The 72089-nt window shown below is 33.9% G+C and overlaps 3 long non-coding RNA genes across 3 annotated transcripts; 2 read left to right on the top strand and 1 right to left on the bottom strand.

Moving 5' to 3' along the window:
* Positions 1–20534: 20534 nt before the first annotated feature.
* On the bottom strand, positions 20535–32834 carry LOC132906070 (uncharacterized). The gene is made up of 2 exons (XR_009657932.1): positions 32189–32834; positions 20535–23829 (listed from the first exon to the last, which is right to left on the bottom strand). It is a non-coding gene; the product is annotated as an uncharacterized LOC132906070 (long non-coding RNA).
* Positions 32835–43254: 10420 nt separating this feature from the next.
* On the top strand, positions 43255–44289 carry LOC132905854 (uncharacterized). The gene is made up of 2 exons (XR_009657873.1): positions 43255–43393; positions 43488–44289. It is a non-coding gene; the product is annotated as an uncharacterized LOC132905854 (long non-coding RNA).
* A 1060-nt stretch (positions 44290–45349) lies between these two features.
* LOC132905797 (uncharacterized) lies at positions 45350–46752 on the top strand. Its single transcript, XR_009657865.1, has 2 exons — positions 45350–46347; positions 46572–46752. It is a non-coding gene; the product is annotated as an uncharacterized LOC132905797 (long non-coding RNA).
* Positions 46753–72089: the final 25337 nt, after the last annotated feature.

Raw genomic sequence — 72089 nt, forward strand, 5'->3', positions numbered from 1 at the left:
AATGAAGAAATAAAATTATAATCTTACTTTTCGACACACTCCGTCGCACGTTTAGCAAATAAACGTTACCTCTATAACTTTGGCAATTCTGTATTCAGATCAATCGTGATGTCAAAAATCCCCGTGAAAAATTCAATTGACCATCGTGCTTTTGAAAGAGCAGAAATCTTCAAATCATGACAAAACCAAGAACTAAGAAGTATATAATTGCTTCGAGCGTAATATATCCAGTGTCTCTTTATTCCCTTCAAATATTGAATCCATCAACATGGTGCGCTCTACGCGTTGAAACATGTAGTTTATACGGAACGATGCGTAAGAAAGAGCAAGGAAAGTAAAGAAAATTAAGCGAGAAATCAGAAAAAGAAAGCGGAGAAACCCACGAAGGTAGAAGAATAAAGAGGCAGGCGCGAAGAAGGTAGAAGAGAAGCAAAAGGAGAAGACGGGGTGTAACAAGTGTGCAAACACATTCCACCAAACGAACGTCGTTAGCGAGAGAATCACCTCGCCGACTTTTTCACGTTTGATATGAATTTTTCCCCTTTGCTGGCCGGACATTTTTCGTTTAGTGGATTTTGACAGGAAATCGTGCACGTTGAAAATCCTGGTGACATGGGTCTTAGATGGAGGCAAAGTCAAACGAGAAAACTTTGCGGATTAAGCGCAATCAAGTACCGATAATTCCCTGGTGAATCGTGTCTGTTCTCTCTTTCTGATACGAAATGGCTGAACGACGCTCGTAGGGACATTCCTAGGTACCATCTGGAAGAGAATGACAGAATTGTTCGACGTGGAAGCTCTGTTGTCCGCGACAACTTTCCTTAGCTGACATCGAAGACGACGAACGTAGTCGTGCGCGTATTATCTATCAAATTAATCGAGAACGTTCTCGTCGTCTCGCTGATTATTTCAATTATCAATCCGCGAATTGGTATTCCAATTTCTTAACGACGTTTGCGACGGTTTCCTTCATATACGTATCTTGGTATTTAAGAGAACTGAGGTGGAACTCGATAAAGTTCTACGTTTGTTGCCGTTTGCGGTAGGGTATGTAATGTCTGGTTTTTGAAATTTTGTACTTGGTTAGTTATTGTAAGTCCGAAGATAGTATAATTTAGATTTACACGAAAGATTATTCAAAGAGGATTATTTAAATAAGCAACAAATTGTGAAATATGTTTTTCTTGTGTAAGATTTTTTTTCGATTAAAGGAATTGATAAACTTTCGCTTTAGCTATGGTAAATTATAGTTCGCGGCAAGATACCTCCTTTTTTTGTTTGTGATACTCCATTTCTATAAATAGTAGTTAAAATGGATTCTTTTAATATAAGATTCCTTTTCTTTTTAGAATGAATCAATTAGAAGAATTGGATAATATATGTTCAATTCAGATTGTATACTTTTTGTAGATATTGCCACGTTCATGGAGTATTCACGTTTGTTAAATTATAACTACCAGTGTAATATACATATTCATGTACTGAAACACTATAGTCAAATACATATTAAAAGATAGATATTAAACTAACAACGAAATGATCCAACGATATAAAGTCTTATATTTCAAGTTTATTTTTTAACATCCATAGTCAGTTTATTTAAACATGAGAAAGCTAAAATATGGGAAAAATTCGTTAAAACATTATTCATTCGTTGCTTTGGGCATAGTCATCTTGCATTATGATGGTAAAAGCGCTTTTCATCGGATATCCGGTTATTTCATCCAATTCAATGGAAAGTGATTTGCATAATGCAACGTAAATCTACAAATACGATAATGTGCAGATAATTTACAAGTATGCAGTTTCGATAAAACTAAAAATATATATTTTCAGATTTAGATTATATTTACAGACATTCTACGAGCATTATTTACGTTCTATGCAGCCACCATCGGTCTTAATTATTGAGTACACGTATGGTATTTACGGCTGAACATTTTGGAAAACAACTCCTGTCATTCCAAATAAATATCCCTTTTCTTTTCACAAAAAAGAGAAAAATAAACCGTACTCATGAAAGGATTCAAATTTCAGTCCATTATCGAACATTACATCATAATTTACTGATCGTTTAATGTGATCTCAATTTATTTCCAATATATTATATCCGATAGATGAACGATGCAAATTTTCAACCAATTTTTACAAAACCAATGGAACAATAAATAATGCAAGTTTCAATATTCTCAATCTCATTCATTACTATTTTATTTAACATATTTTTTTTTAATGACGTTTATTATAACAAAATTCTTTTTTTAATACATTTGAGTAATTCACAATAAACTATGAATTTTAATAAGATGGGTTAGACAAAAGTACCGATACGCGACGGTACGACGTAACCATACTATATTATGTGTCGGAGTTTTTACAATTTTTTGTGTTTTAATTCTTGTGTTAAGTTCTTTGGATTTAAGCCGCTGGGGAGCGGAGCTTTTGTTTGATCTTGTTTTTAGCTGTTATTTCTGTCCTGAAAACTTGGCCGCAAAACAGGACGCTTTTTTATTTAATATATATGCATATCAAGTTGATTAAGCAATTCCAAAGAAATAAACTTTACTTGCCTCTAAATATAAAAATTTTAATCTAGTCAAATCTATTGGTTTATTCATATATTATATTCATTATTATAACCCTCTAGAAACTTGCAATCTAGAAATCTGAAACATTATTGAAAAATGTACGTACTCTTTGTTTACACAGATATGGTATTCGAATTTAGTTATGTGCTTTTTGTCGATACAAATATTGTAGTTTCAAATGCCCTTAATAGAAAAGAAGAAGAAGAAAAAAATACTTTATGCATGTTTATGGAAAAATTATCGATAGTATTGCCGAATTTCTGTTCAATACTCATATAACAGACTATGGTTTACGTAATTATAATGTATTTTTCTTTTTTAAGGAATCGTTTGATTGGTGTAGATGTTGTCCTACACTGGTGAAACTGGGTAATAATGAGACTAATAATTCGCGTCCGGAAGCCTCTCACGTTCAACGTAATTCACTGGCTCGCGTACAAATGGCTCTCGTAGCTTCTAGGTCGTTAATGTTAATATACAACGTGCAGCCACACGTAGAGCATCAGATTTCTAATTCTAATAAATCCCATATGGGGCGTGCCTGCTTGGATTGCGGCCATGGAACACTAGAAAATGATCCTTATAATTCTTTAATGAACAACCGGCACGTGGGCATAACGAACACACTAAGCTTTCACTCATAATTATGACGTATAGGATATATCGAACTCACTATATTTTGCCTTTCAAGAATAGTGATTTCTATGTTATGAATATGAACGATTTGAAACTTAATTCTTCAGGATTTTTGTTTTCATAGATGTAAATCTTTAATAACATTTGTATCGCTTATTTATAACATTTGTAACAATTACGTTTAATCAGTGTTGTAATTGTCAGTTTTCAAAAATTAATAAAGTTATTTCTGAAGATACTTCCTCTAGAAGTTCATCACGGTACTATATATTATTCCATTTATCAAATATAATTGAGAAGAATAATTTCACTCCTTTACAATTATCACTGTCGTCCATTTGTTGCGATTTTCAGTTAATATAATCATTTTTACGCTATCGCGTTTCAATGAGAAACAAATAATTCTATGTCCAATATAAAATTGTAACGACTATAAATTAGATGATAATAATAATAATCTACCGCAGCAATTATCACAGTCCTTGCGCGTAGTATTAACATTTCCCTTCTTTCCTAAATCCCTTTTGATTAAATTGCTGCTTTTCTACTTCCGTTGCTCCACTTATACTCATTACTTATGCTACACAGACGTACAATTCTTAAGGGCTACGTGTACAACCACTTTATAATGATAAATGCTTATAAAAGTGTTATTATTATTCTCCACGGCATAATAAATTCTACAAAATATATTGTATTTGTTATTGAATATAATTTATTACTTATCCAACAATCAATATTTCTTTCATTTTTTTATGATGTAGATAATTCCTCAATAAATAAATTATATTCTATAACTAGATTTGAATAAATGCAGTTAATCAATTATTGTAAAGAAATGCATTAAAAATAATGCGTAAATTATTCTGATGAATTATACAATGTTTTAAAGAAACAACAATGTGGTAAAAATGGTATTTCTGCAAATGATTTTTCATATATACCAATCTGCGTAATATTTGATCACATCCGTTGGAAAATTCTAAGAATGAGAGTTTTCGTAACTGTATAATCCTCCTTCCATCTATACTCACGCTCTCTTATGTACACTTTCGTTACACAAACTAAAAAATTCGCTTAATTCTATAATTTACACATTTTACTTTCCCCAGTGTTTATTCCAAAAGTTAGCCACCAGTTTATAGAGCGAGAACTCGCAAATGATAAACGTCTACTAAAACAGCGTCAGTTGGTTCTATGATCCTGTTGCACACAGCCGACGGTTGTCGAAGGGACATAGGGACGAAATTATCCCTTGAATTTCTGGCCTTCATTTGTACGCACATACTCCGGATGCAGTTCACCGTATCCTGCCACAAAGTCCTCCCTTGATTGCGCGTACAAGTGTGCCACACTTCATGCCTTGCTTCGAGCCTGTTCGTTAGGAGCTTCCCATCTTTCTTCAATTTAGCACGAGTGATGTTTCCATCCGTCCCTACCTTCGCTTACATCCACCAGCTTGAAGTGTAGTGCACTTGTGGTCATGTAGTACCTCTTCTTCTTTGGGAGCATCAAGGCATTTAGCCGCGAAGTGAACCCATTCCGAATGGTTAGAGGATCGCTTCTATGGACTTCTATAGACGACTCTGTATAATTAACAGAAAGGCACGTTGTGTGTTTGCTACGGCAATATTTAGTCAGAGGAGAGTATCAATCGGTTCAATACCTAGATATCGTATTGATAGAACGAAACGATACTTACGCGAGTAAATATCATACGGCTAACTCACTTTCATGCGGTTACAGATAGCGAAATTTATTTTTCACAGCATGAAAAATATTCGATTTTTACTGATTTAATAAATGCAGGTAATGGGTCTTGTATTAATTAAAATTTTGTTTAACTTTCGTACCAGTTGTGGTAACTTTTAGGAAATATTCTAATATGTTATCTAATTGATTTAATTATGATTGGAGAAGGAAGTCATGTGATAAACTGAAAGATGTAAACCCTTTGAAAGTAAGTAGCTAGCCCGCGATGAAACAAATAATACTTGTTTAATTGTTATGTTAGTTTAGCTTAAATAGCATTAGCTTGTATAACGTGTTATTAACATACCATCAATATGTCATTAATATTTTTCAAGTAATCGAAAGGGCGATAAATATACATGTTTTATTCCAAAATTAATGCAATGGTGATGTGTAACTTTTTAACACCATATCGAATTTCAAAATTACACGTTTAAAAAAGGAACGTTTTTCATCTATGGCTTTCAAATATCCTGACAACATTATATATACACGTAATTTTTATCAATACCTTTTTATCAATTATCGTGTAGCGATTGGAAACGCAAAACCTAATGAAACACTTTATTTAATGCTACAGAAATATAACGTCTGTATTACAAACGCTACACGTAACAGATCACTTGTAATACATATGTAACAGTTTTCAAATGTTAAATTTTGCCTTGTACGTTTCCATCGCACGATTTCATCGATTATTCGTAGCTCGTGATATTAAATTCTCGTCGCTGGTTATGTAGGAATTATAATTATTCGTTTCGCTCAAATAAAATTAAACGATTGTTTAATCGTGTATACTCGATCAACTTGCAAAGCGTTGCGATCCAAGGGATTGTAATCCTTCTTTCTAATTAGCGGACTACGCTTCGCGACTCGATGAAATATTTCTATCGGATGAGAATTTAGAATCTCTCCGCTAATACTAATTTTAAGTACGGTCTATCTAGCGAGAATTCTTAATGGACACGCATAAATCAACGAAGACGTTCCCATTCCTCTGAAGAATATGCCAGTTGGGATTTCTCTCTTCAATTTCAATCGTTCCACGGAGTTATGCGATCCTGCCAGCATTTGCGGAATTTCACCTCGAAGAAGACTAAGCGACTGATAGAGACGATAATTTCCTTAATTAATTAGCCACTTGTTTCGTTATCTCTTCTCGATAGTTGTTTGCAGGAACACGGTTTAATAGATTCTATCAATTCTTAATTAAATCGAAACTTTGTCGTATTTGATGAAGATCGTTTTGTAGGAGTATAATTCAGTAATCTTTATTCATCTCGTACGATATGTACAGTAACGTAATATATCGATTTTATTACTGAAACTTAATTTATTTGTACATCTGTTCGAATGATAATGATCGTTAACAATTAAAGAATTTTTGTAATTCTTTGTTACAATGTATTTATTTCGTGTTTCTTTTAAAACACATGTTATAAATATAAGAATCCTACGACGATTGAAATCTACTCTAATAAATGTAGTAATAGTGATCCAAGAAATAATGTACATTAATTGGCCTTTTTGAGAATCAAAAAAGAAGACGAAAATTGTAAAACAACTTCGTTATATTACAAAGCTAATTACACATCCATAATACCACCTGTAATTTAAACACACAATCATTTTCAGCTTAGTTTGTTTAAATAGAAAGAAATTGTAGTTAATGGCTACTCGTACGAATTCGAATAAAACAGTTTCAGAATTGTGGAATGTACTTCTAATAATTTTTGATGATTTACACTTCTCTCATACGTTAACTTAAATTTTTGTGAGTTTTGTAGACAGTATTTCCAGAGTTATTGGGATTCGTGCTGATATCTTGTTCGAATCTCGTTCCAGTTTGTTACGAATCTGACACAAGCGTAATTGGTATCTGCTTCAAATCTCTTCGCTATATCAGGTTAGAAGCAATTTTAAGAAACAAATAATGACAATATTAACGAATCACTGGTCATCTCCGACTTGAATAGTTTCCCTAGTAACTCGAATATACGCGATTTGCAGCAATTTTCCGATAAAAATAAAATATCTGGTATCAAAGGGATAATTACTGATACTTTGAAATCAATATCTTCTCAAGATATTCGAGAATTTGAAAGATGAAAACAAAACATATGATTTATCATGATTTTTCCTTGTGGTTTTCACTTCATATGCGTCAATCTAATAATTAGCCGATATTATCGTTGACTCGTACCACTTCTATTAATTCTCTATCATTCGTAGTGAACATGAATTCTCACTCTCACAATATTCCGTTGCTGCTGTCTTTGCGAATATTTCACGTAGTCCCAGTGGCTCCTCTAATGTGGATTACCAAGTATAATGATCCCTCTATTAGTAATGTAAAGCTGACAAATCGTAACAGTGCTACAAAATAGCAAACTACATCGTATCTCTCGTCCGGATCGATGGATAACGTCACTTCCGGGCCCCAGCTGTTTACAATGAGGAGGTAGATCGAGGATACGAGGGCGTGAAAGTTGGCGAGTACGCGTGACAACGCTTTTTTTCCACGCTCACGTTCCGTTGACAAAGCTCCGTGTGTCCTATGGAATTTATATTTACCCGGTGTTGACCGAAACCGTGTTTCGAGCGAAAGGACATACGCGTTGTTTGCGTACACGCAATTGAAATCTGCAGATGCGAAAGCTACCTGCTCGAGGAACGAGAAGATGATTATAAATCTACCGGGTTCGTTTGTTTTCACGTGCAAACAAAGCCACGCCGATGGAACGCGAACAACGTGGCCAAACGCGCGATAGACACGCGTTGCCTTTGCCCCGTTTGTTATTTGAAATCCAATGCTTGTTAGATACGAATTTCGCGAGCGTGATTATACTTCCGCGCGGTATAGTATATTCTCCGTTTCAACGTGCGCTTCGTGATAAATTAATACCGTGGGAATGGCGTCGCTGTAGCTTTAGTTTAAAGTTTTATTAACAGATTTATTTTCCAGCTAGCTTTTGATAAGATGCCACTTTAATTCGACTTTAGATTTACTTTTTATGAAGCTTGCGGTCGGTGGCGGCTGCACTGCATATTGAGAACAGTTTCTTCGGCGAATTCAAGATATTTTTGCTAGATTTTAAATACCTACATGTATAAATTGTTACTTTGTTTTAAACGCAGATTAATATTTCAAATATTTACTACATTTTACATTTTAATTTTTAATACGAAAGTCGAAAAATACAGCATATTATATATATATTACAATAATCAATATAATTTGGTCACGAAACAGTAAATACGTGCACAAGCTTGTGTTCGAACACTTTTGAATACCTTTTATAAATGTATTATGTGTGTTTTATCATCATTATGTTACATTATAAAGTTTAAAGTAATGAATTTACAGTTCTTTCTAACACATAGTAAAGTGTTTTAGTTATATTAATCAATTTTCGACTGCTTTTAGAGTAATTATTAGTAGATTAGGGATCAAGATCAATATTTGATACCACTTAGATATGATTTGGATATTGAAATAATGTTTGCAGAAGGAGAAAGTAAGATTTTTTTATTGTTATTGATTTCAGATGAGAAAAAACCTGAGTCGTACACATAGTATATAATATATATGTATATATATTACGTTATTATACATACGTTATTATATATATGTATATATATATATATATACATATATATAATAACGTAATTGGTCCGTTCTAGTTTGCGAACCAAGAGAAAAGCGCGAATCACAATTCGTAAATAGAGATAGTAGCGGCAGTATACAGAATGTCCCACTTTTTTAATCGTCTATATTTCGCAGAGATGAAAGAACCGGGCCATCAGCATGAAAAATCACTCGGTGGACGACTGCTTCGATCAATTTAACCATCCAACTCGTCGACGAATTTTTTCTCGCTAAAGCTCTGTAATTTTTTTCAACGCGTAGCCTACAAGTGAAAAGCGTACTCGTCGATCCTTTCGACAGAAAGTTCGAGTTTCTGCACTGGTAACGGCTGTTTGGCATATGTAACTTTTGATCCAGCTGTTGAGATGAATATGTAGAGACTTACATACTCACGTATGTACAATACACTTTATATATTTGATTCTTCTGCTTCTATATTGAGATTCATGTATTGTGCCATCAGAAGTTTACATACTATACATACGTAATGAGTAAACTTGAAATTTTATGAATTTTATAATAAATTTATGCAGTTTAATTTGGTACATATTTTATATTTAAATGGAATTTTTAGAAATTTACAAAAAAAAATCGATTAAGGGATAAATATATTCATATTTAAAGTAATTAAGCAATATTTTCATTGGAAATGTTAATTATCCATTACCTCGGTAATATTTATTCGCAATAACATATACATTTATTAACATATTTTCTCTAAAAATTTGCTATTTCTTTTGAACTTATGTAAAATCTGATAAAATATGATTGCTTCTACGACCAGTTGAAGATGAATTTGATCATGCTTTACATATTCAACAGTATATCATGCAAATTACTATTAGACTTCATCATGTGAAATTTCGTTATGTAATCGACGTTATTCTGTTATAACCAGGTATACTTGTCAATTTGCTCGACTAGTTTTAACTAAATACGCCATTTTATGTATCCAATAGTCTTTATTTAACTTGCTTTTAAAGATACATTCATTGATAGATTAAACTTAAACATTCTGTATGGGTGAACGTGACAGCGAGAGAAGAGAGGCCAGATTTCATTCGTTCGAAGCGTCGATGCCGAAATACGCAAACGTAAATTACACTTTGCCTTTGGTCATGCTATCGGTCAATCCACAGTGCCAGGTGTCAAATAGAAGATAGAAAAATATTCCACTTTTATGTATTGAGGTATACCTTCTCGTTCGAAATTTAGACATTCTTGCCTGCGTGTTTCGGTATAAAGCGTGAGTTATTATCGGTTAATATAACATCTACCTTTTTATAGCAATATATCCCTTATTTTTATTTTGTTTATCACATATATAAGTATCATATTTTTTATCCAAGAAAATTACTTTTTTAATCATTCAGAAACTTTTCATTATAGGATATTCATCAATGTATTATCAAAACGTATTACCAATAGTTAATTTTCCATTGGAAAATAATATTTTTGATTCACAGCGAAGACAACTTTAACTAAATAATTCAAAGTGCAATAGCATTATTATATATTATTTTAATATATTATATATATTAATATTATTATATATATAGTAGAATTATAGTTTGTATACTTTTTAGTAAATATTCCAACAAAAACTTACTTACTTTCAAGTGTAAAATCAAAATTTGAAGATGATTTTCTCCATCGTTATAAAATAAAGTTAGCATTTATATAAACAAGGGTCATAGCGGTAGAAGTTTTCAATTATAAGTATCAAATAGTCTTATTATCGATATTTCATTTTTTCAACAACTTTTTATTATTGCTTGTAAAATTATATGTTACCATGATTACTACTTACTTCTTTTATTACATTTTGACAAACTATTTTTACAAATATTTCTGCCATATCTCTATCAATCGATAGCAGTTTCCGTAAACCATCAGAGTTCCCATAAAGTGCCCGTTATATAGTGATGAGTTTTAAAAAAATATCTATCAATTGAGGTTACACCAGTGGAAACCGTTAAGATTTTTTGGCTAACTCAATAATTGCCGTCGATAGAAATAGGCGTTCACGTGCATTCGACCGCTTCACATCGAATCGATAACTCAGTTCGGTGCGTTCGTGGAATAAATTGTTTCTCCCTCTAGCAAAAACCATAGAGAGAGAGAGAGAGGAGGAGGAGAGAGTGGGAGAGAGAGAAAGAAAGAAGAAAAACTAGGGAACAAAAAACAAGAAAATAATAAAAAATCGTATACTGTCTGGTGTCCTGTTAAATTGATCGAGGACATTAAAAATTACACCGGAGACAGATCGTGTCGGTGAAAACGTCCCGACCCGATGTTCACCGTTTCTGTTTGCGTGACGAGAGAACGAAAAAGCCATGTTCCACCTTATGGTGTAATCCAAAAGTAACATAACGATCTGTCTTTCCCACGAAAACCTGATGACCTGACTGCAACTTGGTGAACGTATATCTACGTACACACCTGTACAGGGTGTCCTAGGGTTTAACAAGCAAATTTTATTAATGTACCTCGTGACTACATAATAAAACAAAAAGCGTTACATAAACATAAGTTATTTGAAGCTTCATTAAAATTTTATAATAAAAGCACGAAATGAACTGTTATAAGACAAGAATAGGCTTACCATACGTGTAATACTATGCGAATTGAAAGTTTTTAATCATTAAACCAAAGATTATATAAAGAGTATACGAATGATTGGATGATTCGAATGTAAGTCAGAAATTTCAGTTTCATTTTTTGACGCACTCTCCCTAAAAAATTTAGAGGATAGTTTTGTTTCTGAAACATCCTTTATACACAGTACATACACAGTTCACGGACGCACACGTAGGGATTAGTAAAACGTAGAGTAGGGATAGAGAAAGGCTGTTCGTGCAAATCCAAGAAGCTACCGGAACAAACACGGACCCCTTTTTCAGCGTTCCCTTTTTCCTTACCCGAAGCATCGACCATGCTCTACTACGCCGAGTAGAACCAGCCAGTGGATCCTCGACAGTATTTCAGTGAAGTATCTAAGAAGTGAAATGAAATGTAGAGGGCTGGAGGCGTGACTCGAACTCGTATGAGTCGCGCCAGATGTTACAATATTTACTGCGGGAAGAGTTTTCTCCTATACATCCATACTCCCGTACCCATCCCTCGATAAACCTCTATGTTTCCACCTGGATGCTTATGACGTGTGTACACACGTATCTGACAAGTACACGTACGTACATACGTTTACACGTGCGATAATATTAATGCTCCCTAATGACAGGCCGGCAAGCAGACGGAGGGAAGTCGAGAAACCGATTCTTTTCACGATCAAAGGTTGAACGGGGATAAAGTGGCTTCGTGGCGGCGTGGAAACCGAGCAGCGTCCCCCTTCGCGTCCAAGGACTTCAATTACCCTGCAGAAGGTGTAGTAGACTGACGTTAATTACCTCCTCGATCATGAACGCTAAATAGACTGCGTCACTCGACAACGTTGATGTATGGACGGAAGCTTTTCTCGCGTCACGACAATTGTTTCGGTGAACAGATACGACTTTGTAGTTGTACAATTACAGTAAAGGTAATAAAATTGGAAAAAGGTGATTCTTTACGAAAAAATACAAAGTGATCGCACACGAATCTTCGTCCTCAAGAAAAATGGGAAATAAATTAGGAAGCTCAGACGCCGTGCTCATCAACTCCGTGAATTTGAACACATAGAGGGATAACAATTACGGCTATTCTTTTCAAAACGGTTTCTTGCAATTTAGAATTAATTATGCTACCTTTATGAAAATCAGGTTTCCGTCTCGAAGCTGATAAGTTTGTAAAAAATTGACCGGTTACGTCATACTATTATTACGTAGGTATATATGTCATCATCGTGATGAATTTTGATATTGTTATAATTGAGATTCCATTGTAATATCATAATTTTAATCGAAAATTATTGAAGGAACCTATCATGTCCTGTATCGTAGAAAATACAAAATCGTAAAAATATTTGCAAGAAAGAAAGCTTCATCAATGTACAATGTAAACTAAAATATAACAATACGCTGATCAGAAACTGTTATCCACAGTAAATTATTAATTATCTACCATCCATGTTTCCACGCAATTTAATATCCTTTATCCCTCCAAATTACAAAATACGTCTTAAACCATTTATGAAGCCGATGATTCAGCGACAGAACCTGCTTAGATTGCCAGGGGCCGAGATAACATTTCTAATGAAAGTCGTGGTAGGATTCCACGCGATTCCACGCGAGCAAGAGAATCATAGGAAATGTTGTATTATCTTTCGAGCGATCCCCGTTGATCGAATCGTTCCGACGCGGGAAAGTAGGTTAATTGACTAATATAGATCGTAGAAGGGATGTGGCTCTCTGGAGATGTCTCGATCCTTCTCAGGGTTCTCCCTCTTCCATTTCGCACATCGTCTCCGGATAACGCGATGTCGCATTAATGTGTAATTGGTGGCGAGCTAGCAAGGTGACACGATACCAGGGCTCACGCCAAGAGGGAGGCCAGCTGTGTGATGTAGTGGCGGCAGGCCTGCCGCTAGCATAGACATTTTACCCGTGGAAGACGCATGGTCCTTGCTAATATGACGTTTGAAATATGGCGCAACGCGCGTTCGAAGGTGCGAGAAGAGGTGCTCGGTGAAGAAAAGAGGCAGAATTGAACACGGAGGAGAGCTGTTGAGACCAAAGCCGGCAAAACGGACGTAGAAAGAAAGGGAACCGACAAAAAGTTAGGCTTTCCGTTCTGCCAATGCTTTTTGCTGTACGAATAGAGGGATATCGCTACAAAAAATATAATCTCTTTTTGGGATTTTCTCTTACCGTTCTTTATACTTTTCTTTACACTGTTTCCCCATGTTCTTATTATATTTAATTTCACTGAAAGAGAAGATTTTTCTAAGCTTGTTAGATTGTGCTTCGTAAATATTATTCCATCCATCAAGGATCGAGCTCTGTATGCGTATGTGTGTACAGAACAACGTTATAGATACATCAATTTCTTGAAATTTTATAAAATTGCAAAATCTAAGTGGAAAAAATAGTAACGAAAAATATTTCATTTACACGAAAATTTCGATACTTACGGATGTCTTAATGGATCAATAATAAACATTCAAGATTTTAATATTTTAAGATTTTAAGATTGTATGAAAAATACATAGTATTGCTTCTTTCTGGAAATATATAATATGTTTGTTTGTTAACTGCTGAATATAATTTCATGATATTTTCCCAGCTTCTTACGTATAATGTTTAATGTAGCTGAAGTTTACTAAGAACTAATGTATTTCGAAGATAAGGAGAAAGGAACTTTGCAAGTAGTCGTATCTAAGCGATGTTTCACCTTATCCAAACTGAAATCTACAAATGCTTGAGCGATAAATGTATTTGTTTCTGATTTTGTTTTACAGATAAAAGTTACTTAACTATTTTTAGATTCTGCGTTCGATTATCACTTATCATTTCGTAAATAATATAAAACATGTTAATGGTGATAGTAACAATTCAACGATTATAATCAAATACTGGAACCCATAAATCTAAAAAAACTTTTCAATTTGTCAATGATGAATCCACTAAAATACTTTTACAAGTCTTCACATATTTAATTTTCTCCATTAATATGACCATGGCGTATCCAAAAAATACAGCAAATACAATTGAATATTTTAATTGAGAAGATACACGAATACTGAAGATTGAGCAACGAAAGCGTTTCAGTGAACCAATTCTAAATGTTCCTCTTTAATTCTTCTTAATTATGTTTAACATTCAGCTAAAACTAGCATTTCCTTGAACTTAACATTTTATTATTCAACAGAAATTCCTAACATAATTTATAAAAAATAATTGTTCGATCCCATCAACAAAACAATATCAAGTATCAAACTGTCCAAATTTCTAAACAAACTCTAGTCAAAAGTGAAAAATCACATGTTCTATAGCACATATATCCAATAGAACGTTGAGCGTGCATAGCAACAGTTCTTAGAAAAACTTCGCGAAATGCAGAAAAGATTTTTATTACCAATTAAAAACCTCGTAAACACGCGCAAGTCGGGGAAGCAATTTCTTCGAGAGGGTGGTTCTCCGCCGTCAGAGTGGAAAGAATCTCTCCGTATGATTCGGGTAAGAGGCAGTAAAACAATAGCATCGAGATACTGTCGGCTGGAATGTACCAAAAAACTCGATGAAAGAATACGAAGTAATCGACGCAAGACCGGCTGACGGAACTGTTTGATTCACGCTTGGGGTGCGCATTCTTGTGATTCTTCAACGAAGGACGGCAAACTCTATTCCTCGGCGTTTTTCTCCATCCGAGAACCGAGGCCCATCCGGATTACGGAACACGAATCTGATGGGGTGGTTTGAGGAAAATCGAAGTCAAAGCTGTGAAGAGAGAGAGAGACAGAGAGAATCCGTTATAGTGGAACGAACGTACACTCTACACGCCGCCGATTTATTCGAAAATCCGTGGAAAGTGGCACGTTTCACCCGTTGTGAGGCGCATCTATCCCAAACCCTTCCTCGCGTCCCAGCATGCCTGTCTTCCGTGTTCTCGCACCTTCTTTTCCCTCCGCCCCCGTGTTCCTTCACAAGTAGAGTTCGGTATCTGGCTTCCTTGGGCGCCTAACGCGTTCCTAACCCTCCTCCACTTCTGAGACTCAAACCTTAGACCGGTTTAGGTATTCCCGTAGTAAGCTTGCCGTAGCCTCGAAGCCAGTTTAGCGTCCTCTCTCGCGCCCCTATCTGATTTCAATGTGGTTCGGTTACGTGCTTCAAATCAAAAACACGAACGTTATTTCTCTACGTGGTCTCCACTTTTCTCGTTCCTCCCTTCCCTTCTTACACTGCACAACCCGGTTCCTGAACCGTATACCGGTTTCTCTTCTCGCGATCGTTCCTTGTCACCCCAACAACCAGCGAGTTTTCGCCTCTCTGTATCCCAGTGTCGTCGACGTTTCTCCCCGCTTTTCGCGCACCTATATCCCTGGACTCGTTCTCACCCACACAGGCAACACCTTATAAACTTTTATTTTCGAGCACAGCTCGACGAAGGGAAGCGCGAGGTAGAGGAAAGTAAGAGACAGACAGAGAGGAAGAGGAAAAGACGGAGGAGGAGAAGGAAGAGGTGAAAGTGGGGGTTAGATGGAAGGAAGGAGGACGAAGCGATTCGAGCGGGAAGGAGCGTATGTTCTGTCAAGCTGTCGCTAAGAGGGAGTTCGCCTGCCAACTTATGGGACACGTACAATGCGAGCCAAGAATATTGCAGCTCCTGTCGCCCTTTTTACCCCTTTCCGCCCACTTTTCCTTCATCCAGCCGCGTCTCGTATCCGCGGCTCGTATCTTTTCCTCTCTCTCTCTCTCTCTCTTTCTGTCGCTCTTTCTCGTGGTGCAAAGTGTCGCGTTCGAAAGGACTGCTCCCTCGTCGGATATTGAAATGTATTTAGCAAAAAAGAAGCGCATAAGTACTTGACACGGACAACCGTTTTGTAGGCGGTCCTCGCCTAGCCAGCCCCGGTTAACTTGCCGTGTGCCGAACTGTCTGCCACCGGTGCTTATAATGTTGAGAAACGTATGACGGCTGGCGGTACAGATTGAAAGAAGATGAAAATGTAAGCGACTGCCGTCTTTCGATTTCGACACGATTCTCCAACGTGTACCGGCCGCCCCGTGCGTGAATTTCAAATCAGCCGCGAGATCTATACGTTTGTAGAATATGGGATATTGTCTGTTCATGGGACAAGTAGGAATAAAGATCCTGTGAAGATTTTAACGATGTTTTCTTAACACAGGCACTGTTGATTAAATGTCTGTTGCACAAACAAATAAACAAATACCTATTTTAATACTACTTTTACGTAGGGAAGATAATGAGTAAAGACAAATCTGTTTATTATACATAAAATATAAAAACACAAGTGTTCCTTCAAAATCAAAAAGTTGTAGTAAATGACATAAACTAGTGAAAACTGTATATTTATACGAGAAATATCTCTTTCTTGCAATAAATAAATCAAATGATTTTAAGCGCTCACACTTATTGTTAGTCGCTATGAATATTGTGGTATGAAACACAAAATTCTATTCATAATTTCGCTCGTGGTTCTTCCAGACTGTTTGCAGCTTTCGAAGTAGTCAAGAAATGGAAATCATCGTACGTATCCGGTAAACGGTATCTCAGTATCCACGATAAATGCGAAATAATATGTCGCATCCGAACGTGTAGATCATAGATTATCGGAGAAATATAGATGCGATCGGGAGAAGTAAAAAATACGAGCAGAACCATACTGTATCTTTACGCGTATGTATATATATATATATATAGTATCTCGTGACGACTGAAATTAATAACCCAATAGTGATTTTATATAAAAAATCGAATAGAAAAGCCTGCAATAAAGTATCGTCATGAAAACTTATGGGCGTATGGAAATCGATTTGAAACAGTCGAGAAATACGTAAGCACCGCGTAAAATCTTTTTCGAAAATCTTTGGGGGCTGTGATTATTGCTTGGCATAAAAATTGTTAGTGAAATATAGGAAAATATAAAATGTTATGTGAAATAATAGAATATTGTTTGAATCGTATTATTTTATAGGATCCTGTTGAGTTTGTATATGAGATCAGTGAGTAATTTGTTTAGAAATATAGGTATAATTTGCTTAAGAATACGGTTTCATTTAACATAATATTAATTTACTTATAATTCTACAAAATAATTTTACACTAACGTGTACAATATATATAAAAAAGTTTTTCTCATTTTTACTAATTAAAAAAATAGCAGAGTGTATATCTTCAAAGCAGTAAAAGCGTTACCCATTTTAATTATGAAAATAGCGTGTGTATGATTATTATTTAGTACTAGCGTAATTCATTACACTACGTTTACAATACCAAGATCATGTGCTATATTTTACTATAATCTTCAAAAATAGTAATCAACAATATATTCCCGAAAAGTTAATTCAATAACACCACAATATCATATACTTATCAGGTTAGTTCTACTGTGTATTTTAAATCCATTTTCCACAGATGGTTGGTCTTTTGTCGATCGGATGATCCGTTGCCAAACACCCTATAAATCTTTGAATCTCTGTATCATATCAGTGAAACGGAGGGTATCTTGTAGAATGCAGATGTTCCGTGCAAAGAATCGGTGGCTAGGTTTCCATCGTTAACTTCGGTCCCCACGAGTTGAGCCGCGTGTTGTCATCGCCGACGTGCGGATATAAAAAGCGGCTCGACGACAGCACTCCGTGACAAACGATCGCATTGTGAACGCCCGACTTCTTTCCTCCACCGCATAAATCCTTGTACGAGGCGGAGATTCATCTCGACTTCAACGCCTTAATAACAGACTCGAATATCAGATTATATATGTAATTGTTTTTAATTGTCTATTACCTTGTTTTAATAATATGATACAATTTATATGTAATTTTAATTTATAGTCTACTAATCCCATAAAAGGCTACTAAATACTGCTTTTAATTATTTGTTTGCTATACGATGAAATGATTCTGTACTGATTCAATGAAAGGAAAATATTATTTATCGTCGTTAATTCGTAATTAATGTGCACATTTCAGTAAAGTTTTTACAGTAGAATTCTGTTTATATGAACCTGTCATGGTACAAGTTAGTGGTTCATATACCCAGGTCGTTTATATAATAGGAGTCCACCTATGTCTGCCCATTACCTATGATTTTTTGTTCAGTTAATCGGAGTTCGTGTTCATATAAGGGGATTCCAAGAAACATTTGCTCTTAAATGCATAATAATGTCGCAGATTTGTAGCAATTGCGAAGCGTGAGAGCGAGTGTCACATCACGCCTGATCCTACTGTTTATTGTTAGATGTTCATACAAGTAGAGCGACGTTCAGATAATAAGAGCTCAAGTAGTCAAGCATTACTAAAATTTCGTTCACATAATTGGAGCTCATAGAAAGGAAGTTCCATTGTATATCTTTACTACATTACAAAATTGCGGATTTATATGGAAATTCATACTTTTGAGAATTCATAATTAAGAAAATAGAGCCTAGATAGAAAATGATTTTACTTACCAAGTATCATAGATTTTGGACATATACTTTGGACATTTTATATATTTTTTCAGCCTATTATTTATCATAAATTGATAGAAAGGTCCGTATACTCACGTTAATGTACATATATAAGTATCCTATCAAAAGGGTTAAGGAAGAGCTAAGCGGTCCAGCATGGCCACTGACCGGCGGTTCGCCTTGACCGCCGCTTTCCGTAATCCAATGGCTTACATTTGTTTCAGGCGTAACACGGCCGGCGAATCTGTACACGATTTAGTTCCCTCCGGAAAACAAATTCCATCACAGACCGCCGGTGCAGCAAGTCGAATGAATAAACGACTATAGAAATCGCAGTTCCCTGCTAGGCGAAGAGAGAATATCTCCAGCAGAGTTTTTTGTTGCTCCTTTTAATCCAAAGATTTAAATCTCACTAGCCGAAAAAGCGCCGGGACGTTGCATTTTGAACCAAGGTCCATTGTAAGCTTCTCGTTGGATCTCGGAGATTCACCAGGCTGAATGATGTACAGCAGTGCGTGATTTAAATACATGGTACGTAACGAGAATTATGCGAGTCTCGAGAGGAAATCTCACCCGTTCTTATTGTCCGCATACGTAGAAGCTACCTCAGAGGTGAGAAACCTTTCGTGTACGCTGCTGGCCGGGAAAATGAAAATGAAGTAACGTGTATGTACTTTGATGTATTTTTGGAGGAAATTAAATTCTATTAAATATATATTGTTGTAACATACGGTGATGCAACAAGTAGGAAATTATTAATAATACAGCCAATTAGCGTTGAAGGAATTTGTTAATTCATTACAAATTCAACCCTATTGTCTTTTTTCGCTTATCTTTCACCCTTGTATCCTTAGACGATATCTTTTTTCAAGTTTTTAAACGAAAAGTATAACATACACATAAAGTAGTGAAATTTACAAATATATAAATTATTTTAAATATACAAACTTTTATAGAAATACAAAATATATATCGAATAACACAAACGAAATATTTATACGGTATTCGTACTTTAGTAATATCAACTGAAATGCAATATTTATTAAAATGTAATTTTTATTTGGATCATGTGAAACAGGTGTAGAGAACAGCAGGGTTAAAAGAAAATTTTTGGATAAAGGCAATTGTTTATGTATTGCTTGCTACTGAAAGAGAGATTAAAAATTGTAATTCTGAAATTTACCAAAGAAATGTTTGATATTTAATTTAGTTTAATAACGATAAATACGTAAATTTCTATAAAAGAGAGAAGAACTCGTAGTTGCTCAAGTAACAGAATATTTTGGCTTTAATTTCGTAGTAGTTCTAGAATTAATAGTTATATCATTCATACAAGTGAACGTGTCTCTAATACTCACGGAAATATGAAATGTTAAAGTGCGTACATATAACTTTAATAGCTTTCATTTTTATTTGCAAATGAAAATTTAAATACATATGGTTAGAATAGTTTAATTTAAGCTAGAACGCTTTAATTATGTCTGCTTTAAAATACATGAATTTATCTTAACATGTACTGTTTCATAAGACTCTTACTACAGTAGTTTAACCCCTTATGTGATCAGACCGAGCGCCAGTCACGGTTAATCATGACGCACGCACATTGAACCGTGATAGCTCGCTTATGTCATTGACGTATTCTCGTTCCATACAGAATGAGAATAACAAAATAACTGAAAGGAGAAAAAATTTTCCACGTTAAAATTTACATGATATTCTTTATATTTAGATATAGCTATAAATGTACAAATATGTAAATTATAGTATAATAACTCTGAATTTAATTTTATTGATTCATCAATCTTCAAATAAAAAATGATCATTTACTCATCATTGTTGCGTGTTTCATTCTAAAGCGAACCAGATAATTTATTTTAAGAAAAAGATAGACACTTGGAGGAATATTTGACATTTCCAGAAACATTAACTACATTGTGCACGCAAAGGACTAATTTTGGAGCGTTTTATAAATAGTAGCAATAAGTTCGTTTCTCTGCTTCCTTATTAAATATAAATTATTACCAACAATATATTATGATAATTAAATATAAAATGATATTTAAATTAGTTCTGTCTCTAGGTATAGGTTCTAGGTTCCTTATATATATTTTATATATACTTTATATATATTCTTTTTATATATACTTTAAGAAAACGAATTCTTTTTAATCAATTGTTCACGTTATTTTGTATAAGAATGTCATAAATATCGTAACAAGATTGGAATGGGAATATACTGTTGTTTCGATAAATGCGATCAAATTGTTAAACTTCATTACCTAATACTGTAGGATGTATATATATATACTTTTAGTTACTTCCTACTGATACTACTTCATCTTCCGTTTCTTTATTGTCATTCAATGAAATAGTATATAATGTATACGAGATATCATATGGTTTGCAGACATGGAATCCCTGATTTACTTTCCCGAATTACTCAATAATTAGAGAAACGCAGTTAGAAATATGTAGTTGCCGTAAGCAAGCAATTACCAATGCCAGGGAAGAAAGTACATTTCGATCAGGCTATATTACACCGTGGGTATTGGTGTCTCTCAATAGAGAAGTGCGCTAGGGGATTCTGCAGAGTAAACTCGATTGTATCTTGTTTGTACGCGTACCACACTCAAGATCGAAAGCCCGATGAGATTATCGTGCCTATTATCCGGTTGCAATCATTCTTAAAATAGAGTGAATCGTAGACAACTTGCGATTCGAAGCACGTATGCATCGCGAAAACAAGGAAATGAAGAAAAGAAATTTTAAAGAATGAGCGTCAACTGAAAAAACATATTTATTTGCATACGTATACAGAAGTATTGGAAATATTAAAAAATTAGTTTTTCCAGTGAAGAAAAGATTGTTAGGAAGTAGTTAATCAAGGTGGAAATTGTAAACAACGTATATTTGAAATAAGATGTAAGTTATGTATAGTAATGTATCAGGTAATAATTTAAGTGCACGCTGATAGTGATAGTTTAAGTATACTATTAAATGTAGCCAATTAACTCTTGCACAAAATGTCTGGTCTAATATATATGATCTATATGATTCGTTTGACAAATACTGAAAGGGCAATTGTTTAATTGGTTCAAATAGTTTATATTCTATATTCCATTATTTTTAATGTTATGTTAAAACAATACATTTCAAGAAAGAAAATTACATTTATAAGTTAATTTGTAACATTTTGATGCATTTAGATCAACTCGAGCATATTTCAGGAAGTATTATGATTATCTACGGTTGATTATCTCATGATAAATGACAAGAATGTAACAATATAGAATTTTTTAATATGCATTCATTGAAAAAGATGGATACTAATGAGGGATATCCTGTAATAATTTTTTGCATACGGATACGTTAATGGCAAATGGCAGCTTTCCAATGTAGCAAAAATGATTGAAATAGTGAAAACACCGGTAAATATATAGATTTGTTCGAATATACATTAAAAATTACTAAAACTTGTAAATATTTTTCCAAACATAACTATGATATTATAATAACTCCAATTATATAAAAATGTACAATTTATATCACACTATAATAGAGCATCTTCTAAAACACTACACATTACTATATTTGTAAATTATTATTTTTATAAAAATAAGAAGCCGAATCTTTTTTTGTCTAATCAAATAAATTTTGATTTTTTGTATGAACTTAGCTATTTGCTCCTATTGTTTTCAAATAAGGTTGACAAGATACAAACATCTGATAATTTGAATATAATTTTACAAAAGGGTAAACAAAGAATAGACAGGTAAGTATCGAACCAAGTTTTTCTTATTAAAGGTTTTTTGGATTCTCCATCCGTGTATCCAGGTCGAACGTGTATTCGATGTACTTTGATGGATTGAATGAAAATTGATCAGAAAAAGATAAAAAATATACCGTTGTCGTTTGTTATCAAATATATCTCTGTATCATTTAATTTTTTCACAAAAACGAAATAACCGACTAATATTTTACCCAACTGTTTAATTTCATTATATTTTTGTATTTCTTCCTTTTTGTACTTTTTTATAATTCCTTTACCATGAATATAGTTTTATAACAAAAACAAAAAATACAAATATTTCGCTAAAATAGGGGAATAACGTAGGAGTTCCTTTGTTATAATACTAATTAAATTATTCCAATTGTTTGGCATATTCTTTATTTCGCTATTAATCGTTATTAATTTGAAAACGAAATTGGTGGCGAATTTAATTCACAACAAATTTTATTTTTCAACGTTTTATTATTGATACAGTACAAAAGAGATACTACTATAGAACCATGGAAAATATTAAATATACATATGAACAAATGAAGGAGTAAGTTACACGTACATGAATATATCCAACTACGTAAATAAATTACTGAAGTTATGTGACAAATCAATCGATGTTAGAATTTCTGAAATAATTTATAATTCTGCAAATATGTTGAATTTTACATATTGCCAAACATTCCATATTGACGTATCATATTAAATTAGTCCAGTATACTATGCAGTCAGACATATCACAAAGTTACTTTCTCTTTATAAATGAAATAAGAGTTAAAATTGAATGAAGTTAAATCATTTTGTTTATTATATTGTATATATATTATAAATATACAATATATAGTATGAATACAAATACAAAATGTGAATATGTAAAATGAGTTATCGTAACTCTATACCAAAAAAACAGAATTATAAACTCGAATATTCCAAGTATATGAAGCGCAACTACTGTATTCATGCTGACATCTTTGATAGAATTCCGTCGAATCGGTAAGAGCAGTATCTGTAACCCTCGGTTGTTTATTTCAATGTCGTCTCTTTGCAAACAGGTTTCAAGTGTTTCTTATCAAAGACCAAAATTCTGCCGATATTGCAGGGACCTTGTTCACCTTCTCTGTAACACCGACGAATATATCCATAAAATGGCCACAAAATCTCGTTCTTAGAACATTTCATGGAATGCCGTAGGTATTCTGCTTGGTCGGGAAAGTAGATGGAGTCCCGATTCAGATTATTCTTGATCATACCGTTCGCAGGATAGGCACGAACGCACGAAATCCAGAAACTTAGAACTACGATCGCTAGCAGCAAACGCATCTTTAGTTAATAATACCGCTGTGCACTTCTCTAGATCCTGAAAAAATAAGAAGCGACTACGATATTTTTCTGACATGTTAAACATACATTTTTTGCCATAAGTATCAAGATATTTAGCGCTAAGAATATATTCAACAAATTTTACTTTATTTTATATTCTTGAAATATTCTTGAAATACTTCCTGAAACATTATAAACATTATAAAACATAAATGATACTGATGTAACAAAAGATGCAGAAGAAAACAAATAGAAAATAAAAACAATAAAAGACAGTCAGCCTCTGTTAAATATAAATTGACGTTCTAACGCTTGTGACAGTGTTGTACTCGTATTATGGAAATTAATCATTTTTGGGTTGATATTATTGAAATAAAGTAATAGATAAGCAGAAGATTAAGTTTATGTATTTAAGTATTATAATTTCGTTCTAACAAGAGCTACTAACTAGAATTCCCGTTTCAAAAGAACGTATCTATTTTTAACGTAAAGGCTACGATCCTTTTTTAGGCAATCAAGGTATTCTACATTTATAGCACTCTGAATAATTCGTTGTTTAACCTCCTCCTCTTGACATTAAGTCTATAATCAATTAATTCAATACTTCACTTCTTATAAATAAGTCGAGAATATCACACTATAATTTTGGTTGACGTAATTTCTTTCGGTTGGTTCGAGATTAATATCCTTTCGACAACTAATTTTATAATACATCTGACAGCATACTCGTTTCTACTTAAACCAATTTTTGATTTTATATCACAAGATTTTGTATTCGCGTGACAATAATTTATACGTTTCCAATGCCGGTTCAGAAATTTTTATTAAATACTAATGCTTTTATTTAATAGTTAAATAACATAATATATTAAATGCAAAATATAAAGTAACTAATCAGGATTTTTATTAAATACTAAAATAAATCGTTAATTTAAATGTAAAATCAGGTATTAATTTATCGACAGAAGAGCAGCGTGAAACTTGAAATTTTGCATATATTAACATATTACAGTTGTATTTAGCAAAATTACAAGAGCCGTAATTGGTTGCAGAAGTTATACATGTTTATGTATCGAATGTAGTGTAACTCATTTTCAGGCAACAGCTATTTTTACAATCCACAAAATCAACTTCATTCCATCAACATCGAAGTATATATTAACGAAACTATTAAACACGTCTAAATGTGATGGAAGATATCATTTTCAACTAATTTTGGTTACACGTAAAAATTTCGCAGATATAAATATGAATAAATCATCAAAGAAATATTTCACGACTAGATTTAAGCAAATTATAAAAGAATAATCGCAAAAATGTTAGTGTATCGAAATAACCATTCTCAAAGCGATTCATTTTCAAATAATAGCTGTTTTTATAATCCACGGATGCAGCCTCCTAAACAACCAAACCTAAAATACAATTAAAAATTTAATCTTCTGGAAATTACGATTGCTCGTAGCAGTTTGTAAAATGTAAGTATGAATTAAACCTGAAAGAAATCGTTCAACAAATTTATAAATATTGCCTGAGTTTCGCGAGCAATTGCTTGTCGTTTAAGAAATAATTAAAAACTGATTTGTGCAATACGCTGTGAAGCCACTTTAATTATGCATCGTTGTGTATCGCGGTCGTGTTTCCGGCTTCGCAAATAGTAGTGTACGCGGTATTGTTGTTACAATTTGTGATCATGGTTTTCATTTGAGTCGAAATTAAATTTTCAATCGACTTCCAGTTTCGACTGATAAATTTTATTATTCAATTTTAAAGTAAGCGTTTTATCAGGCTTCGCGATGTCACCGAATAAACGTTTATGTATTTATATTGTTTCTGCCGTTGATGTTACGTGGAATAAATTTTATGGAATATTCATATCTTTGAATAATACGAAAATAAAATTGATGCTAATCATTAAATTGCGAGGATTAATTTCCGTGAACAATGCTTTTACGCATTTCACAATTTATGAATCGTCAAACACGTATTTTCCTTCAAAACTACGCTTTTCAGAACTTATTTACAATGAATGTATTATTCTATCTAAAAAATCCTTATATTGATTTTATTCTGGAAACAAAGACGAAATAATAAAAATTATACCTTCATGTTTCATGCATCTTGTATTTTATTTATGCACACTTTGACCTACTTTAAATGCACAAATATCTACAATCTACTTATCATCGAATTGCATCGATAGATTACAGTTGTAGCTTCTCTCCTATTTGTCTAATGCTTCAGCAGAAATACGGTAGTCGAAGTGATACAAAGTAGTAACATACTCTTCTGCCGAGGAAAACGGAACGTTCTCTTCGCCTTTATGAAAGCTTACGATAGAAGAAAAAATCCTGCATTAAAGAACCATTCGGTTGAAATGACTTTTGGACGAATAATTATTTTATGTTCGTTCAAGAAATTAAATTATAAGGTGGATTTTATATTTTCACTCAAATATTGTTCTTTGGGGACTGTGTCATGCAGATTAATTTTTCGATATATCAGTGTGAAAAATACTCTTCTGTCAAACACTAATTAAATTAATGTATGATATTAACCTCTTAAGGCGTGTAAGACGAAATATTTTGTCATGTCTGGTAAACAAGTGTATCGGATATAACGATATAGTTCGTCACGACATAATGTCATGTGGTACTAATTACCATTTCGTATTTCAACATGGGTAGGGAACTATTCTCCGGCTAAGAGGTTATTTAAAATAATTGCAGAGCACTTAATCTCATAGATTGACATTTAATAATATTTTTAAAAATAGTACCATGCAGTTATGAAAATGTACCTTTTACCGAAAATATGAATAATAGATGCAATTACTTCTAACAATTTAAATGATATTATTTTTTATTTATACACATCGGATAATTTCTTGCTTGAAACTATATATTTTTCCAATATGCATTAAAATTCTGCAGATATTTCGTTCTACAGTATAATAGCACTAAGTTAAAAATGAGTATGAATAGTAAGTATATATTTCGTACTAGTTATGAGACGAACTTGTTTTTTTTTTATAACGTTTATTGACCCAGAATGATTATTACATATGCATGGAATTCACAATAAACAATGAATTTCGGTTGTGAAGTGGATTAGGCAAAAGTACCGATACGTGACGGTACGACATAGCCATACAAAATTATGTGTAGTAATTACATTTTTTTTTTTTTTTTTGGTACTATAATTTATAATTTGGATTTAAGTCGCAGTAGAGCAGTGTTTATATATGATATTGTTTTTTCTTCCTATCTCTGTCCTGAAAACCTGGTCGCAAAAACAGGGGATGAGACGAATTTGTAATTCCAATCGAGTGACTAATAACCTACGATATCGTAATAATTACGTTCATAATAAATACGTTTATGAACAATTTCCATAAATCAAAGATTAGAGTTTTAACAATGAAAACAATAAAGATATCATCTTGTAAAAATGATCAAAAATTCACATCAGAATAGCGACGTGCCAATAAATGCGGCATTCTATACGCTTTGACGATCCTTACACAAATTCATTTCTCAAATTAGTTCTCGTTTTCCCATCATTGAAACACAAATTCTTGTTAGGACGTCGACCGGGAATTTTCATACGGAAACGGGAACAACTTTGTTCGTTCGAATAGCTTCAAGCGATACTAATGAACGTTTTACTAAAAACAAGCGGAGATCGCGTATGCCATAATGATGGCAACGGGCAACATTGTAATTCCTAAGGGTATTTGTAATTTCACAGTTCGCTCGCCGCACCTCTCTCGATCTGCGACGCGTAAATCTAGACTTTGTGCTGTTTTGATGCAGATCTACCGGAGTCACGACATTATAATAGCTCTTCAACTTACAGCGAACGCTCATTATTAAATGAACGTATTATAATTCAAAGGTGTTTCCAATTTCGTAAAGTTCAAAGTATCGTTATACGTAATACATTATACAACACTGTTATAAAACCTAAAAAGTAAATAGAAAGAAAAATATTCTATCGCATTTTCTTAAATGTTTAATTACGTACATCTTATCTATCGAGTGTTGATAACGATGAAATAGAGTTGGAAAATATTGCAAACGTATAAAATATTCACCAACCATCAACGTATGAAAAGAATTTCTCGTCTATTGAGATAAACGTGTAGGTATTTCTATTTTTCATCACAGTGAATTTATTAATGAGATTGCTGCTAATTTGGGACAGACAAACTGCACATGAATATTCAGTGTCTTACATCATTGTCGAAGAACGTCTTTCATCTGAATTTTATGAGGTCTCCGCAGGTCTACGTTATTTATTTTTATAGAATTATATTTGTCTGTTTTATTAATTACATTTATTTATTTGGTAGAAAATCTGTGTGTAATACAACGTCTAATATGTAAGATGTAATTTATTAACATCGATAGTTAATAAATTATTATAATAGAAATTAATGACAATAATAATGATTTAACAAATTAAAAATTGTAGGTTTATAATTGTACGTGAAATGGGATAATCAGATGATTTATAATTTATAAAATCTACTTGTAAAATTTCCTATAGTTTATTACTAAACTTCCTACCGTTACGCAAGAGTATATATTTATATAATCTGTTCAATTATTCATCATATATTAATATAGTTCAATTGTATCGAATTCTGGTAACAAGTTTTAAAAGGTACAAAATATCCACACAAGCGTACAAACGCCTAAAGCGTGTGAGATTCCAATATAAATTACTGCATAACGGAGTGTTTTACTACAGAGTGTAAACGTATCTTAATTTTCGCGACGCGAATAGCCATAGAATAGCGGAAGATTTAATCTCTGTTACTATAGCAGAGTTTACTTCGAGCGTGGAGCTTCTATACTTTTACAGTTCGTCATAAAAATTTATGCTGCACGGTCGAGGGTGTAGTTTCCTGTTAAACTCAGATTTCGCAGCGGTCTTTTTTTTTTAAACCCTGGTCACTGACGAAAGCACGAGAACAAAGCATATCATTTTTATCGTGAATACGAGGTAGGAGAGAATACGAAGCTTCGAATCAACGAATCAAGCGCGAATCTCGAATACCATTGCGCCGCGCACGGCATTGTTCTGGATGGAAAATTAAATCCAAACTTCCCACCGGACAAATAATCCCTTACCACCAAGAAAATTTCACGAATCGCGGCGATAACAGAAGCAAACACGCTCTTCCTATCGGCGCGATACTTTCCCAAAACTCCGCGTAATCTCGCTTCCCCTTTTCATTCTCTTCATCGCAACTTTATCGCGATCAAGAAGTTTCTATGTTTGTACGAAAGATCAAGGAGCATTTACACATCCGTTATATAAAATGTAAATAACTGATACGATGCCTTATGTAGACTATAATCTAGTATAAAATGTTGAAAATAATGGAGAAGTTTAAATAAAATATAAAAAACAATTTTTTTGGTGAAAGAAGATGTAATGCGATAGGTTCATCTTCTTCAACACCATCAACACGCTTGATCGAACGAAAGTAGATAAGGATGTTGTTCGTCAGACAAATATCTATATTCAGATACTAATATCATGAGTACATCAATGCAACATATCGGATATTATGTATATTGTACGAGAAACTAGGTAGGTAGGTACCATAAGTTACTATAATAGAATAGCATACTATTAAGGACAGCTCAACTACCTCAGTTATATTTTCAATGGAGAAGTTACATCGTGCTACTGGCGAGAATAATGATAAATTCTGACAAAGTGAAAACAAATTATAAAGTTACAAACATTAAACATTAAACTAAGTTTAGATCGAATATGTGGAATACGTTAGGGATTGAGCTTGGTGTTGCTAGAGCTAGGTAGGCAGATTCAGTAGGTTAGGTCTGGGATTAGACGTGGGTTAGTTAGAAGAGCTTGGGTTAAACTTAACTAGATAAGTTAGGTTCAGTTGAAATGGTTTAAGTAGATTGAACGTGTTAAACGTTTGGACAGATGGAATATTTCGGACGAGTTGAATGATTGATAAGTGATTATACTGAAAGATTCTGAATTTAGATAAAACTAGTTGAATTACTAATTTCATACGTCCTCACAGTAATCTGTCTTCTTTATACTTATAGCTTACTTTCTACAAAGTTGTAGCATAGTCGTTTTATACATGGCAAGAATATGTGTTTTTACCATAAATATAGGTTTCAAGTTGAACAAAACTTTTAACAGGAACAGAGTACGATATCTCTAGGAAAAATCTGAAATTCGTCGTATGAAACACAGAGTGGAAGCAGCGTGTAAATGGCTCGCCCAGGTGTAGGAGTGGCAATAATTTTAGGAGTAAGTTTTCAACTTTCCTGGACGATACAATGACAGACGCTTCCAAGAAGATAGAGTACTCCTGGGCTTTTACATTATCATTGTGCTGGTACGCTCGCTAACTCGCGATTTATTGCGTGTAGATAGCAATTAATTGTAACTCTAGCACGAAGACGGGAATTCGCTCGAGGACGATTCTTCTGGTCCTTTTTCGGGGGATTCCTCGCCCTGAAAATCGTTGCGAAGGGTATTCGTTACAAGCGCGTAACGGCTTTCGAAACAATTCATTCTACTTGTCACGCTGACTCGCGAATATTCGCTGTTGGAATCTATGCCTATCGTAATTTTTAAATACAACTCCACGATGTGGTTATGCGAAGAAATAAAACCTTTATAATGTGCGTTTGCATTTCGTTAATAATGGTACTAGAATTTTATTACAAAGAAAAATTTACAACTGCGATATACATATATATATATATATAAGAAAAAGAACTATTTGTCCTTGTACCTTCATTTTTCTTGAACTTGGTAACTGAGGAAGATGTGTTAATTCGTCGTACAAACTGTCGATTTTGCATTATATTCGCTTTGTTTGGAAATCCTTTAAATTAGATGTTCAAAGCGCTGACCACACGCGTTAAGAGAACAAACGAACAAGTTCTATCCGTATAGGAAACTTGCCAAACTTCAAGATCCATTTTCGCCTAAACTATAAAACCAAGTTCAACCACATTTTAAAACATTCTGTATATAATGCGGAACATTTAAATTTCAATTAACTTTCTTAACTGCGAATTGTTTATTAAAATCCGATTTTAACCCCATTTCTCATTTTCAACTGAAAACGAGATAGTGATTATGTCGTGAAATAATGAAAAACACGCACATTCATTATCTTCTCTCACGTGTCACTTGGCGAATCTCATTGTATCGCAATGCACGATTGCATAAATTTCCAATGTATCAGAATGTCCATAAATTACGCGAGAATCGAGAAATTAAAACTAACTTTGTGCAGAGTTGACAGTACGATAGCAACGGCTAACAATCAACCATCGTTGCTCACGGTAGAATAGAAAGTAACCCGATCTAAATTCACATAAGCCACGAATAATGCATCATGCTTGTTAGCGTATCAGTCCGTATTTTCCATCGAGTGTAACGCGAGTCGGCATTGCATCGATCACGACGAGTTTCAAAGCATCACGAAGCACTCTTTCGCGTCATATAAATGCGTTGCTACTCATGCGTTGCAATTAATATTATCGATTGACTTAATACACTGCAAGCCGCTTCTTTTAGCAATAAAATTACTTTTTGCAGAAGTTGCTGAATTATGTAAATGGTAATTTTTTCTGTAAATAAGTAGATATCCTAGAAATTCTTGTAAATAAGAAGGTATAACGTAAAGCAAAATTAATTGATCTATTTGATCAAATTATTGATAAATTATACGTTAATACATGTAAAAAATGTAACATCGTGATTCTTTTAAATCGGACGTTTAGTTTTATATATAGTATGCACAACTTTTTATTCCGTATAAAAAGATATTAAAAGTTTTCATCACGTTTAAATTATTTCTAAAGCACCACTAATCTTCAATTACCATATATCCCTACAAAAATTGATCAACCACTTTGAGAACCCTAGAGAATGTCTAAAAATCAAAAGAATACACATAGCACCGAAAATAACCACAAGCAAATCAACCGATGTCACATAGAAGGAACACTAATTTTGTAACCATTTTGTATTCCTACGAAACTAGCAAAATCCGGGAAACTCCAAGAAAGAATTCACATAAAACTAGCAACAACCACAAGTTTCTTACACACATATCGAAAGGAAAATCGTTAATTTTCTACATATCGAACTGGTTTTCACGCATGTTTTAATAGAACTTTCAACCACTGCCAAAATTCGACAGCCGGATAAAATAATCAGAAGTCAAATTTTATCTAAAGCCACGTTTGCGAAGACAACGAAGAGGCTACGACGTTAAAGCGTGCTCTATTGGAACGCGGGACATTTTACATAATTTAGATGAAACTTACACCCAGCACGGTCTCTTGCCGTGGCAACAAGATTAACGATTACTTTGCACTCACGTTTGCTCGTTTATTTTCCCCCCTGTTGGCGCACCAGTGCTGGGCCGATCTTTTGTTCTCTGGCTGGCTACTTGTTCGTCGACTTTGCAGCTGCGCGAGTACTCTGTCTCGCTCCAAAACTTACACTGTAGACTAAAGTAATTCGCTGTCACTAATAGAAATTTGATACCCGAAAGCGTACAACGTGTCCCAGCTCGCGCGTACGAATCGAGGTCTCAGCGTAGACTGAGGAGGTCTCGTATCAAAAGTTAATCTACGTGAATGTACGTAAGGATCTGGCAGGCAAAGGAGGTGGAAAGCACATGAGGAAAAAGGTGGAGTGGCATCGTCTGGCCGTAGGCATGTCATCAGTTCCCAGAATGGTGGACGAGGGGCTGGGAATGACAAGGGGGAAGGGATTAATCTGAGGCAGCCGGTGATCACCTCAACTCGGAGAACTGGTTTGATCGTGAGAGGACTACAGTTTTCGAATAGCGTCCCAGCATCCTCTCCGGATCTCTCCGGGGAAATAAAAGAACGTATTTATGTCGGGACCAGGATAACGCCCACCGCTCGATAAATAGAATTTCTGACAACCACGGGAATTTATGCGATTAATCCCGGTGTTTAGGTTAGATAAACGAGGTGAGCACCGGTACCCAACTGATCGTTGTCCTCTGTCTATACCTTTATAGACAAGCGAGGTTTAGTTGGCTACGATTTAAAGGCGTTAGCAGCAGCGAGAAATCGATTAACAACTTTCGTTTCATTTAGCGTTTGGCGACGAAATTGAAGTTAAATGATGTACAAAGATGGAGGGGTGATAGGTGGGTTGCAGGAATTCGAAGGATGGAGTCGATCGAACGGTTGATTACATGTTTAAACGATCGTTTAAGAAGTATGTGGTAATTGAAGAATACATGAGGAGGAGACACGATAACTTTGTCTTCATTGGTTTTCTGATTTTGATATTACTTTGTGAAGAGACGCATTCCAATATGAAATTAGTTGTACAAAAAATTAATTGATCAAATCTGTAAATTAAAAAGTACAAAGAAAATGATGACATTAAAAGTGTGAATAATGATTTTCTCCCGTGGTCCTTGATGATGATAACTAAAGTAAAATATTTGCGGAAATTCCAGACGTTGTTTGTATCTTCATCCGGTTCTCTTTTATTTTTAAAACTATGAATCACTCGACAACTGGTTTGATCCGTATGTTATTTATTTTACGTCATGTATATTTACACGCTTATTAAAATGCAAAAAAATTTACTATTATTAATTTCTAAAGGTCAAGTTTAAAGTTTCCAGTAGAACAACATTTTGTTAGTTATTCAATATAAATTCGATATATAATGTACGATTAGTACTACACCAAATTGTTATATGATTGTATCATTCCTCTTGAATGACTTCTCGGCTGACGTATTAAATATGAAGTTTTGACGTCAATAATAGTTGCATGGCAGTCGTGTTGGGGATTTCCAAGAATTGCATCTCATACTGCAAGAATATTTCCTATTTTTTCTACAAAATTGCTATTGGTATCGCGGTCACAACCATAATAACACCGTAATATTGTAATTGATTCACTGAATTAAAACGCAACGTACAATTTAGGTGAATATAACAATTCTAAGTACAGTTGCAATCATATAATGTTTGATAGTTAAACGTACATTTAATACTTTTTATTACACTAAATATAGAATTAGAAAAATCGAAGCTTGCAATATATTGGAATAAATTGATATTTTAAAAGATATTATTAATGACAGTAATTAAATACATGTTTAATGTACATTTTTAATTTAATAACTAATTGACTGTTTTTTTTTTTATATACAACGAATGTTGTGGCAAATAAATGACAAACATTGTTAGGTTCTACGTCATGCTTCAGAAGAAATTTAAATTTATATCTCTTGTAATGTTAATCTTTGAATAAAGAAGAAAATCTTTCTATGTATTATGTAAATTTTACGAGTAAGATGAGAATTATAGTTCGTTATCCTGCAATGTTCAAATGGTATGTAATGTTATACTGTGACATAAATCGAGAAACTATGTACTCGATGGTCGCAAAAATTCGCAGAAGAAACACACACCTTGGAAAGATGATTCATAGATTTATTCAAACAAGTTTAATGCATTCGTTCGCTTGAATTATGTAATTATGTAAAGTATTTCCGCAGTCACAAACGTAAATAGTACTTACATAGATAGCAAGCGGAATTTTCTTACTTTCATTAATACTACTTATTGACATTAAAAAAAATAAATAAATATATGTAAAACTTCTCCAGTCATAGATATATATGTTAATTTAATCAGTTTCGATTCGATGTGCCTAGATCACAGTTGATTATGCAATCGTAAAAAATTTTAATTTGCTGAAATGTATAAATAGAATACACATATTCCAAAATATAGTGACGTAACTACAATATTATCTTCTTTATATGTTTTACCAAGAAGATTTAGAAGTTGAAAGAAATATTATTAGTTAAGCTAATTGTAAGCATATTTCTAACGGAAAAGGAATGAAAAAGAAAAGCTATACTTTAATAGTAAGAATTGATCTTCCATTTAACAATTACGTCACAATCAAATAATTTGCATTCTATGAATGATTTTAAATTCACATAAATAAATGCACCAAATCATATTTATCATACTTACGGATGTATGGATTATAATAAGGAAAAATATTCGCGCGAGAAAATACTGTCCGAGAGAAAAGAATGATTCATCTCTTTAAATATGTCTCGGTCTCGCTGTACTTTTTTTTACAGACGATTCAATGCATTGGGTTTCTGAATAGCATACAAGGTAAAAGAGTGGACCACAAAGAAAAATCTGGAATTCATCAATTGGCTGTCCGTAGCAAATGGAAAATTACTCTGTCGTTTATAGGTTTTCGTGGTCAAATGGCTACAAAAGTTAAATAGAAACTGGTTACGTTGAAGACCAGTTTGAATTGCAGTTCAGAAAATTAAACGGATCTGAAATAATGCCTTTTTTATCGTGTTTGACATGCATCAAATCATTTCATTTTAGCCGGCCTGTTCTGTGCCACCTGTAGTTAAGAGGAAAAGCAATCGGATTATTCCGAAATAACAGTATCTATATGTAGCTTTCGACCATTTAAATATTCTCAAAGCTTGAAACATTTTGTAATTCTGTCATTAATTAGAAATTAATACTACAGATATGAAAAACAATTTCCTTTACTTTGATACATATTGCACTAAAAAATATTCTCTTTAAATTTCTATGAATACGTAGTATTGCAAATTTTTTGGTCTATTATAATAAATGTAAAATAAAAATCGACAAAGCTGACGAAGATAGGAGTTGATGAAAAAGATGCAGATAATTAAATCTAAGAAAAGATTATATTATATAAATCAGTGCATTCTATGATACTTATTTGTTCATATATTCTATGGTGTTAATGGTCGTTATATAGGTTAATATTTTGTTACAAGTCAACGTTTGACGTGCCCTTTTAAGAAAACGTGATGGAACATTATTACTTATTCTTGCATGCATTGAATTTAAAAAAATAAGTTTCCAAACAAGCACTAAAAGGAAAATCTCGTTGAAATATACGTACATACATATTTACTTAAGCAAGCATATTTGCTTAAGTCTTTCTGCACATACGATATTCCACGAGTAAAAGATTACTCAATTCACACCATGACGGGTTTTCACATTTTTCTTATTTTGGATTCAATAAGATTGCATTTAAAAATCAATATTTACTATGAACGTATGATGTAAGTAGAGCATAAAAACAAATATCGATCCTATGTAGAAATTCGTAGTAAGCTGTCGATAATTGAGCTGTATTCCGTTTATGAACGTTTTGTAGCAATGCTTGCTGCGCTGTAATCAACACTCGATGCGGATCAAAAGTTAATCACCGTGAGATACTGCTCGTAAGCATTTAATCGTCGCGAATTCTGGCGTTGCAGTTCTCGCTGTAAGCGCGTTTTTAATTGCGATTTGATTACACTACCTGCAAAAATTGCTAACTGAATGCCACGGAGCACAGTTTATTAAAAGTTGTATCGATAGACAATATGTCTTGAAAATGTGATGGATCTAGCAAGAGTAAAACTATTTAATGTTTAATCAGTCATACACTAAAATGAATATGATTGTGTTCTAAAAGGAAAAAGCGCAGTGTTGGGATTAAATGTTTGAATCAGGAGTGATAAAAATCGAACAAACTACGGTTGATGAAGTTTATTCTCCAAATTGTTAAATTATAACTTCATCTGTTTGTAAATTGAAAAATACACATTATTTTTTATTGTTTTTATAATCTAAAAATAGCTACAGATACTGTAGCTCAGCAACGTCATCATTCATTAAATATCTGATATACAATTTACATACCTACATATCAACGAATACGTAGGATATTGTTGACGCAAGATATTCATAGTTTTATGCGTTATGTGGCAATAAGCTAAGTATACTTCAATGGAAAATAACAACGATATGCAATGTCATTCGAAGATATTCATAAAATTTTTATTAGATTTTAATGTTGAGTTCAACATATTCTAGATACTCAGCAAAATCGATATTTCGTTGCGATCATTTCACCATAGACGGAAATTACGTTAATAAAGACAATCAATCGTGATTATCAATTTAATCCTACACTGACCCCTCTCGCCGAATTCTTATCAGAGGTATTTCAATCAATTTGATTAAATTTGATCTCGTTAAGAGTCGAATCACTCGATGGATACATATCGTATATTATTTTCCATTATGATTTACATATTTGAAGTTTCCATTTTTCGTGAACGATGTGACTATCGTGTAAATAATACCCAGCCCCTTAGAATAAAATGAAACCGTCACTCCCCGGTAAGAAGATATTTTACCGAATTCGTTAATACCAGAAGTGTTTTTTATGGACATCATTTATCTTAATAATCCTTGAGCTTAAGGGCGCAATTAATCAGCCATTGAGGTCATGAATAATTCATTCGGTAGGAAAAGGAGACCCTCCCCGAAAATATTCCACCGTAACCGATCTTAATTCGTGCCATCCACCCACTGCCATTTAATTCAACCACTTTCATTGGCAGGCGTGAGCATTCTCCGTCGTTGCACTTCGTTCCGTTTAAGTTCAAATTGATAATAGTTCGGTTCACCGGTTACATTACGTGACTTCACCCTCTCACGAGGAAATAATCGGCAACTCGTTCACGCCAGGAAAAAGGAAGAGTCGCTGGAAATGTCACGAGAAATATGTGGAAAGTATTGAACGGATGGTAAAATAATACAGACAAATAAAACACGTACTAAACATCCATAAGTATTTAGGGTAGCTTCTGATATTTAATATCTTCTCTGATATTTAATCATTTATTTAATAAATATAATACGTTTATTTTCTGGACCCACTTACGCAGTTATTAATACGAGATACAAGTTATTAATATTAAGGAGATCTCTTTTATAGCAGTAACAAATTCTGACAGTAAAAATAATTAAATTTCATATATCATCAGTCATTTGATTATGAAAGGGAAGTCTATAATCTACAATGTGTAAATTTACTAATATTATTAATTAATAAATTATTGTGTTATCTCTGGACTGTAAATTTTGATGCAAATTCATATTGTGAACATAAATAAGGAAATGAATTCTACATAGTGATTTGTTTTGTCCGTTAAATATTATAATCTTCATTTTACTTTGGACATGTCGTACGCTTTTGCGCATTATATTTATTCTGTACACTCTTACATTTTTAAATTCCTCATAAATGGATACACACACGTAGCGTAGTTATTTCGACCGCGTTACATGTGCATTATAATGTAAAATATTAAGTGAAGTAAAATTTACCGAAGCTGTGCAATAAATTTAACGAGTTTTCTAATATTTATGACATTATAATAAATATGATTTTCAGTTCGTGTAAATAGGAAAATGCAATTAGTACGATTTATTTCGATTATACACAATCCAATGGTATAAGATAAGTATTATAGATACAGTTTAGATTTATTAAATCTTTGGTGTTCCTAGTTAAATGAGAAGACGGTCGAGCGTTTCTTAAAAATAATGAGATCTCATATTGAAATTCATATAATTATTGATTATACATGTTTTGGGTGGTTTTAAATGAGAAAAAAGGAGATGAAGTTTTAATGAATTTATTCCAACATTGTAAGGGTATAAAAGGGAATGAGAGAGAAAGTAATTAAAATAGTGATTTATAAGCAGATTTGTAAACTCCGATTTATCAAGATTGCTGAAGTTATGAGAAAGTAGATTCTTACGAAAGTAGTAAAAGTAAGAAATATTGTCCAATTTTCTAGTGTCGATTTTCTTCACCCTGAAATCTAGTACGTGAGTGGACATAAAGATTCTAAGGAATATATTTTTCCTTAGATAAAAAAATATGCATATTATATCATAAATACTATGGACGTAACAGAGGAACTACACTATACATATAGTACATATAGTATACATATACTATAGTAAATATTCATATAGGAAACTTTCAAGTCATTCTTAGAATTTCCTTGCATATATACTTTAAAAAACAAGTCTACTAAATGTCGATCTAAAAACAAGGCTGATGTAATTACAGTAATCATATCACATCCATTTAACCTAGCATCGTTTTCTTCAACTAACACTTTGAACACTTGAATCACAAATTACACAACTTGCAATAATGATCGCTTACACGTTATCTCTGTTTTTTTCTCACTAGATAAACAATAAATTACTACATATTTAAGTAATATCGACAGCTTTTATAATTAATACATAAATATGTTTCCCAGTTAGAAAAATTTGTTTTTATAAAATTGTTCGTAGCTACTAAATTTATACCTTCAATTAATGCCAAATTAAGAGACGTCAGTTCCACAAGTTTAGAGTGATTAGTGTGATAATTGCAAGAAATGACTCACAGCTAGTTGATTCACTGAGAAAAACGTGACGCGTACATCCCGCAATTCGTTCGCATCGATTAACCCAGTTCGCGCTTAAGATGCTGATCTATCAGGATCACTTGATTTACCTTAGGTTAGTGATTTATGAAGGTGTTATCCAACGAGATTTTGGACGGTACTTTAAAGCTGCACAGTGTGCTCGTCCCTTCACCCTTTGAAAACAGGCTGGCCCGTTTAGCCTGGTATTTTTCACTTACCTTATCCTTAGCAAAAACCGAGATTTAGAGAGCATCTGACCGAAGATGCATAGTGTATACTTTAAAATTCTGAATAGTTGTTCCATCGTGCTAGTAAAAGTGAAAAGTAAAATTATGCTCAGTCGAGGTGAGGAGGTTGTGAAAATTTCGAATCGTGAAATTACGTGAAACACGATTGTTGAAATTTCATCGAGTCACATTTTATCTTTAATGATCTTATAATGTGTTTCATCGCAAATAATATTTGCAATTATGGTTAATCAAAATTTTTTAACAACGTAGAACTACTCGGACATACCGTAAAGTATAGTGTTATATATTTCACATCATCAAATGCAATCAACGCTATGTGTACTATTAATGGATTTAACATAACGATATTAGTAAAATTTGCTAGACACGCAGAAATACAGAAAGTCTTGAGAATAAAGGTATAATTACTTTTTACATCGTTCATCCAATTTCTTGGTTAGTTTATCACACTATCAAAGGATCAATTACGATCGGTAATTTATGTATTATTCATATCGTGTGTACACAGCATTATGTTCTGATTATTAATCAACACTTCTCCTAAATTATGTATCTATGAATAAACATTTCCCAGGAATTTATTAGAAATTAGTCAATCTCGGAAACTAGTCACGATTCCTTGCTCATGGAAAGTACCAACCATAATACCCTTGATAATGTCGAAATTATTCATTTCCACGTCAATGTATGAACAAATCGTTGACGTGTAATATGAATCAACTAGTTGGTAGATCTTGGTAAAAGAACATTTATCTGGAATTATATACTTGAAACTTTCTTCCGATAAAGCCTTGACATGATCTTTCAAGTAGTCACCACCAATCGTTAAAGTGTACCCAAACTGTATGTACGAAAAATTTTAATTAAAATTATACGATAAAAATAATATAATTATATACGTATAACGTTTTGACTCCAATGAAAATAAATGTTAATTTTATTGAAAGCACCTACATGTTCTTAGCAATTGCAAGAAACTTTTAGCGTCGAAAGTATTGATTTTCCAATCAATGTTACCTAAATGCTTTTCCACCTAGCATTTACCATAAATCCTTACTTGTCTTAAATTCTCCTTCTTAATGCTCTATATGGGATAATAGTGAGCGGATAAAATTTTTAACACTTCTCTGTAACGTCTTACATGAATGTTTCGCCTTCAAATTTTAAACATAGATGTTTCTTCTCAGCATCTTTGGAACGGTGGTGCATATTCTCTCTGCAGGTTGCCTAATGTAAAATTAAAAAGTGCTGTATCACTGGCAGCGCGCTGCAGTGTTGCACGCTTATCATCAGCGCGCTTCGAAGGCGGCAAGATTCATTAACATAATTAAAACGGTGGCGAAACGGAATGAAACGGAGGCGGCAATGCATATGAATAGTTTACGGCCTTATTATTAATGTTGATGCCATTAATCTATCCACGTGGCGTGCCACGGGAATCGCAAGGTACGCGGCTTCTATTCGAAACGAGAATCACACCGCATACCTTGGCCTGAAATTAATTTCTACGGTATTTTCGGTGCTCTTGAATGACAGTTGACATCTAAAGTAAATGATTAATTCTGAAATGCCAGTATCAAATTCGAATCTTGTTAATCGAATTCTATTTGAACGTAATTTCATATATATTACGTTTTGTTATATTAATTTAATTGGAAATTCGTGACAAGAAAAGGAAAAATTGAAACTAGTGGATTGTTGTCAAATTAAAATTCCAATATAGTGTAAGCATCGTTCCTTTCAGGAACTTTCGAAAAAAGTTCAAAGGTAACACATTTTTGTACAGCTGGCCTTTTATTAAGTGACGTTCGTCGCTTCTTTCTGTAACTTCTCAACGATTTTTTTACGTAGTTTGATAATTACATTTTTAAAAAAGATTTTTTTCCAAATGGCTTTCGCATGCCTTTATGCCATTTCTTATCATTAATAGATGAAATATTGTGTTTGATGAATGAAACACAAGACACGTTGTTTGCAGAATTAAAGTTATCATATTTAATGACACGTTTTTAAAATAATGAATTTTTCCTTTTATTTTGTGAATGTAACTTATAAAAACAATATTTCCGCTAATTCAACATTTTATTACTTGACAGAAGTTCGTGTCAAGTAATCTTCTATTTTCAGCGAATACACAACAGAAACACTATGATCTTTCCGAATAATCCAATATTTAAATATTCGTTTATAAATGACCTCGAAACGTGTTCCTATATATATATAAAATTTTGTTATTTAAATATATCAGATAACTATGAAACTTGTGCAAAAATCTATCGCATCAATGGAGCAGTTTCATACAAAGTAACATGTAGAATTATTAATACGAGTAGTTCACGGAACTTTTTCTTGCGTTTTTCGAGACCAGCAATAGAAGTCACTTTATGGTAGCAACGGATAGTTTCAGAAAAATACGTGGTCTCTTCCTGTCTGTATGGCGCGTGCCTATGATGTCGATATTGGGTTCTGTTACGAAACGGCTGTTGTTTTCAATTTAAAAAAGTTGTGCGCGTGCTTTTGGTATACAGGTTTCCGTATTCGTACTTTTTATCTGACAAACTATGTGCTGTCTGCCAAAAAAATTTTCATTTAACATCGTATTCGAGTTACTCGCTCTCTTTTATGACGTTGCAAGATGCAGACACGTTGCAAGATTACTATACGTGCAATTAAACGTGAGATACTCTCAAATTTATTAATTACCATAATTAAATATTATATAGGCAGTTATTTGATTATCAGGATTCTGTAAAAATATTACTTTCTATCGGTCTATATCACATTGCTTTTGATTGTTTATTTCCTATGTCACTCTTAATACAAATTTAATACAACCATTATTTTTGACAAAGTTTAATAAAGATTGACAAAGAACTGAACATAAATAAATGAGAATTCATTATCAATCCTATCTAGAAGGAAATGCAGAAATATAATATTCAAACGAAATATTGACTACTTTTCCTTAAGCGAGTCGCGTAGAGGAAAATTTGCTCATAGATTATTCCAGTTTTCCTCTCTACGACTAAAGATTCCTATAAACTGTATAAACGAAAAAATTTTCCAAAGAAGCCATTTCACTTGGAGAATGTCATTAAAAAAAGGAGGAAAAGAGCCATAGAACTGATTCCTTCAACTAAGAAAACAGCAGCACATTTTCCTCTTCGATATCACGTAGATATTGAGAGAGAATGGTAAAGCTCGTGGATAAACGAACCTCGTGGTTTCGTTTAATTTTCAAGCAGCTCCGGATAAATCTCGGCAGTAATAGCAGATAAGGACGTTTATGCTTTCGAGAATGAATTACAACTGGCATTTATTACGGAGCATGCCAGGGTGTGTATTATGCATAGATGTGTACGCATATATGTATGTATGTCCTTATTAGCGTCTAGTACGGACCGCATAACTCGCTTGGCATCGATTATTACTTACGGCCCACAGTAAATTATCCGCAAAGCACCAACGCAGGAACTTCGAAAGACAATCTCGATAATTTCGCTGACTTATCGTTACTCCCGCGGACTCGCTCGACGTGTACACGCGTGCACCTATTTTGCATACGATGTCTCTGCACAGTTTGTTGATTACCAACGAGTTACGGGATAATGTACACTTATGTCGTGTCTACACTCCCTCAATGTTGGATTAGAGTTCAATTTGTGGATTATACTGCGAGCAAGAAGATAGCAACCAGTTGGTTATGGTCCTAGTCAGATTATTTTATCGCAATCAAACTCGATAAATCTTCACTAATGGTTAAATCCAGCTGTACAGCAGACGTGCGGGAGTAAAACACAAATACATAATCTTATGATTTAGAAAATTAAACGTGATTCACGTTGGAAAGGTGATTTAACAGTGATCGGAAGATGTTTCTCCATGGTTTATTAATTAACGACGAATTACCAGATAATATTCACTTATATCGCTTCTACGAATCCTTGACGTTGGATTAGAATTCAATTTGTGGATCGTACTGTAAGTAAGGAGATAGTACTGGATGGTTATAACTCTAGACAGATTGTTTTATCTTAATTGAACTCGATAAATCTTCACTAACGGTTAAATCCAGCTACACGGTATATCTGTGGAAGTAAAAGACGTACACGTAACTTTCTGATTGGTGATCCAACCGCATTTAGAAAAGTAAACGCGACACGATTCACGTTGGATAGATGATTAGAAGTCTAGTGGAAGTGGAAACAATGGGACGGAGCAAATTGCCTTTTGCTGACGAATAGAAAGCCGAGGTTTCTTAATGGTGGACAAAGTTGCTTGAGAGGTAACGTCGCACGATTTCGTTGAATGTCAACGCGTTCGTTAGGCTGGAATTTTGCGGGCACGCGGTTGATTGTGTTTAAGCAACGAACAGTGGCGAAGTGTTTCGTTCAAGTTCTATCATTTCGAGAGTTTTCCTGGAGTAATTCTGCGCACTGCCTCGAATCTCTGAATGTTGGATCGACCAACAGAGGATATGTTAATGAGTGTTTGATTTAAGAGATTGCAATTTTTAATGCGAAGTTCAGAATTGCACGGTGGAAAATTAAAATATAAAGATTATATTATTTATTTCGTTATATTCAAATTTACTTAGTTATGATTAAGTTTAATGTTATTATTACGAGCAGAGATGTCTGTATTTTCTTGTTTCTACACAGTAATAGGTATCTACGTCGATATCAGTATCTATATGAAAAGACTTTATTACGTGTTTATGAATGTAAGCAATAACATGTTACTTATGTGGAACACGGTTCTGTATTATTATCGCTTCAACTACAATGTTATTTTGGGTCTATGTAAAATATTACTATATTTCAGAAATGCAAATCTATATTTGAGAAAATAAAGTCCTAGAGCCGTCTTAAAATGTATATTGATTCTTCTTATGAACCTCCTGAATGTAAAGAACTAAAAACGGTTTAAATAAATATACTTTTAATTTCCATCAAATTTTGTCAACCTGTTACCTATTTTGAAAAAACATCTTTGAATTTAACCCAACAGGTCCTTCCTATTTTTTTATATCCATATTACTTTAAAGTACCTACTTCCTTTTAGTTACAAGTTAACATTAAAATAAAAAAAAAAAATCAGCAGAAATATACTATGTGTTTCGGTCTACTTTTGCCTTTAATGCCTCACGACACGAAACAAGGGCGTATACAAAGCGACTATAGAAAAGAAGTTCGTTGAAATTAGCCAGCAGAGAATATACAGATCTGAATTTTCAACATAGTTCAATAAAAGAGAAAAAAGGGAAAATACCAGAAGCCTTTAATAAAACTACGCTACGAACGACCTTCGTTAACGCACTGTATTCTGCTTGCAGCGTGCTCGAAATTCAGCAGCTCTCGGAATATAGTGGTGCGTTCGCGGAACGGCTCCTATCTGGTTGTACCAGGAGGAATATCACGAACGCTCGTGGTGGCAACGTAACGTGAATCGACGACTCCAGAATCGTTGACCTTTCTCGTCGTCTAATGACGTTCGTAACGACCGTCAGCTGGAAGTCAAGCAGATTGTTTACGTACGACAAAGACTTCGAAACGAACTGATGGTATACGTATACGTCGACGTCTCACCTGCTGCCTTAAAGCTTCGCCCAAGCGCAGAAATGAATACCACTTCGCGTTCTTAATGACGTGCTTTACTCGGTCTTCATTTGGTTAAGCGAAAAACACTCGCGACGCTCGCGACTCGTTCGTATAGCCAAGGGAAAGGAAGGGCTGGCAGGAAGGCAACGGCTAGCCGACAGGAAAATTAGGACACCCGATATATAGATAGCGGACGTTCCGTTGGTTCGCTAGACCGATGTACATCCCCGTTCATAACTGTTAGGTGACTTACAGGACGTTTATAGTGAATTATAGTGGCTCACGAAATTTCAATGCTTACTTATTTTAGACAGCGTAGAAGATTTTTATGTACATATATGAATGCGTTGTATAAAACGTTTGGAAAGTTCAATCAAGGCTGTAATGAAACATGACTGTCATAAGTATATCGGTAAAGTTTAAAAACAATCAGAAAACGTGTAGAATATATGAGATATAAATATGTAGAAATTACAAGATATTTAGATCTACAATCATGGAATTAAATGTAATAAATAACGAAACAATTTTAGTTAGGTGTAACAAATATAGATATAATTGATTCTTAACAGAAATGAAACTCATCAAAGAATAGGGAGCTCTTAAACCCACGTTCAAGAGATTGGCGATTCATATTTGTATCTTACAAAATGTATAATAGTCCAATTCTATTAAAACACAACCAACAGTGGCTCACGATAGTATTCCAACACTTACCATAAAAAACTTTTATATATATTCAATGCGTTATACAAAGCATTTTGTAGTTTTATCAATCTTACATATGTATTCTGACTATTCACGCTGGACATGTTAAAAATATTTTGCACTGAAAGAATGAATAGTTTTCTGGGTAATTTAAACCAATTGTAACATCTTACATGAAATGGGGAGATGTTCTAATACTTATGAACGATGGTGTACGATGACTAGAGAGAGGCTTTGGAGGCAGTAGGGAGACGACTGGGTGGTTAGTGGGTGGCGGATAGGCAGAGAGAGAAGAGACGAGGGTGAGGCGGCTTCTAGAGGCTAGAGAGTGTCGAGAGACCCGTTCTGGGAGTGTGGATGGTAGTAGGGACTCCCGAGTGAGCTGTTTGCAGTTCCTTCCACAAGCCTCCAGTTTGCATTAGTTTGCATACGTGAGTGAAAGTTTAAAGTTTAGTAATTTAAACAGCCGCGCGCTGTCCCTTTTCCGAAGAGCTTCCGTGGATATATGTGCATTCGCACATATATTACGTGCATTCTATATCGTGCCATACCACTGGCTATGCGCACCACAGCCATGGCCACGTACAGGTTGCCGGCTCCCGTGTCTGGGAATATTCAACGGATGCAGTTAAGTATTCCTGCCGCTGGCCCGACTCAACCGTCCCTCCCCCTCTCTTCTCCCCTTGTCTAACCCATCTCTTTTTTCATATTGGCACGCTCCATGAGAAAAAACAAACTGGCCCCGCATTTACTTCGCATTCCCGACGGACTTCTTTTTTTCCTTCCCTGTATATGTCGACCAGGTGCCCGCTGGCTGCACTATTTTTGAATACTGTTATCATATTTTCCAGATTTTTCAACAGTCCAGGAAATTGAACGGAAAATTTTTATGGAGTTTCGAATAACGACAGTCGCGGAGTTTCTCGGAAAATCCTCGATACGCTCAAGTATTTTTATAGTTGCTGTTAAAACTAAAATAAACTACAATAGGAATTGATTGAAGTTCATAAGTGAAAGTTGTACGAACACATACAGCAGGAACGTTCGTCCGATTAAATGTTTAAGAAAGTTGAAACGACGAATAATAACGAACGATTAAATTTAACGAGCTACTAACTAATAATTAATTACTAAAATGTAACAGCACGATTATGTTACGTACGAATGTGTCACAGACGCGATATTCATTACACACGTGTTGTTTATACAGTATGATAGATATGAAGATTCATTTTGCTTGGTCCCTTCAATTCACGTTCACACGGCAAATAATTATTGCCTAACTTATCAGGTAGTATGCTTTTCATTAAAACGCGTGCGATATTTTGCGGATATATTTGAACGAACTGAAATAATTTTTCAGATTGAATATTTTACGCAGCATGTTCATCGTTTGTATCATGTATTGATCTTGTATTTTTTCTATATCGTCGAGGGTGTATTAATCTTCTTGGACATCAATGTTTTTGATTTTGAAATATATCTTCTTGTTCCAAGTAATTAATCCTAGAATTAAAATATTCCGATATAATGATCTATTCTTAGAACAGGAAAATTTAACCAAACATGTAATTGCAGCTGCAAATTTTCCAGTTTTACAATAAGAAATTAGCGTGTTCAATAAGAAAAGAAGTAACCGTATAAAAGAATTAAAACTAGTTTCCATGTACTTTCAAATGGTTAGCAGTAGAATTTGTGAAATTTTTGGGAAATTTCTCATGTTTACAAAAATATCCAGTTTTGAGGAATGAACTAAAACAAAGAGCTCTTACATTTATTCGTAATAACAAGATATTTACAATGACTACACATCCAATATTTACACATCACTACAGAAATTTGGAAATGAAATGTCCATAGAACCTGATGGAGAAATGCATCGCTAGAAATGAAAGATACGTGCAAATACCTTTCGTAGCCGTCGTAGGTTGAATAGAGATTTCAAGACTTCTAGCCAGCTCCATGTGTCCCGACAGTAATGGAAGGATTAAAATTTACAAATTTCTTTTTACACGATTTTAACCTAGAATTAAACGCGTGCTCAGCGTTCCACTTTCCCGCAATTTTCGATTTCGGTGGCGATCTTGCTCTTCGGAAGCCGCTATTAATAAGAATCCTTTCGATTGAACTAAATTCCCATTTCTATTCCTTCTTCCACTATTCCCACTAGTCCTTTTGCTTGCGGCTTCCCAAAAGTACGAATTCCCTGCCACGTAGTTTCATTCCCCTTTCCCAGCTTTTCCCAAATGGCTCCTCTCTTTTTCTCTGCCTGGCATCGCCACCAATGACATAGTTATTTTTCGCCATGGGAGGAAGAAAGACGGAAGTCCGTGGATGGGGATGAAGAGGAAGATTCGACATCGATACGTTACATCTCTCTGAATATATTACTACTCGGCCACTGAACGAATAAGCACGCGAATGCTTGGTCGTGCGCGTACTTACACGGAGCTTAGTGATTTACGATATCGCGAAGCTACTTTTCGAAGCCGAGAAATGCACTGTGGTTGAATGCTACCGAGGACTCTTTTCGGACAACGTGTTTTGTTATTTATGAACACTACCATTTATACAGTGGCTCATGAAAGTATTCAGACATTTATAGAAACCTTTTATGAACCTATTATGAGTCTTATACGAAGCATTTTGAAATGTTCTTGGCACCGTAACGGGACACTACTATATTGGTGACCATATCAGCAAGATTAGAAACAGACACGCCAGGAATCATTGAGAGAATAATCAGGTCAATGAAAACGCGTCTACACGCTTATCTTGCATTGCAAGGTGATCATTTTAAGCGTCTTCTGTGGAGGTAATCAGGTAATGGACGACAAAACACGAAACTCGTTATATTTTATAAACAAGGAGAAATAAAATATATAATTATTTGAACTTTTTTTCATTGTTTTCGGATGTACAGTCAATTTCTGAAGTGCATTTTGTATATTACGGTGCACCTTGCACTACATACATCTACTGTTTAAGTATCATTATTTGTATTAATATTAGAAGATTTAATCCATCTCTTAATTAAAAAGTTAAAGAATCTAAAAATAAAGCGTTTGTCAAATAACAAAATGGTTCCATAAGAGAAACTGCAATTTTATTGCGTATTGATTTTAGAAAACCAATTTAATCGTGTCACAATATCGTTATATGTATTACGTTGATTGTAATGAATAAAATTATTGCGTTTCGATTTATATATAATTTTGTAATTAAAATATATTTTCTCACGTGTCCGCATACTTTTATGCAATAGCGTAGCTCGATTCTTTTAATTAAAGTTTCATTAAGAGCGTGTTTATGGGGAAGCCCGGGATATGTTATGGCTACGATGTATGTGTCCCCTCTACCTTTAAGTGGATTTTTTCGAGTCGACCGAAAACACCGATAAACGTGGATTTGTGGACCGTGCATTCTGTTCCGATTCTGTGGTATGGGTTTGTACGAACTTCGATAACGAAAGACTTTTTGGAATATAGCCGGCTTTATGGAATTTATTTATGGTATCGTATTTTGTTCGTACAAAATTACCATTCTCGTGAATGGTTAGAATTGGAGAATGGATGAAAATATCTTAAATTGGTAAGAATCTATAAAAACTTTGAATAATGTAAGTAATTAATTTAGTACAATTTGTTACAACATGAACATTTCTTAGCAATAGTTCGTTAAATTTTGCTGCCACGCTTAATTTCTTTAAATGAACAAGATTATCTAATGTTGACTAAGGTACATTAAGCACTATCCGATATAATTTCCACAATAATTAATTTGTGCATGTTTTACATTTTCAATAATCGTCATCCATGCAATTATGGTGAAGAGCGCAACCGTTGAAAGTTAAAGGAGATACGGTGTACTGTCTACACACATATGTCTGACCACAGAGAAACCATTTCTCCTTAAATCATAGACACTGGATTTCCATTACATTCTCTGGCATACAGCATGAAAACTTAAGTTACAGTTCTCTTTGTCATATTATAAAATGTTCATAATTTATTTTCTTTTCTTGTTACGAGATTGTTATATACAGGGTGCGCCGTTAGAATCCGGACAAAAGAAGTTTTGTGCAGAAAGTTGTTTATTTAAGTCAATACACAAAAACACATGAAAATGTTGTTATATCTCATTTAAAGGGTCCTTGCTGAGAACTTTTATTCTATGTAACCACCCTCTGCCTCTATGACCTGCTCTATTCTTGCTCTAAAGCGCGAGCACGCTGACTTCAACTGGTCGCGTTTAATTGTCGCGAATTCTGACTCGATAGCAGCTCGTAGGGAGTTGACGTTGGGGTGCCTGCATTTATTAGTTTGTCTCTCGATAACGCCCCACACGTAATAGTCCAATGGGTTTAGGTCGGGACTGTTAGGAGCAGCTTCGTGTTTTAACGAACACAGAATCAAATGACAACGGGCAAATCTTTTAAGCTTGGCGGCCTCGGAGAGCATCTGACGGACTTTGAGAACGTAGGAGGCATATCTAAGATCCTCTTGAGCTATTCGACGGACAATCGTTTCACTCACCCCCAAGACGGAGGCTAATTTTCGGAGAGAAGTTCCCGGATCTTCCAAAATCATGTCTTGGGCCCTTTGAATAATTTCTGGCGTCCTTGTTGATTTTTCCCTAACCTGAACTTTTCTCGCCGGAGAAGGAGAACCCTTCTCGAACCACTCTGAGGCTGCGTATCTCTTAGCAATGTCGTATACCGTCGATCTTGGGTAGCTAAAGAATTTTATAATTTCGACCGGCGTTCTCCCGGCGCGAAGACTTTCTATAATCGCCGCTCTTCTATCGTATTCCGGGTTTTGCTTAACGAGTTCTGTCATTTTGAGGTTATAGAAGACTTATTGACATATTTAACTAACTTCAGAGTCAATCAGCACAAACATCTGAATTCTAATATGGTGGGAACTACAAATTGAATTCTGTCCGAATTCTAACGGCGCACCCTGTATTTATTTGTTGACGTGTAAATTTATTTCACCATATTTTACTTCTGTATAAAATAGTTACGTAGCAGAGTTAAAAAATCACAAAGTATAACATTCTTTACATTAAATATATTACATAACATTTACATACATTTACATACATTATATGACAAAGATAAAATTGTCAATAAAGACGATGTAAAACGAATAATTCTCACAGTTTCTACTTTCTACGATAACTTATTAACTATTTATTGAATCTTTGTAGGTATATCATGTATATGAATTTTTCTTCTATCAACCATTTAAATATTTATGGATACGTATATTGAGTATATGTTTAAAGAAATACTGATATAAATACAGTGTACTAGCTCGTGCATCAGGTAAAATGCAAATTTGTATCCGCTTTAAAGCAGGCCACGAGATCTTTTCTTATTCTCGTTATTCTCCTTCGTGCTCCATTTCTGTCTTGCAATCAGTGACATCTCCTTTGCTCCATTTTCAGCTCAATTGCGCGCGTGACTTTCCTCGCTCTTGCCATGCTATCCAGGCAACAGAAATCCGGACTTTTATGAGACGCATAATTGTCGCGATGTAAGGCAACTCCAGACGAGCTACTTGCTACGATAATCATCCATACAAAGGAACAACGATGTTGCACGGGACCTCCTCCTATGCAACCAGTTTCTATTTTCGTGGTGTAAAGATCGTTCGATTTGTAATCGTCGTTACGAGTAACGCAAACAGAAATCTAGAAGATAAAATGAGAACTTGATGATAAAGAATTAAATTAATTGTATTACATTAAAAATACCATATTATAAATATGCAATATAAGTAAATTTTTATGCATTTGTGGAGAATTTAATGTAATAGCAAGTAATATACAAAAATATATAAAATATCTAAAATTTAGTATTTTTTATAAGAGTCAGTAAACGAAAGATATGTTAGCCTAGGTCCTAGTTTTTTAGTTGAATTTATAGAAACATAAAATAAATAAATACTGTAATTTCTTTAAACTTTAACTAAAATCTTTTTAATATACACATAAGGTTTCATTGAATAATTTGACAAAATAATATCATTTATATAATGAGTATAGAATTTTTGTTGCCTGTGTAAAATTTGATTGCAAAGTGTCAAATCTTTTGATAAAATTATGATCAAGATTATTATTCACAGTGAGAGTAGCCCATCAATAAAGCGCTGACCCCATTTCACATTTGTGGAGAGGTATTTCTTAATAGGATATCTTAAAGTTATCTAACTAATTAATAGTTGTAAAGAACAAAGCAAGAGAAAAACTGAAACATGCTGACAACAATAACGGTACAGAAAATGGAATATTAAGCGATAATAACGTTAGGTATCGCTTCATCTTTGTTATGCTTCAGTAAAAGTTCAAAAAGTATTCTGTGTATTAAAAACAACTACAGGCTAAGAGATAGTAATGAAAAGCTTCTGACTTGAAAATAAACAAGGGAGAAAAAGAAAAACTACAAGATTGATATACTAACTTAGTTACAAACAGTGATATACTAGCATTCTTTATTTATTTATACTCATCTTGTATCAAATATCGGAGAACAAAAGCGTAGATATATATATGTCCCGCTTTTTATCACTTTGCTGGAATCACTTTGTGTTTATTTTTAACATACATTTGTTTGTCTGGGGAAGATTACTTTGCAACATATTCTCTACAGTCTGATAACAGAGTATGTATGATCAACGATTAAAAACTATATAGTCGACCACAAAGTTCTATCATTTGTCGGTAGTAAAGTGTAGTATTTTCTATCCTGTAGTGGATTATTGAAATTGTAAAATACATGAAAATAAAAACATTTAAAGTAAAAAAATAAGAAAATTGTAAACAATGTAAATGTGATAATTTACCTACGTGCAACTCTGCATAAATATCATAAAGAAATTAATTTTGTCGGAAGAATATTATGAAAAGGGAATACTTTCAATATTGAATGTTTTTAGTTAATTGTTTTGTATAAAAATCAAGTATCTTAATCTACATGTCCAAGGTCTTTCCCAATACAAATCAAATATAACGTTTCATATATATAACTCTATCACAGTTTCACAGCTTTTCCGATAGAGATAAATATTTTTAATAGCAACAGAGTGTCAAAACTTCCAAGAAAAACATGTCCTGTTATATATTGTCAAATAAAAAAGCTTATACTAAAAATATTGATAGACAAGGCAATACCAACGAGTTCCGTATTTGTGCGCCAAAAAGTGAATTGCTTTATTTTATTTTCGCGTTAGTACAATTATTTTCATGTAGTAAGAATTATTTCAAGGTAGGAGTTATTATAGACAAGTTTTATATTTTACAAACACTTTATTCCTTCTTTTTTTTTTTATGTTTATCTTCAAGATTTTCATTTTCGATATTTCCATCAATTCTACACTTTTACACAAATTACAATTCAATGTATTAAAATTAGCCTACCAAACCTGTTGCAAATAATTCTGGTTCTCTATGACTCAACTATCCTAATTAAATACTAATTAAGAGTTAAAAATAAAATTTAGGCAGTATATACCTGAATTTCAAAATGCAGGAAATAAAGTCGTAAGATCGTCATTAGCAAAATATATTCCATCTGACTCTATTTCAAACAAATACTAATGTGTATGATAACATAGACATTACAATAAAATGAAAAATTTAATGCAATTTTAATTAAAGCAGGACACCGACTATCATCATATCTGTCGTATGACGATTATAATAACGGGACACAACGTTGAACATAATGTCACAACACGTAGCCGCTTTGCCATTACTTGGTACACTATTTCCGGTATTTGGATAGTCGTGCGTTTTCAACACATCCAACTAAAGCGTCGTCGGGTTAACAACACTGTTCGCGCGCCGTTGTCCTTTCAGCACTTGGGGGACGTCGAAGCTGTATTTCGCTGCAATTGCAGAGCTGCAGTTGATTTTGGATAATTTCAGAATTCAAGAGAGCCGGTCGGTCTCCATCAGCGGAGAACCAACCGGTCGGAATTACTCTTAGCTTTCAAAGCTGCTCCTAATTTCATAGAGACTCATCAAAGTCTGTCGAATTAGCGACCGGAGCCTATTACGTGGCGTAACGTAGTTACTCCAAACGTCAGTCGAACTGACAAAGTTTGACGATATTATCGATGATCACGATGCACAAATATTCAGGCGGCAATCCTGTTCAGCGATTATCAGATTTTCGAAAGAAAACAAAAATTATAACGTCTTCTATAGATTGGTTAATTCACTTGATGAATGTAACTAATGTAGGAATAAGTCGGGTTGAATTCTTTCATTATTATTATCTATTTTATTGGGATATCGTATCGTAGATACTGGTCACACAGAAATCAAACTGATCAACTTCATCGACTTAATTTTTTGGTTTTTAAGAAAATAAATATTTGAAGAAATAAATAATTGCATGTATTGACACTAAATATAAATTTTCAAAAATTTGGCTGATTTTATTTTCGTTGAAAAATAATCGATTACTAATAAGATAGTGCTACTAAAAATAGATAACTAGTTTAAACATCGCAGGTATGGGATTGAATTTTTGATACAAAATCGTCACAGATATAAAAGAAAATGATAAAACAATTTCTAGAATTTTTAATAATAACTTTTATTAAAATACTGACCAATTTGTAATCCTTGCTTATGATTTAATAAGATCAATTTATACAAACAAAGAATCAAATCTAAATAGATGTAGCGAGAAAATAGCATTCCCTTAAATTTTTGAGTCTTTGTATAATTGAGATCATCTGTAGGTGACAGCATGGCTACGAAGTTTGACGGGGAAGAATTGATGACCTAGATACTTTAATTGAATTCCATCCGAACTAACTTGCAAAAATTTAAAAAACTGCATCTCTTAATCTCGGCAACTCAATCAAACGGACACTCAATAACATTGTATTATGTTTGAAAAATTTGCCTTAATGTCTATACCTTGAATGTGTTTTTAGGTTTCTATACCTATCAAATTATACATAGAAGAAAGTGAAATTATAAGAAAAGAATATTCAAAAATGTTGATTCTGTAAAAATACAGCGAATTCTTTTTTCTATTTTCCAACTTTTCAAACAATCCAGTAGATTAGCGTTGAATCTGTTACACGTACTCAGAACACATATTGTTACCAATCACTAACTGCTTGTGTTGTTACTTTGTCACACTCGATATAAATTAATTAAAGCCTCTGAAATATTGCAACTAAAATTACTCAAACGTAGCACTGATAAATGTTGCAATGTTCAAAATACTGCATATTTTAAGGGGCAAGTATTAGCACATCTATTACAAAATATTTTTTTTTCAATTTTTACTAAATTTTAAATGTTCATGCATTTACGTAAAATTTAAATGTTCCAAAATGTACAGAATGCACGTAATATGCAAAGATACAATATTAAATTCTATTTTTGTTTCAGTGGGTTTATAAAAATATGAATAAGTAATAAATTACTATTGCCATATGAATAAATTACCATTTACCATTAGCACTAAGGATAACTTATTTCTTTCACAACTAGCTTTTTAAAAATCACCTTGTGATTTTCGTCAACATTCTTTCTTTCAAAAGTCCAAACTTTCCAGCTGTATCATTACTATATTTCAATTCCATTAAATTTCAGTAGTTAGAATCTAAACCCGGAATTACGTTGTCTTTGCAAAAGCAATTCTCTAAACTGGCAAGCTATTTCAACTAAAACTGCAGCGATTCGAGCAATATCAATAAAACCGGTGGAAAATGAAGCGGATGCAACAACTGTCAGTTTAAAAGCGGAAAAGTAAATTGCACCAAACAGTTCCTTTGTGACGTTCGTTCATTGTTTCTTTCTTCCTTCATCTCACTCTCTTCTCCGCGAAGAACAAAATACCAGCATAATATCGATCCCTCTATATAAATATTGCGATCTATCGATTCAAAACCAACGCTGCTTCATCGTTAACGAAGAAACCAGAGAGAAAATTGTCCCTATTCGTTCTCACCCGCAAAATTCTCGATTCTCCTCTAAGGTTCTGTTTATGCAAATGTTCCGGGACCAAGAGGTAGGTCGGCGGATATTTCTTTTTTTCTCTCGTAACTAGCAAGCAGCATCAAAAGCATTCTCGATCGAGTTCGGATGAAATGGTCGACGCTGCCAAACCAGCCACGGATTTGCGCGGTCGACCAGGATAACGAGTTAAAGTTCAGCAAGCTGTTTCTGGCCGTGTGAAGTAAGAGCTGATTAGAATGCGGATGAGGTCGATCGGCTGGCTATGCTGCCGGTACCGGTGAACATGTATATTCAACGCGGTTTCCAACCGAGAGCCGAGTCGAGGAATCGATTTCGTGCCTTACAACTCTCCGCTCTTTGAGGAGCGGACCCGACGCTGAATAAAAAGAAGTGAACTGATTTTAATGTTAAAGAAGGAAACTAATTTTTACCATTATACTCCTTTCGCCGCGTCCGTTTCTGTTAATTGATTTGTTTCCCTCTTTGGGGGGGGGGGGGGTTGAAAACGCGGATTCAAAGAAATTATGTACCTGTTATGGGACACGAATGAAACGCGACTGAGAATAGGTTGAGAAGGGATTAAAATCTAAATACTTCTAATGGGAGATTTCAACGATCAACGATATCCTTTTGTATTCATTTGGTTTCTGAACTTAGATTTCTGGAAGAGATGATTGCTACATGTCCGTAATGTGTTTAGATGATAAGCGATGAAATGCTAAAATTGTTTAGGAGATGCATGTTTTTATATTCCACTTGTGACACGTACATTATCTCAACTTTTTGGCTACAAATATGCTACTGAACTATTGACTTCTTCATCTTAAATTTTAAGAATCTCCAAATTAAATAATCTGCCGCTTTTCTAACTTTAATTATTGCGTTTACCAACATCACGAACGAAGCACACCGAACTTTAAAAGAGTAAGGGCTAAAATTTTTATCTATACCTGTATTGCATATTCGATGTGAAATTTCAACAACGGTATTAAAAAACAAACATAAAATGAGAAGTGGAACTTTTTCGACTAAAAACTCTGCAAGGAAAGCATTTCGAAAACGAGAATTTCGCTGTGGAAAAATAATATTTAAAAGTGGGTACTTTTGAAACGCACTGCTGAAATTGTTAATAATTGCTTTATCTTCAACGCGAATACTTCCTTGTTTCCGATAGAGTGTAGCAACCACGTGTTAAAAGAATTGTTGGCGCGTCAAATTCCGAAATTTCAAACGATTTCTACCTCTATCGACTGATTGAAATTGACACGTCTATAAACAAGAGGTGAAAAAGAAGGAACAAATACTTTTGATTTCATTCGAAACGTTGAACGCTTTTATCGTTGGAAAAGGATTAAGTTGCTTGATACAAACGTTCCACGAGTGTGATAGTACTGTATTATCCCGGAAAATTGGTTCAACGTATCGATAGATATCGAGATTAACAATTTTCCAGCGGAGGAAGTTGAAAGGTGAAATAATTCGTGCAGGCAGATCGAAGTTTATCATTTACTTTCGTTGCACTTTCGAAATTTCATCTGACGATAAAATCCTAAATACCTGGATACACCTACATAGGTTACAAATGCTTGAACGCAATAAAATGGAAGAGGACGTTGGGGATACGATGTATAATGCTTGCGCAAACATTTTAGCAGGACAGTTTTCAGATTTTACGACCGTGTACTACTTTCTACGCTCCAGCAAGATATACTGGTAACCAGTTATCGGAATCGAGCAGCGGTGAAAAAGTCATGCAAAATTACGAGATCCTATTCGCGAAATAAATTTCACAAATACTTATAACAACAACAACAATAAAAGAAGAAAAAAAGAAAGAAATATGAACAAACTGACGAAGGCATTCGAAAATTTGTAGATATCTTTTATGGATATTATCGTGTATATCATGAGATTCGACTATGTCTATGTCTCCATTGAGCCAACGTATGTTTGCTTCGTGGCTGTCTTTCGAATTACGCGAATCATTTCAGCATATTATTTTTAACGATTATCGGAGGCACCGGTATGTTCGACGACTAACGAGAATAATGAAGTGTTCCTTTTGTTTGAAATCTCTCTATATCTCGTTCGTTTCTTTTAACGCAACAAAAAGGATAATTACGTTGTAATTATACATTGTGAAGGGTACTCGAAACTCTGTAATGCGGTAACTTCTGTCCAGATCTGTTTGAGCACCCTCCACGACAGATATAATCGCAGGTCACTGATCGTGGTTTTGTGGCTTAACCTTACATGCTGATATTAATGGAGACTAATACTTAAAGGGACTAATTGGTACTTCCCCGTTAATTTCCTCGATTTTCTAGATACCCCGTCATCTTCAACGTTCGATATAATTTCGTTCTTTTAGGACAAAACATCCAGAGTTTCACGCTCGAGTAAACTATTCCGTTATAGACTAAAAAGCAACTTTCGTAAATAACGAAGATTGTAATATAGATGTTGAATAGATTGAAATATTTGTATCGTAAATTTAAGAAAAGTAAAGTAGAAGTGTGGAGGTGGAAAAGAATTTTTATTGAATATGTCTACAGATTTTGTAGCTTATTACACCATTTATTCATCTTACGTTCGTGTATAAATATAACTGTATACAACAAACAAACGTCTAATTTATGCAAATCGTAACAACTTCAATATTAATATCTATGAAATTTATGTATACATATATTATATATTATACGTATTAATTCTGAAGATTAATAATAAAACTACAAAACATTATAATAGGAGAAGTAAAATTTACCCCTTTACGTTATCGTTTCATAGTTGTTACATTTACATTTTCATAAAAATAGAAATGGCGGAAAATAATATAAAAAATATATCCGAACTTAATCTTTCAGTTTCTACTACTAAGAAATTGTTATTTATTTAATTACTACGAGAGATATCTAAAGTTTCTATAACGTCATGCCTCAAAGTACTCAAGAATAAAACATAAATCTGTATCTTTGATATTCTGTAAAATAATTCAGTAATTACATATATTGTTTTTATGTAACCCTATATGAAAATGATAATCACGTCTTTTTTTATCGTCTTGACACATTTTGCTACACCCAAACGATTCGAGGTTAGAATACTTGCCATATACCGTTTTCTTGAGCCGGTGCTCGACTTTTATCGCTGTTATCGAACGTATACACGTTATAGATTGTATCGAGAGCACATTGTCGAGGTACATCTCGCCAGAATGTCGTTACCTTTCACCGTATCAGGTTGAGGTTTCCATTTGTGCCTTTCAACGAATTCTTCCAGGCATTTCATGCTCGCTGCATTCTTTTCTCGCCATCCTCCAACCGATCTTTACCTTCTTTCACGGTTTTCTGTCGCGGACATAGAACGTCAAACAGAGAGATCTATATAGAAACAAAACTGAATTAAACTTGGAAACGTTTGAAGTCAGTTGTCCTCAACATATTATTTAATAACGTTTCATTTGCGAGAAAGATTGGAATTTTATCTCTAAACTGCGTTCTTTCTTAATTCTCGTCCTTTTTTCATTTTTATTTCGTTTCTTAATTGGTCGATCGGACGAAAACTTTAGTTTTCTTTTGAAGGAAGAGGTCTTAATTCTTACTGATTGTTTGGATTTTTAAATAATATTGGAATTTTACTTAATTCGCATCGTATAATTTCCGTTAAATTTTTTCTTCTTCCTGGTTCTTTATTTAATTAGTGCAGTACAGCGAAATTTTAGTTTTCTCCCAAAGAAAAAATTAACAATACTTCCTTTTAATTTATTTGTGGTTTGGAGACCTGAAAAGAATATGAAATTTTATATATGTATCCTTTCTTAAAACTCTCGACTTGCTTTGTATAATTTTTATTTAATTTTTAAATTGATTAAGAAACTTCTAAATTCCTAAATTTCTAAATTTCATTCCAAAGAAAAAATAATAAATACGAATGCATTTTAAATATTAATTCTACTCCATCTTATATTTTTCTAAATAATTTATCTTTACAAATATTTCATAATTCTATCTGATTTTTGTCTTTTCAGATATATTTGATAAACGTTATTCGGTTTTGAGACACCATAGAAATAGCAAAAGAAAAAGACATAATCGCAATATTTCCTTTGTCAGGGAAAAGGAGTAGCTTGAGCTATGTCATTTGAAAAAGGCCGTATATAGTAGGAGGCTTTAAGACCTCCAGTCGAGTTCCTTCTTCCCCTTGCAACTGTTTCTCGATGCTTTATGCAGAACTGCCTTCGCAGGAATAGCCGAAGGACTTGCAGGACTTAAAAAACAGAGCCTGTCAAGATCTAGCGTGTGAAAACGTGCTCTCACCTCTCCAGGATTTCGGATGAAGGATGGACAGAGCAACGAGCGGTGAGATTGCCAGCTACGATGTGCAAGAAGTCACGTTCAATTTAACACGTCCGAACGTACCTAGTATTTCTAACTGTACGATTGCCTATTGTAAAGAACTATTTCTCCACCAAAATTTCAATTGGAAATGAAATATATTACCAATTAATTACATATTTTCCTAGATATTATTATTAAAAGGTATTATTAAATTAAAGATATTAATAAAGCTGTTGTTAAAAATTACATACTTTGGATTAAAAAATATCATTGAGTTTAAGCGATACATACATATTGTATTGTGATCGTATCCATTTTTGACATTTTAATAAATACAAATGTTTTTTTGATGGAGTAATTTTGTTAAGAATTTATAGAATTAATAAAAATTGATAAGACACATTCTCATGAAATTCCATTAAATATTTGAATAATAGCTTCTATTATTTTTATAAATTTAGGAAAAGTTATCCCAAGAAAAATTTTATGCTGAAATATATTTTTAAGATATATTTCCCACAATCTTAAGAAATTTTTAGGTAGAAGAAAAAAAAATACGATTGGATCGAAAATCGTTTAAGTAACGTGACAGGATTAAAACAAAAAGTACAACAATAAATTTTCCGATATTACAAAAAAGGCAAGTTTGTACGATACATTTGGTTCGAAACACAAAAACGATATTAGCCAAAAGACTTTGTTTGTCCAGATCAATTCAAGAAAATTACACGCAGTGAATCACGGGAACCTCGTCACAACACATTACCCTAATCGTTTGCGGGTGATGGCGGCGAAATAATCTTTTCCTTAGCCACCCCTGCAGAATTACCATTCTTGGCTCACACTCAACAATCTCATATCGGCCGTAATGTCGACGCCCTTGCATTATTCGTATTCTCCGGTTCCAATGGTTTTTGCGCGATCACCCAAATCGTCGAATTATTCCTAGGTTCCCAGCATATCGCCGGCTATTTCACCGTCGACTCCGACAGTTCGCATACAACCGAGGTCACTAAACTACACAGCCTAGAATTACTATTAAATTATTCCCTCTATGGTCAGGTAGTACCAATATGCAAATGAACTTTTTCTTCGCTTGTTTCTTCCTCGAGACATGAAATTACTAGGTACGTTTCTGCGTATGAAATTTCGTTTTTCTGAAGTTTGATATTTTTGCACGCTTTCTACTGTGTACCATATACAATTCTTAAAATTATTTGTGAATAATGTCCAATTTTTTAGAAATTCAAAGGAAATAAAACGAAAAAGGTCAATATGGTCCACGTGTGTTGAACTAATATTGATATTAATATTATATTATATTATATTATATTACATTACATTATATTATATTATATTATATTATATTACATTAGTTTATGTTAATAATCATTAGTAATGATAATGTTATAAAATTGCTAGAGGGAAGAATTCGTTATTAGTAACCAACTATATCGTAAGCAGAAGAAATTTTCCATGATACACATATTTTGAATTAATAACAATAATATTATCTTGAAGTGTATGACAAAATTGATAAAACTTCATGATTTGATATAATGAATCATCCGTATACATGAATAACATTTCATCAGTTTGATCTTGGAGAATAAACGATTGAAGGTGGTGAAAGTATAAATTTAGTATTTGGAGTAGCTTACGTAAATGTTAGCATAGTTTAACGTTGATGTGTAGAATCCAAAACTGATGAAGTTTTATAGAATGATTAAGCAAGAGGAAGAACAGAAAATGTATTTTAAAACTGATTATTGAAAATAATTTATCACATACAGTGATGGAGATAGCATTTTATAAATGAAACTGAGTCATTCTACAATTAGTCATATTAATTTAATAATAATATAATTGTAATTAATAGTATAATTATTAAACGTAAATGTATGCTTAAATTTCAGATTATTTATACATTTATTGTAAACCTTCGTATCGTTAAATTGATGCGTAGAACAATAAACATTGATAAACGATAAAATGTGATACATTGATAAAGGATAAAATAAAATATGGAAATTTAAAAATACCCAGCGTTTATCTGAATATTTCATTCATACTAAATTGTATGTTATATATTTTATCTACTTTTTTGGTAACAAACGATTATATCTTTCAAAGAAAAAAAAAAAAAAAACTGGATTATATCTTCGGAATTAAAATTATAACAGTTACGATATTATGATTTATAAAATCAGTACAGCATGAGTCTTTTAAATATAATGAATCAAAAATACGATGTTTCACTTCATTCTTTAAAAAAAAAGGAACCTCAAACAAGTATTGACACAATGAACAAACCAAATCCAACAATTGGTCGATACAAATTCACGAGACATTTGTTTATCAATACCAGCAGAAATCGTCGATAAAATTCGGTCAAACATTGTAGAGCACCTGACACAGATACTGTTTGATGTAAAATTGCGGCATCCGGATTAATTTATAGTTACGAATCGACCGCGGATCCAATGCTTATGATACGATAAATCTCGGTTTACGATTGAGCGTTGTATTTTTCTAAATTGTTCGCCCGCAGCCGAATAGTTATTTCGTGTTATTTAAACGAAAGTGAAAAAGGATCGGATTCAAAGCCGCAATAGAAAACCTATTAAGGCGTCAACAATAGTTAGTTTTAAAACTGGGTTTATGACGCGGACGTGATTTCCATTTTGTTCAGATATTCTAGTGGCGATTTTACTATATTTCGTTTTAATTTCGTGTATAACCAGGAGAACCTTTAATTTTCTGGGCTTTGCGGAGATTTTCGAGTTTCTTTCTATACTTCAATAGCAATTGGTGCATCGTAAACTCGCGCAAAAATCGCTGCAAGCGGTAATTATTCCTCGATATTATTAATGATTCAGAAATCAGTCAAGTCTTCATTGGTCAGCGTTCCATCAACTATCAGGAACAGAATTTCCATGAGTCTTCCTCACGTGGTAAAGCAACGAGGATGCAAATTCGAGATTCTTCACAGTTCGATAGAATCCCTTTAACGATGATGTCTGTTCAATCGTTATTTAATAATAAACATTCAACCATCATTGCAAAATTTCGTGTTATACTCACGGCTCTAATTACATAACTTTTATTAATCGCATAGTCCATTTTATAATCATACGAGAATTAATAACGCCGTAAAGGCGAGTATGACGTTTGAGATTCGAAAGCCGATGGTTCCCTGCGAAGGAATAAGAGTAAATCTTCGTCGAAATCGAGCGGCATAAAGCTCTTATAACCAGCAAGGTGTAAATTTCGACTAACCTACGTTAGGGGCAAGCTCTTTGAACCGTTGATGGCATTGGTATTGCGATTCGACCATGGCTATTTGCGACTACTGATAAAATATCGCGAGCGTAATGGCCGCCGCGCACGATGCAACTGGCCAAATGAGAGACGCATTCAACTGAAAGTGATGTTCCACAGGAGTTTCAGAACTCGGCCAAGCTTTAAGACGCACTCTATACGCCACTGATTCATCCGATTCAACCATCTCAAATTACTAATGATACCGGAACTACTCTGCTCCCATCCGTTGATACATTCCTAAGCTTTTATTTACTAATCAGCTCTTTTACCTGTATTGCCGCACGAAACCATTTGAATGCATATCATAGAAAACTTTTATATATGTGTGTATTGGACGCATCGTATAAAACATTATGAAATTTTATTCGCACTGCAACGGAATTCGACTATCATGATTATATTGGTCTTTGTGGTCAAACTGAAAATGTATATAGAAGTTACACAATATTAGGTCATGTCATTTGAATTTTTATATTGCACGCTCGTTAAAAACTAGATAGATCTAATATATATCGCTTCAGAATATTTGTTTCGTTAATTTGACTTCTCAGTGACTCAATTTATCGTATGTTCGTATCACTGATCTTCTTCATTTTCATACTCTTCATTCACCTTTCTATCTCGAGGATGTATTCGGCTGGATAGCCCGTGCCTTCACTCGTTTCCTTGCACCCGTCGACATTTTATTACCAACTCCATTACTCCGCGAACAGTCCGACGCTTCTCCGCCATTGGAAGATTCACACGATTACACTCCTTGCCCGCCCACGTCATTATGTTTTACTAGCTGTTTACGATGGAGCATAATTATTACACGTGTCCCTGGCACATCTTAATTTGCTCTATAGACATCGCGGCATTTGTTCGATCAAGATTGCGGCTTCCTGGCTACCGTATTGAGCGTGTATGTGTGTGACTGTGTGTGACAGCTGAAGCAGGATGTCTAAAGTGATGTCACGACTCCCAAGAGATATAGGTATTCCCTGTCACGTTGAGTGGTTTATGACGTGAATGAAGATGATGATTTGTTTGTAATAATATGATAATGTGGTTCGATCAGCAGATGATGCGCTGGTTATTAAACCAGTAAGTAATAGGTACGACTATAAGGTGGATATAATACGAGGACTCCTTTCTTCAAAAATAAGATTCCATTCACCACTTTAATGAATTTGGTAGTTCTACCCTTAAACTTCAAGAATAAAAGACTACGCAGCAAAAATTCCAGGACCTCGACAGAATTTCCAGTGGCCATAATTTCACACAAGGAAACATTTAGCGACTTTAAACTGAAAACGAGTGGTCGTATGTGTAGAAGGTATCTTAACGCGAATTATCAAAACGATGGCGTTCATATCGTAAAAAGAGATCCTGCGCGTGTCGTGAAGCGAGGAAAAAGCAATGTTGGCAAGTGACAACGAAAACAGCAGCCTGTAAGTAAACCGATATAAAAGGTGCTCACGATTTTCTCATAAAATACTAGATGTATACGCGTCGTTCGAAGACGGGGGACCATTTTTGTGCAATAACCTCCCCTCAAGGTTGGCTCCGATGTTGTTCACCCGGTATACTCATACTCAGCCATTCCGTTTTCTTTTCCTGTCGGCCGATGCGACAAGGTACTTGCCAATCTTGGCGATAGTCTCGTCGTTGATACGGAATATCGTGTTCCTAGCCTGGAAATGGTGCTTGTACAAGAGACACTGACGTGTACATGGGATTGTACGTGTACGTATTTCGCTCCTCGATTGTGTTCTACCAGCGACAAGAACTCATAGCGACGCGAATGCAATCAGGTAAGAAGCTGTAGCGACTCTCAGTTTCTTCCTCCGCTTGATGCTTTTTCTCTCGGTTATCGGAACCGATTCCTTTCATCTTCACCATCTTCGTCTTTCGTACGACGATTACATGGTGCGAAAGTGACGACGAAAAATTATACTCCGCAATTGATGGGATTATGGTGCTTCGGTAGATGTGAATATGGTATTGGATTTTAGAATTTTTCGTATATGTAAGAAATATTAAATATTAATTTACCGATGATCGCATTTTGGTTGACTTTTCGTTCATGGAACTTGAATTTTATGTTAAAATGAATAATGGATAATAATGCAGGTAAACGAATTTTATTTATATGGAATTAAATCTTATACGATGTATAACATATTTTATATTCTTCTGTTATTGTGACTTTTTATATTTATTTACTTTTATATTTTATTTATTTTTATATTTTTATATTTATTATAAGTATTTGTATATTCAGATTTTTTAAACTGATCTTATCTAAAGTAGTATCTACTTCAATACGATTTATGTTTTCTAATATCAATTTTCAAGTTTAGTAATTTTGAAAAAATAATAATATAACTTATGTTTTCAATATTTTCGCATTTCCTTAGTCGCAATAATAGCTCTTGTACTGTACAAACACATTCATCGTACAGTGTTCACTGTTGGCTGACGAAACGTAAAGGAAAGTCGTGTGAGGATCCCTGATGACTGTTGTTGCATTAGTATATCTTATGAATATGACTGAATTTTCCTTTGTGTTTATGATGGTGATATATACACGTCAGATGCAAGTATGCATATTCTACTTACGCTTTCATATGTTGTGGAGATAGACATCTAAAGCTGGTTGACGAACTTTTGTACTGCAAGTAAAATGAATTTAGTTTTAATTAATATTAATTCCATTCACGTTAATATTTTCTGATATTATAGTACAGCATTTACAATATTGATAATAGAACATCATATAACACAACAGGATTTTAGAAGTACTCACGAATTATTTAATAATTATCAAAAGATTTTTAAATGCGTCTAGATATTTTCAATATCTTAAATTCTGATATTATATTTGGCTTTTTTTAAGATTGATTTAAAACGAAGAATTTATCATAACAACTGAAAGCCGAGAAGAATCCAGGGAATCCCATTGAATACGAATTACACTGGATAATTTTAATCTTCGACAAAGTCATCGGTAGCCACGCGATAAATGTCAGAAGTAAGATGAAAACAAGGTTCGCGACTCTTCGGAATTCCGTAATTATATCTATCAAACGCAGAACAAGCCTGTTAGCTCGATTAGTTGCTTGGGAACAAAAAAGTCACTCGTTACGGAGATTCATCTTTTGAGGAAAGAGGATTTTGACATTTCAATTAAACGTTATCCAATCCTTTGGTCGAAAAAACATTAATCCACGCATAATAGTCACTGAAAAGAATTACGTTTTATACATAAGAGAATCACGTGATTAATATCATAAGCCATATATAATGAAATGTGCATGTTGCAAATATTCAAATATGTATGTTACATAAAATAATATTTTCTATCTTGAAATATGAGTGGAGATAAATAGGCTTTGATACACGGGAAGAGCAAAAAAGTATCATCATTTCGTTAAATTGGAAACATATTTTCTCAAAAAACTTTAGACTCGCTAAAAATACATAAAAGTCGCCAATAAAGATAAAAAATACCATTAAGACTTACATCAAAGTCCCTTGATATCAATCAATATAATAGTCAGATTATCGAAATACACATTAAATATGCAATTTAATCATCGATAAGTAGCAGCTCTACAGATCGATTCGAATCATAACTGCGAGTTTGCTTGCCATCGAGAGTGTTCAAATGATTGGTGAATTGTTAATAACCGCAGGCGAAACAATACAATTCAGAGGAAACGATTTTTCGGTAATATCTTCGTATGATCTCGAGGAATAATTAACCCCGTCATCCAATAGTTTCGAATGTTTTGTCGTTAACTAGCGTTAGCAGGAAACAGACAGCAAAATGGCGAGAATTCCGACACCGCACCATTCGTTTCCGCACAAATTGGCCGAGCTTCCCGACCCTCTAGAATGCTTATTTGGGCGTGTTTCCTTCATGAATATGGACCCCTCCGGTGTCGACCCCACCCTCAAAACCGGTAAAGTAACAAAAGAGCCGGAGAAACGCCACAGGGCCGTTTAAGAAATATATGCGATCATCGTTCGTGCGTTTATTGAACGGGACAGGAGTGATTCCATCAAACATAACTTCTCTTTTCGGAATTAGGAAGCCCCTATCACGGCTGCACAATGATCTGAAAAGTGGTATTTCGTGGTCAAAACCCAACTTTTTAACTTGAATGTTTAGAAACAATTCTTCTTTTCATCAAATGACAACTTTATATTTCGAAATCAAAATACTATGTATATTTCCTTTCTCAGGTAATTCTATTAATTCTATTAAAATAAATTGTACGAATCTGGTGGGAAATTTTGTTCCTTATGTGAGACATTTATCGATTATTATGCGAATCTGTTCTTAGTGAAATTTTACAAATTAGTAGTTACAGGTTACAACGAGGTAATAGTTGAAGTGATGTTTGTCTTTGTTATATTACACGTAACAACAGGAGTAAACAGTTTAGAAATATTTTGCTAATTTAGTAGTGATACGAATAGCTACTTGAAAAAGTGGGGATACTCAGTGTATAATAGAAAGTCGAATAGGAAGTCGAAACTGAGAAAGGCTGCTGTTTTGTCATTTATTCCTATCTTGTTACTGCGTAATAGCTATAATATTATTAATAATAGTATAACATAAATTCACTGGAAAGGTAACGGATGAACGGTATCTGGAAAAATAATAAGATATCAAACAGATCATTTTAATTACAGAACACAGTGTATATGCATGAAAAAATTTGCTTTGAAAAACAGAAATCCGAATCACTTAACCACCTACTTAAATTTCAAAATATAGGACAAAAATAGGTAAATATAATGGTCGAGGAAATGCAGCATTTAACAGCATAACGATTCCATTGTATTCTCCATATCGGTCGAATAATTCTGCATGATGCTATACACGTGATACAACCTAACCAGGCAGAGGGATGTATCCGCTGCGTAGCCGACATCGAGGTGCGACGAAACGGTCGGTATGTGATGCCAGGAATATACCGGAAGCGTAGAGACGTGCTCCGAAGGGTTCTCGTCGCATAACACTATCATGAAATTTCGCTGGTGCTTCGCGTGTTCGTATCATTCGCGCGCCATTAATTTCATTCCCGTGCTCAAGGATATCCTATCGACGCCGGCAATCACGACGACGATTTGCCACGTATCTATCGCGGCTGTTATAAGTATAGGTCCTCGTAGGTACGTGTTTCTGGACGAATATGGGTCAGTTCCTTGCGAAAGCATATCTTCACAGTGAAGGGGCGTATAGTGAGCGGAAGTGATGTGCAATGATTCAGGAAAATATTTGAATACATAAAAAATCGTTTACCTACATTGTAGGTGTACCTATATTATAGGTGTTATATAAATAGAACATTTTTAAATTTCGTTATTTATATATAAATTTTGTTATTATATTAAGTTGCAGGATAGTTATTGCAATTATATATTTTATAAAAACATTAATATACAAGATGAACAGTCATTTGAAGCATATAACAAGTGTTAAGTATGATTTCACTGATTATTTCAATTATTATTAATGAATAATCGACTATTTAAATACTTTTGTGATCTTTGCGAGATATATACTTGTACTACATATCTTGTAATTTTACACATATATATACTAATATAATCATAATAATCGAGTCTCACAACAGTGCCAACAAAATATCAAAATGTATCATTTAGCATAATGTATTTGTGGAGTGTACCCACAGGTGTTGCTTCTTTCGCGAGCCTGTATATATTCTGATTTTATAATTCATCGTCGATTTGATACAGATAGATTTGAGAAAGTTGTAAAAATGCCATGGTGCGTAGGCACTTTGCATACGGTTAGCGTTAATCATATCTACCTACGGCTGCAACAATCGGTGTCCATACTTGACGCTTTGTCGTATATTGGAAACCTTAACCGCTGACCGATTTTACGACCTCACTATATCGCTTTCACCTACTATAATACACTATGGATCAGAGAGGGTGGCGATGGCGACGATGACGGTGGCCGCCACACCAGACTAGGCCAGCGTCCGCGGAGCTGTCCACGATCCGAGAGAGGAATTATTTCGCCTGTAACTCGCCTCTCCGGTTCCAGTTAAACATATTTCATCGCGAATGAACTCGCTCGTAATTATCGTGGACAAAGCTGGTACATATCCCTTCGTGGAAATTGTCTTGTCGAGTATAATCGATACGCGTAATTGGAACAATACCTTTCTCGCAGCAAACTGCCGAGTGATTACTTTATAAAACGATCCCCGAGTATAAAAGGCGGCATCGGGCACCGTCCGAGTTATTAAATTGGATATCCTTCCGAGTTTATTGATCGGCCTCAATGGGAAAATCGCTAATCGTTGTGGCGAGTTTGTATTTACACTGAATGGCCGATAGAATAGGTTTATTAAAAGTTCGAGAGAAGTTTTATTACTGGCCCAGAAATCGTTGGATAAGAACAGGACGATAGATGAGATAAAAGAGGCGGGACCGTGGAACACAATTGATCGTCAACTTGTCACGACGCGACTCTCGTGTTCTTTCTGTTCCTCGGTCACGTTTCGATCGATCGGGAAAAATCGTAACAATCGTATTCTATACATCCCATACTAAGTACTTATGATAGCTTTGATATTATAATACTTTGAATTCTCCTTTATTATTATATTAACATAAATTGGAAACGTCCCTCACTTGGATAAAGAAACGATTAAAACCACGATTGTATGCGATGGTATTAACGTTTAATTGAGCTTTCAATTAATTTTATTGGCAAATAAAACACAATGCTTTAATATGTACGTTAATATGAGGATATTTATTACTTATTTTAATGTGTTTTATCGTATGTTTTTATCGTATCTTCTTTCTGAACTCTGTTATACGTTAACTGCGTACGCGCTACTATGATATTTTTCTCCCGATATCCCGCGGAACTTATTCGATGAGCTTTTCTGTTTCAGTGGCGCATGGCTCAGTGATTTCTCTTTCCATGTCCTCTCTCCCTCTCTCTTGCTCTCTCCCTCTGCCCTTTTTTACTTGTTTCTTTTTTAACGTTCCACCCGGATTCACCGCGATACATTGCATTAATTTTAGTCTGAAACGGAATCATCGACTATCGGAGAAATATTGCACGAACATATCAGTTGACGACGTGTCGAAGAAATAGGCGAACATCCCATGGGCTTCGCCAAGCGGATCCAAACGAACTTTTCGTTTCATCATTTGCTGTAATCTTCATCCATCGCGGGGCTAACGAACCTGCGTTACCATTTTTGTCGTCGTTTTACAGTTTTATGTCGCAATCAGATATTGGTTAGTTACAAAATGTGATCTTCCTAAACTGGAGTTTAATGCCGTAACAACTATAATGTTATTATACGGCACTATAAAATTATTGAGCTTTAGAACTTGCGGATAGAAAATAATTTTCAATAAGTATAGTATGAAAGGAAAATTGGAAAATTAAGATAAAGATAAGAAATCAGTAAGAGGTTATTCCAATTTCTTAGAATCATTGTGTCTAGGAGGTATTGAGTTTCATGGTTAAAGGAATTGCTAATGAAAAAATTGATATTTTAGTAAAACATTTTTATTTAATTCATAATTTTGATGTTTTAATTCGCTTTTAGCTACTTTTTTAGGAGGCTCTTTTATTCTAATTGTTTTATTCTATATTTGTTTCAGAAATGTTCAAAAGCTTGATTTTATGTGTAATGGTGGTATTATCTATATCTGCTTATATTGGAAACTTTGTTGAAGCTTTTCTCTGTAAGTTCAGTATTTTAACAATCTGTATTTGACAATGAAACATACATTTGAGTGTTGTAAAGATCTCCCATCTATTCCAAGAACAGGCCCATAGTACTTCGTGTACATATGTAAAGCACTTGGAAGAAAGGGTGGGAGGTAATTAACTCACATCAATCAAAATTCATGTTTTGATTGAATTAATGCGTTCCAGAAGAAAGAACATCATTTGAAAGTCAATTTCTCTACTGTGGTCTAATTTATTACAAAACAGTACTGTACAACGATAAAACTATTCAAAATAAATTTACACTATTCCTGTAAGTATAGATTCGAGAAGCGAATTTGATAAGAAAGCTGAAGTTATATTAAACGTTGTTCCGTTGTTCTGGCCAGCTAGAAGACTCCTTCTTTTATTTTGACAGTGATCGATGTCCATGTTATTTCACATCCACCCGCTCTAAAAATGATCCCTATTTTTTGAACGGAGAAAGCTTTGAAGAGCCTCGGCAAAACTGATCGTATAGTAAATATTTGTAAACTTCAGTTACGAAAAATTGTTTATTTCAACCTGCGAGTTGTAGTATTAGAGAAAAATATTTGTGTCAGTGTTTAATATTACACTGTAGTATTCCATTATTTAATATTATAACAATATTTAATACGATATAACCAATAACACCTTGTATTTTGTATTGTTCTTTTAATTCTATAGTTCTTTTTTATTACTATTTATTTCACTCGTGATTGTTGATTATTAATCATAAGATAGAAATCATGGAATCAGGGATGATATTTTTATCATAAATCTTATCAACATTGAACGTGTATAAGTTAAAGCAAATTTCTTACCTTTTAATAAAATCGTTAATTGCGAAACAAAATTATATAAAACATAATTCTTTAGAGAAAAAAGTATTACCTATACACGACTATAGCAGCGAAATATTAACCAATAAAAAACATAAAGACCTTATGCATCATGAAAGCAGA

This window comes from Bombus pascuorum, chromosome 4 (genome assembly GCF_905332965.1).
Source record: "Bombus pascuorum chromosome 4, iyBomPasc1.1, whole genome shotgun sequence".
Lineage (NCBI taxonomy): Eukaryota > Metazoa > Arthropoda > Insecta > Hymenoptera > Apidae > Bombus > Bombus pascuorum.